The 72,089-nt window shown below is 32.8% G+C and overlaps 1 long non-coding RNA gene across 1 annotated transcript; it reads right to left on the bottom strand.

The window, feature by feature from the left end:
• Positions 1 to 41,292: 41,292 nt before the first annotated feature.
• LOC126745368 (uncharacterized) lies at positions 41,293 to 44,929 on the bottom strand. The gene is made up of 3 exons (XR_007663526.1): positions 44,583 to 44,929; positions 44,337 to 44,483; positions 41,293 to 42,019 (listed from the first exon to the last, which is right to left on the bottom strand). It is a non-coding gene; the product is annotated as an uncharacterized LOC126745368 (long non-coding RNA).
• Positions 44,930 to 72,089: the final 27,160 nt, after the last annotated feature.

Genomic DNA, 72,089 nt, shown 5'->3' with positions numbered 1-72,089 from the left:
AAGAACCAGCAAAAGCCATTGAATAAAAAATAATTGAGTGGAAGATATACGTTATATAGTTATAGTTATATAGATATAGTTATGTTATATAGATATAGTTATATATATATTTAGGAAATGAAAAATTCTGTGTACGAATACAACTCTATAAGCATGCTTGTTGTAAATATTAAAGGTTTTCCACTTTGCTTATTATTTGGGTAAAATGCCCTGATGTTGGCACCTACTCAATCATTGGTACCGTAAAACGGGGTTACTTTGCACCATTTTTTTTAGTTTTATTTTATTAGTTAGGATGTAACGTCACTCGAAAGGAGATCTGAACTTTTTATTATAAATATCAATTGAGCAGGTTGTAATATAACTCTGATTATAGCTATTTGTTACGTATATTTCCTAATCAAGAGAACAACCTAGTTTTATTAGTGGTGCAAAGTATGCCCCAAAAAAGTCATACTTTGCACCACTCAATATTTTATTAATATTTGGCTACTAAATGCTTGCTGGTGCATAGAAAACCCTTATTATTTCAAACTTTGCACCAATTAAATGCGAAAAAATGTTCGTGGGCCAAGTTTTGTGAATTTAAATCTACCTACCTACATATATTTATGAAACAAGCATAAAAGTAAAGAAAATTGCTACAATTTAAATGAACAAACTTTATTATAACATTATAACTGTAAAACTACAACGTTGGAAACTAATCACCCCACAATTTGTCGCATTCTGGGACAATGTACAATCCTCGTTTGGACATTTTCTTGGGAAGGCTAATGGCGCCAATTACGTTGTCCCACGAATACCAAATTTCGTCACGTCTTTCTGGCATTTCCAAAACTTTATCGATCTGGCCATAGCATTGATCATCGCTCCATCATTTTCTATTGCTGTTATCACTCCAGGATAAACATGATCATCATAGGAAAATAAAACGTACTCACCAACAATTTTTTTAACATCATCTAATCTAGAGTTTTTGACTTTTTCGACTATATTTGTTCCAAGAGAACCTGAGACGAGTTTTTCATTAAATTCTTTTTCTTCTTGCATCTCTTGCATCTCATTTATTTCATCATCTGATGAATCCCTGCCTAGTGGAAAGTGGTCGTCCAAAACAATGTCTTCCTCTGAATCATCTAGGATTTCTGGTTCAACAGCTTAAAGAGGTGTGAATGTAGATGCTCCAGTCAGATCTGTTAATCTAATTTCAGAATGGGCAATACTGTATCCTGCTGAAACCGTTATTTTCTTCTTCCTACGTGGCTTAAACTGTGTGGCTTCCTGTCTTTTATCTTCTAAATACTTAATGAAAGCGTTTTCGATATCCGACGAACTTGATTTATTTGTGTCGCTAGCAGTTGTCATATTAGATTGCTTAGTTGTTGTTAACCGCTCCAAGAGCGGTGTTTCATCGCAAGGGACGATAACGCATTTCCTAAATCCCGACTTTAATATCTCAGCGCTATTCTTTTGAATTTATTCTATTAATGATCGTAAAAGCATTGGAAAATGCTGTTTCTCAAGTACGTTTGATCTACTCCCTACATGAATTTCCCTATATTGAGATAAAGTGTCTCTCCAGGCTCTTTTCATGGGGGCAAATAATGCGACATCTAGCGGTTGTGTAACGTGGGTGCTGTTTGGAGGCAAACATACAAAATCAATGTCGTGTCTTCCATATAAATCGAGGACTTCATCATTAATATGAGATGATAATATGACAAATTGTCTCCTAAAACGATCTTCTTTCCCTGAATTTTTTTAAGCCTGGGCAATAGGAGAGTGCTGAACCAATTTGCAAATGTCTGTGATACAACCAGATGCAGTATTTGCATAACGCGTACCAGGGAGACCATTCTCAGTCCAGGTGTCCCACAAATGCTTGGATTTGTACACCACATAAATAAATAAATAAATAAATAAATATGCCTTTTATTTTTAAAATTACATAAACATGGCTGAGAAAAAAAAACATTATTAAAAAGCTGAAAAAAAAAACATTATTAAAAAAAAAGTAGCATAAACCACTGGCGCAGTCTAGCTTTAAAGAGCTACTCTACTGAACCAGAAGCTATACTTTACCATCAGTAAATAAATTAGGTAGTTACAAAAAAAAAATTATCTTAGGCAAATTAATTAGTAAATTACAATAAATTATTAATTAAATATTACAATTAGAAGAAACTAGAAGAAACTTGCATAACAAACATTAAATTTGCCAGAAAAATTGCACAAATAACAAATAACAAAAGCCACTAAAAAAAATCTCCATTGGTTTGCAAATTATATAGATGTTCCTTGAATTTTATTTTAAAAGATTGAATTGATAAATTAATTAGGTTTGTTGGTACTTTATTAAAAATATTTGCTGCATTATAAGAATATGACCTCTGAAACATGGCACTATGATGAAGTGGAACCGTAATTCTTTTAGAAAACCTTATATTTAAACCATGAACAGTGTCCCGAAAAATTAGTCTTTCTTTAAGGGAGACAGGGGAAGATGTGTCATTAATTATTTTCAATAAAAACACTGCAAAATGTAATATCTTGCGCATATCCATTTTAAGCCATCTAATATCTCTATATAAATAAGATACATGGTCAAATTTTCCATAAACAAATCGAACGCAAGCATTTTGGACCCTTTGAATTCTTACCCGACTTTCCAAATCTAGACAAAACCCATAAACTACGTCAGCATATTAAAAATGAGACAGTACAAGGGATTCACATAATTGTTTTCTTAACTTTACATTTAACATATGGCGGTTATTATACAATGTTTTCAGGGACATAAAAGTTCTTTGAAAAATTTTTTTAAGGTGTTCCTTAAATCTTAATTGTTCATCCAAAATAACCAATCTTGTATTATCGAAATTAATATTTATATTAGATTTTAAAAACTCTCTTTGATTTTTGTTACCAAATATCATAAGCTGGGACTTATTAGGATTTGATTTTAAATTGTGATTTTTTGAGTTTAAGCCTAGTGCTTGCAGGTCTTCATTTGATTCGGTCTCTTTATAGTCGCTGTAATCAAAACAATAATAAATTTGCGTATCATCAGCAAATGCCTGAAGCTTACAATATTTAAGCGATTTTAAAACATCTGAGGTATACATTATAAAAAGCAAAGGACCCAAAATAGAACCCTGCGGTACTCCACAACTAATACTTACTTGTTCAGACTTTCTGTTATCGGAAAAAATCGTTTGATATCTATTAGACAAATAGGATTTTAAAAGCAAATAGGAGTTATTATTAAAACCGTAATACTTAAGCTTAGCGCACAACAAATTATGGTTAATGGTGTCAAACGCCTTAGAATAATCCAACAGCACTAAAACGGTATGCATGTTTTTATCACAAGCTCTAAATAAGTCATCAGTTACATTACAAAGTGCTACCGAAGTGTTAAAATGTTTCCTAAACCCACATTGTGAATTTGGTATTATTTCATTAGATAAGCAATAGTTATATATCTGATTATAAAGAATTCTTTCAAAAATTTTCGAAACGGCAGGCAAAATACTTATAATGCGAATGTCATTAAGAGTTGTAGGAGGAGACATTTTAGGCAAAGGTTTTCCCATTGAAGTTTTCCATTGATCAGGAAAGTAACTTATCTCTATGCAACAATTTATAATGTGGGTTAAGTACAAGTCAACAAACGGGCTACAATACTTAAGCATTAATGAAGAAATTTCATCGGTACCTATCGCAATTGTTTTTATATTATTTAAAATTTTGTTGACCTCATCCGGACTCGTTAAATGGAAACTAAACATATTCGCATCTCTATAAAAGTTATTATTATAATAAGACGTTTTTTCCTCACAGCCTGGATTGACTTGCGCAGTTAAGTCAAAAAAATTACTTATCTCATTGGGATCAGAGAGAAACGACGGAATTAGACCATCCTTATTCTTACAAATATTAAAACTTTTTAGTGCATTCCACAGCTGACTCGGTTCTCTTTTATTTAAAAAAAGTGAATCGATATACTTCCTCTTCTCTCTCCGAACCCGAGACAAAGTAAAATTTCTTAAACCTTTGTAAGTATTCCAATCTTCCAATAGTTTTGACTGTTTGAATATACGCAAGGCATCGTCCCTTTGTCTCATAAAGATTTTTAGATTTTCTGTGAGCCATGGTGCTTTAGGCTTAGTAATGCGAGATTCTCGGACAGGCGCATGCCTATCGAAAAGGGTTAAAATAAAATTATTAAACATAGATATCTTCATATTAATGTCATTTTCGTAAAAAATATTATCCCACGGCAAATTGTGCATGTCTGCATTGAAATTGTATACATTAAAATTTTTAAAACAACGGTACCTAACAATTTTTTGACTGCAATTTATTTTTGCTAAATTTAATTCACAATATATAATTTTATGGTCGGATACGGCATCAGCCGATAACACACCCTTATTAGAAACCAACAGCACATTAGAAACAAATCTAAAAGAGTACTTACATTTGCCGTTACTCGTGTGGCCTCTTCATTTACTTGATGTAGGTTGTAGTTTTCAAAAAGTGTAGTAAGTGGATTTTGAAGACTCAATAAATTAATATTAAAGTCCCCTAAACAAAAAGTTTCTTCTACAGCAGGATAAAGACATGAAAATATATTATCAAAGTCAGCGGTTAATGCACTAAAATTTAGCGTTGGTGGCTTGTAAAAAACACAAAAGCCATAATACTTATTTCCCAACCTAATCTTAAAAACAAGGTATTCAAGTTTAGGATTAATATTAAAATCAAAAGTCAATATATCAACTTGATATGTACATTTAACAAAAGCAGCCACACCTCCCCCCCTGCCGACCCTATCTTTTCTAAACATTTGGTAACCCGGAATCTTAAATGCGTCAGAATCATCCCCCTCAGACAGCCAAGTTTCAGACAACAAAAATATCTCAAAATTATTTGCTTCTATCATATCACGTAATTCAGCAAAAGCCGTAAAGATAGATCTTACGTTTAAGTGGCCAACTTTGAATTTACTAGTAGTCATCATCCAGTAACCAATTTGATTCTTATTAACAATAATATATGTATGTATAATTATAGGAAAAATGCGGAAAAATTTAATGTTATGCAAGCTCGAAAATATATCAGTGTTTCCCTATACAGGTATATATAGATAATAAATAGCTTAGCCTAAAAACAAAACAATAGAAAACAAAATAGAAAAAACAGCGCTTCCACACAATGCCCCGGGATTGTTTTGTAAAAAATAATAATTATTCATATAGAACCAAAACCAAGCAAAAAAATTAAGCAAAAATCGTAATAACTTCATGCAATTAAATAAATTAAACAACAAAAAAAAAAAAAGAGAAAAACTGTTTCTTATCCCAAACAACACAAAACAAAATTGTAATCATGATTAAGTTATTGGTTAAAAAGTATTTTCTTACCGAAAATCGAAATTGCATGAGTATTGATAACAATAACAAAACGTATTAAATTACTGTCCATTATTAAGCTAAGCAGACTTTATTTTAATTAAGTCACTTTCACTAGGTATACGATGCACTTTATTGTTAAACTTAGTATAAATAACTCCATTCAGGACCCATGCGTTTTTGACACCAAACAAGTCAATGGCCTTATTAAGTAGAAAAAGGCGATTTTTAGTTAAATCTTCCTTTATAAATATATTACTGTTTTTCAAATTTTTGCGACCTTTTAGTACCGAAACACGAGCCATATCACTACCGAAGTTCACGAGAACTGCAGGAGGACTATCATTGCGTGCCTTGGCCAAAACACGGTAGCACTTTTTTATATCCGATCTATTAATATTTACTTTTAGCTGTTCGGTAAACAATTCGGTTACTTTTGAATGCAGGTTCTCGTTTACATCCATGGGCAGCCCAAAAATGCGTATATTCATGTTTCGTTGGGATTGTTCAACGCAATCTGTTGTGGTGCGCAGTTTTATGTTTTCCCGTTCCAGCTCAAGGACTCTATCCTCCAGAATAGTACACCTATCCACCAGGACAGAGCAATCATTATTTAATAAGTTTAGCTTCTCTTCAAACTGTTTTTCAATGCGGGAGACTATTTTATCGACAATTTCTTGCAGAAATTTGTCGTTAAAAATGCTTATTACTTGCGATTTGATCTCGCGCAGGTCAGTAGATGAGAATCCCATTATGGCGGACAGGAACAACAACTTGGAATCAGTTAAACACCAATATTTCACTGCACTGGAACTATTTTAACCCAACTACTTGGAATTAATATTAACTGTGCTGCACTTATGACAAAACTTTGAAAATTATTTAATAAACTTAGGTAATGACTCCATAAACAACAAAAATCAAGGAGCGTGTGCGAAGACGATGCTAACTACTCGCACGCCATCTCATCATCAAATGTTCTCTCATAAGGAGGTAGAATCTCACCAGCTGCATTTCCACAAATCATAAGAGAAATGCTACTCTTTGAGGAATTACAAATTCGTTCGGGATACTTAACACCACGTTTAGTTAATATCTTTTTTTGACCGGGGTCATCGGTTAAGTTTGTCTCGTCATAATTATAAATAGCATGCGGCTCTATACCAGTTAATGTTTGTTTTAGATTTTCTATGTATTCAGTCATTTGGTTTGCATTGAGTGCTGCTCTACTTCTTTTTATGTTCGAGGCTATCCTTGCAGTAAGGTCCTTATGACGAGTTAAAAATTATTTGACCCAATCGATACCTGGAGTATTATCCCCAAAACGAGTTATTTTTTTCCTTTGCGACTTAAATAGCTCTTGATTATTTGTCGCAATTCCATTCCAGTAAAAGGAAAACCAGAATCACTAGGCCTATGAATGCATTGTACGAAACATCTTTCCCCTTCATAAGAGAAAATTGATGGGTATCCAGGTTTTCTAGCGTGTGTTCCTTTTAATTTGCAAAAAATAGTTCTTCTTGGAATAATAAAGGATTCAGCGGCAACTCTTGTGCTCATGCCATCTTGTATTGCTGACAAACATGCCTTCAAATCTTCTTCTGAGTAGTCTGCATATCTGCGAGATCCCAGTTTCCTTTTATAACTTCTGGGCATTTTCTGAAAACCATTTACCTATTTAACTTTTACTCTTGCGAATGAAAATAGTTTAGACGTGACAAGTAGGGGATACTTTGCACCACTTGCAAGTTGGGGATACTTTGCACCACTTGAGCGGTGCAAAGTATACCCAATTCCACGTGATAAGTGCACATGGAAACATTGTTTTTTTTTATTGCTAACCTTGTTTAAACCCGTTATTTTAACAACTGCAAATCGCAATCGGTTATAGTATAAGCCTTTAGACGTGTACTTACCAATTTTTGTACTCTGGGACTCTCTGCACAGTATGATTTTGCAAAGCCAGAAAATCATAGAATTTGTAGGTTAATATTCGGACGGTTGCTGATAAACAACTGGCGACCAGGAGGATATTCGCGCGCGTGTTGATGACGTATTGCGATATTGCCTATGTGTTCTAGAGGTACTAGAGATATCTGAACAAAATTATGAGGAGGATTACAGAAAATATAATTTTACATGTTCGGTGTAAAGTTTCCCTGCTCAGTGTAAAGTAACCCCGTTTTACGGTACTTAAATATATTTTTATGATTTATAAGACTCTCGAAAGTCGAAATATATTTTAGCCTATGCAATATTTTTTTTAAAGCGGCAACCTTGGTTATTTTTTAGACAATAATAATATAGTTCTTGCTAGATTCAGCATGGCTGAGACCTAAATAACTGAATTTACTTAGTAATAGCTAGGACAAAGTTTCCAATAGCACTATTGGTCGACGACCATAGGACTCATGTTATATATCGTGGGTTGAGAACAATAATGGCGAATCACAAAATCGTCTATATTGAAAAGCAGCCGTTTATATTTTTATTAAATTTTTGAGTAATTAATAATGACACCAGAAAAATATTTTAATTATTTTTTTTTGCTTTTCCTTTAAATATGTGTATATTTTAGGTAGTAAAAACAAATGAAGACCCCAAAACATCTTTTAACGAAAATAGGTTTGAGTTCCGCCACTATTGCATAAAAGTTGGTGCACTTATAATTATAATGAAATACCAAAATTAAATAAAAGATACACGTTTCTTATATTAAAAACCCTTTCTGACAATTTCTTGTCAGGCAAAATATAATAATAATGATTCTATCAAACAGGTAATACTAATTAATAGGGAAGTAATTTTATTACTTTCCTAAAATACTAAGCTTTATAAAACACATCTTAAAGGCTCAACGCAAATAAACGGTATAACCACTTAAATTGTTAAAAGGAAATCTTAATTTTAAGTAATAAATATTACTTAAAATTCTCATAGATTGGAAAGCTTATTCATGCTTTAACCTATTAAAAAAATCATGATGGGCAGCTGGAATAGCGGAAGAAGAAACGAGGGACTGAAGATTCTCAAACTTTTTTTTTGATATCGGAATATTATGTTCGTCATAGCTAGGCTTTAAAATGTAATCTTCAAATTGATTAATACTTTTTCTAGTTTTAGTGGTTCTAATGATGACCGATTTAAAACCGTTTTCTTTATAAGACGTTTTATAGAAAAAACGATCTAAATGACTACGTTCGACCTTTAATATTAAAATTAATTTTTTCGCCATCGGAATTATTATTAAAATTAGAATTTACTGTTCTTTGAGTTAGGTCTTTTAAATCAAAGAAGTCACTATGTGCCATTTCATGTACCCTGAATGCCCCTCCCGTTTTTCTAGCATTGGCTATTACAGCTGAATAGTGTGCCGGAACATAAATAGGACCACTTTTTAGGGATTTTTTTTATAGCCTTTTCAATCACAGAATGGCTAGCATCGCCCTTGTTTTGCCCATGCCCCACTATCAAAATCTTATGTGTAATACTGTTTATTTTATAATTAGCTAGAGCATATAAGTAAGCAGTAATTATAAATTTATTTTTACCCTGACCTCCGCAATTATCTGAATAAAAAGTTATATCTAAATTTAAGGAATTACAAGTTTCAGGCTTTTTTTTTTAAAACTCCAAAAGGCACGTTCCGATTTCGGAAGAGCCTCGTTTGCCTTATCCCTTATGCCAAAAAAAGCAGTCTACTGGCCCCAAACCTTGTTTTTCTAGTTCACAAATAGTGAAATTATAACAGTTTAGCCGCGATTTATAATAAAAAGACGACACATTCCCTTTAGGGACAGGAAGAGTTGCCTGCAAGTCAAAACATGCCACAACATATAAATCGCAAATTTTTTCCTTATCATCTTTTTTTGAATCCCGGGCTAATTGTTTTTCCTCTATGTGTTTTAAATAGTTTTCTTCCTTTTCAATTTTTTGTTCGTTATCGGCATTCTGGTATGTCGTGCACGTCAAACACTGGTCTTTTATTTTTCGTTTTCTTGATCTATTTTCTAATTCCTTATTATTTAAAGTTTCATTTTCCAAATGTTGTTCTACATTTGGATTTTCTACGTATCCGTCTTCGGAACTACTGGATGAATCGCTCATATGATTTTCATCAAACGTTGGATCTGCGTCACTATCGTCAATTGGGGAAGCCAAAGATCGGCTTGAAGATGACTGTGAAGTTGAAGAGCTGCTACACCTGCTACACTGCGATGATGAACTACTTGAAGAACTTGAAGATTTGGAGTGATTTTCAGTATTCTTTTCATCTAAAAAGAGTGATTGTTATCAATTAATTTTTTATACAATAGGTAATTAAAATGTATTTAAACAGTAATACCCCAATATTTGCCTACCTGTTACATTCAAAACATTCTCAGATCCGTCCGGCATCGAGTCTACCTGATTTGAAGTGGCTAGATCTTGGTCTGTTATTGTTTCCTGATCGCTTTTCTCCATATTTGCGCCTACAAAAAAAAATAAGTATCGTTAAAGTTTAAAGCATATCAATGTAAAACACCTTTAAAACTTATCAAATTTAATTTAGCAGGGTTGGCGATTTTACACATTTTGAAATCAACAAACCTTTCATAGTAAGTTTCAATTGAGGTTCCTTCTCAGCTGAATCCGTTTGTTTACTATCAACCAAAGTATTGGTATGTTTTATTGTACTGTCCATCAGTGACTCCCTGTTTTGCAGCATTTTGTTACTTCTAATACTATAAATAAATCATTTATTATTCCTAACAAGAAAAAAAACCAAATATAATGTTTCTTACCTTATTCCTAGAGAGGCAAGCATTTTTTCTGACCGACCGCTCATTTTCCGTTTATTTCTGGTTAGGTACTTTTTTTAAACTTTACTTATTTTAAGACCTTAGCTTTATGCAATAATGACTAAAATATATATAAGTCAAGTTCGTAACATTAAAAGTACATTGAAATTAGGTACTTAGAGACGAAAAAACTGTTTCGCCGCTTTTGTTTTAACTTGATATTAAACAACTAAAACAATATCGTCGAAAGTCCACATTCGTCACTACTGCACAAACTAATTATTTAAATTATATATTAGATGCGCGCACTAACGGCGTAACACAAGATTCGCCACTATGCAGTCAAAAGTAACGCAGTTTTGCTCGCGACGTTCATAAGCATATTGAATTGTAAATTGCGTCTCTGTTGCACTCAGTAAAGATAGTAGAAGAAAAATTCTACAGAGACGAGTGCTGTCATCTATACATAATAGTTTGAGATAGAGTTTCGCCACTTTTGCATTTAATAGTTTAATTATTTAAAAGGCTTTTGGTGTGTTTAGTAAAAAAAAAATATATTTTTGAGTTTTGCCACTATTGTTCTCAACCCACGATATGATGTACACTTGCACTAAGCTCTAAATGTGCTGTTTTAGTAGCGGTATATTCTTATAAAACTTGGATAATTCAATCAGCAAATGTGATAAATTTAATATTATTTAGAGTCTGCGAAATATTTCCATAAAACCTTGATGCTCTTATTATTTTAAATATTTGGGAAAAAACTGCTCAAATTCTGTAGACAAAAACAAATTAATTTCCTCTGATTATCACTTAAAATTTTATTGTAACAAGAGTTGTTGCTCGAAAAATGTTTTATTCGTATAATAAAGAGTTCTTAAAATTTGGTTTTAACGGATAAATATTGTGAAGCGCCCAACTTGAAAGAAAGTTGGGGTACCAATAATCGAGCAAAGGCGCCAATCATTGCGCAATTGGTTCTTTTTCTAGTATTATTTAATCAAAATATATATGACTTTTTTACTGTAATACTGATTTTATTTTTCCAAGATATCCTTGGCGATTTAAAAAATGTACCTTAATATAAACAAAAAATAATTAAATCTAAAGATAGATTTTTTCCTAAAGTGCCAACCATTGGGTAGTTTAACCTATATTGCAATAAATTTTCCGTATTTAGTTCCAAATTCTTATGATACTCAATTGCGCTCCTTACTACGACGGTAGGTTACAGTAGAAAAAGAGAAAACAACTACTATTTGCATCTGGCGATGTTGTATCAGTGAGAAACTTCTAAACTTTTAGTTTTCAAAGTACCTTTTAACTGAAAGTAAAATAAATATGGTAAAACTCGAAAAATTAATTTAAGGGCTTAAGAAATTTTGTGCCTAGGATTATTCTTTGATTCATGATGTATCAAGCTTTTAGTGGAGGTCTGGTAGGAACTTTAAAGATACTTTCTTTTAATCAACTAAAATAAAAGTATCCTTTTTTAGGTAACTAAATGTAAATCCATTTAATTTTTTTTATTTAATACATTTCTACCAAAGTTATGATGCATTATTCACTACTGATTATTATGATTAATTTCTTCTTCTCTTTTGTCACGTTTAGATATGTCATTTGAGGAGTGACTTATCAAAACGCATTTTGTCCAATCTAGGACAAAAATGAGTTTGAAGTGTTTCTGAACTCATAAAGGCCTGATGCAGGCATACCCATATAGAGAATGTAGCAAATCCAATTTTGTCCCATAGTAATTTAAAGGCAAAATCTGTCATATGCATCAAACCGCATTATGTCTTGATTTTTAACCGCTTTATTTCGCATTATGTCCATTTACTGCTTCGCAGCGCCACCAGCCGGCACTGTTATTGTCAATCTAGTTACGTTGTTGTTGTTTGTTTTGTTACACGTGCTGCTGCTTTTTTTGTGTTTAAATTTAAGTAAAGTGAATGCACTTTTTGTTGTTTATTACCAAAATAAAACGTGAATCTTGATCAAGGTGTGTCGGTAGGTGAGCATAGTGAGAGTTCACGCAAAAGGTTAAAATGCAAACATAAAAGAGAACAAGAATATGAAAATAGGTAAGTAAGAATGTGTATAGTGTGTATCTGTATGTGTGTGATGGTGTATAAGTGTGTTAAAGATATTTTTACAATATTCTATGCTAATAGGATTACAAAAAAGGATGTTACTGATGTGTACAAACAGTGGTTGTATTATAGACCTATCATTTCATCAGAACTTTTTTAACCATTTTTTTAATTTTTTTCTTTGCAGTTATAAATACAAAGATCCACTGCTACAAAATTTTCATTTTCCTTGCCAACACAGGGAGGGCCGATTTGGATGTCTTGGGATTCCTCGAAATGTTCTGGCCAGAGCAAAAAGGACTGTAAACCAGATAGAAGAGAGCAAGACAAGAGACTATCATTTTTGATGGATATGAAAATACCTCTGCGTAGTCGTCCTCGAGGTCCAGTAAGAAAAAAACAGCGTCACACTATTGCGGTAAAGTACTTTTTATTATCTGCAGAAAATGAAAAATTATTTGTTTGTTCAAAGTTTTTCCAAAAATTGTTTAATATTGGTCAGAGAAGATTAAACACGATTGCAAAAGGTATAAGAACTAGAACAGGTATGATAAACAAGAGAGGAGAAGATCGCAAAAGTATTAGGTTTTCTGAAAAGTCATTAAAAGTGAAGAAATTTATTTTGAAGTTAAAAGCATGTGAAAGCCATTATGCTAGAAATAAAAGTAAGAGACTTTATCTGCCTTCTCCCCTTAGTATTAATAAGTTATTTAAAATGTACAATGATAGCGTGGAGGAACACCGTAGGGTTAAAAAGACATTTTTTTCAAAAATCTTCTCAACAAAATTTAACTTGGGTTTTGGTTCACTGGCTTGTGATACTTGTAGCTACTGTTTAAGAACTAGATCTGTGATACAATCCTGTGCAGACGGGCAAGAAAAGCAACATTTAATTGCCTGTTTGGCTATTCATAAGGCAAAGGCTAAGGCTTTTTATGAACTGATGAAGGCTAAACCATACGGCAGTGTCACGTATGTGTTTGACTTACAGCAAGTTCAGCCTTTACCCAAACTTACTATTGAAGAGTGTTTTTATGCACGCCAGGTATCTTTTTATTGTTTTTGCGTAACAGATGTCGAAATGAAACATCCGCAGTACTATATATTGGACAAAACACAGGCTGGTGGGGGATCTGAGGAAATAAGCTCAGCCTTAATCAACTTGTTGAAGAATATTCAGTTGGATGATACCATTAACACCATTGGCTCTTTGCAATGGCTCTTTGCAGATGGTTGTGGTGGTCAAAATAAGAACCAACATGTCATGCACGCTCTTGCCTATTGGTTGCTTAAAGAGTTTCCTCAATACGTAGAAAATATAACTTGTTTCTTTCCAGTTCACGGGCACTCATATTTACCACCGGATCGAGTCTTTGGCCAAGTTGAAAGGAAAATGCGAAGAGTTGAAGAAATTCTTGACCCTAGTGGATACCACAGAACTTATAAAGAGGTTGCAGATATCAAAATTTTAGGAACCGATTGGCATATAAAAAAAATATAAAGATTTAACTAAATTTTTTAAAAAGTTGAAAAAATAAGTGAAATGAAAAGGATCTTTCTCCAAAAATTAATAACTAATAAAGGGATAGAAATTAAAATTAAACTTGAGCCAACATATCGGTACGACGATACCTCAAAACAGTATTTATCAATTTTCAAGAGAGGTTATAGCTTCAATAAGATCAAATAGACTTGAAAGTGCGTTTCCTTCGACCCCTGACTAATAATATAAAACCGAAAAAGAAGAATGATATACGTATGCTTTTAGCAAGAAGATTTGGATTGAATTGGGAAAAAATTATTCCACTATCCACCCCCCGATTTTACAATAAGGTATTTCAAAAAAATTTGGAGATAATAGACGACGCTAATGATCCGGAAGAAGAGTGACTTTGTCTTGAGGAAGAAAGGGAACTAAAGCATATCTAAAATAGAGAATAAAACCTAATATAATAAAGTCTAACCAAAAAATAAAAAATAGGTATTATTTCAAATTCCATATTTAGAGCAGTGACTTATCACATTTTGTCCTATATGATGAATCAAAGCGCATTTTGTCCTAGAATTTTATTGCTTTTTTTAAAAACCTCTGCTATTTTTGATTTGAACAACGTAATTTTTTATATCTCGATTTTACTCTAAACCATTTTGGTTTAGCTCTAAATCGTTTTTGCTCATTATTGAGAAACTGGATTTAGGTGACATAATGCGCTTTGATAAGTCACTCCTCATTTTAATTCTATCGAAAACAAAAGGGAAATATTTAAAGATTTTCATTTTCGTTACATAATAAAACGAACCATTACTGCACAGTTTCACAGATATAGGTAGGTAGAAGTACATTATCTATTTGCTTTGATGCAAGAACGCGTGATGCCCTATTTCAGGTTAACCGCAGCACGCAAAGTAAAACGTTTTCATTTAATATTTTATTACTTCTTCAGTTCAAACTTAACGTTTAATTAGCTCCGTCTATCGTGGCTTTTTCCCACGTAGGTCGAAGTTATTATTAGTTTGAATACTTTACCAGGCTCCATTTATTTTTATTGTAGTGGTTAGTTTACTACTATTATGTTCTTATCTCTTTTAATATATTTACATGTCTAAAAACAAATCTAGTTGTAGATTTAACGAAAAAATGTACTATAAAAATGCTTGTTTAACATATTGAACTACCGACAAAAATATTTTAGGTTTAATGCATATTTGGTCAAAAAGGAACTGTAAATAAATAAGTATTATAATAAATAATTGCTTTATTGTCAAAGAATTTAATAAGAAAACAATAAAATATATAAAAACTAAGCTACATACATAAAGAACAATATAAAATTATTAAGCTGTTGCGTTTCACTTCATTTGCGAAATTACCATCGATTGATAATAATCGATGGTATTGCTGAGGTTGCATCGCATGGTCGGCTCGCGTTGACGCTACAAGCATGCTACGACACATGCTTTTTAGATTGTCTATGTTAACCCAGGCTAAACAGGGAATCTCAACTAATCCAAACGTCCAAATTTGAACACTTTTGTGCTTTATCTCGGTTGTTATAGAAGATTTTCTATAACAACTTTTTTTGATTTTGTGTCATATACAGGGTGTTCATTTGAAAACTTCCTACCACGGATTTATCGAAAACCACTGTTTAAAAAAAAAACGATGCGTTGAAGAAGTTCATCCAAACTTTTAAGTTGGGGAGTAAACACAATAGATTTCAAATGACTCCATAGAAAAAAGTCTAATGGCGTTATATCAGGAGATCTAGCAAGCCATTCTATAGGCCCCCTTCGCCCTATCCATTTATCTGGAAACTCGTCGTTTAGCCATTGTCGAACGGGAAGAACATAGTGAGGAGGAGCGCCGTCTTGCTGGAAATATATTTCAGACGACGAGTTTCCAGATAAATGGATAGGGCGAAGGGGGCTTATAGAATATCCTGCTAGATCTCCTGATATAACGTTTTGAACACTTATTGAAATAAAAACTGATATTTTCATGTTTTTGTTTCCTATCTGAGCAAATTAAGATAAACAAAGATTTTTCTAATTTTCTCGAAAACGAATCGACCGATTTAAATAAATCAAACGTCAAAATAAAAGACTTCGAAAAACCTTTAGACAAGCTATTACTCGATACCCCTTGCTATTTAAAATTTTTAAGGGGATGACTCTGGGGGGCAGAGGGTGAAAGGGGGTGGAGTAAGTTTAGGTTAGAAAATTGTCCCCCTTGACAAACCTTTTGACGTATTTCGGCTGGTAAACAATAATGTATAATAATGCACTTAATTTATAAGCACTAAAAACATATTTTTTTACTAATACAATAGAAAAAATTATACATACTTATAATAATTTATTAGTTTTGTACTTTTACTATTTTGATCAATTTTACGCTCTATTCTATGATGGGCTTTAAAAATTCTAATCTATTTTTTTTTTAGTTTCCTGAGGATTTGAAAAACAGAACATTCCTATTCTTTTTAACCGTTATTCAGGCACAAACTTGCACAGGCAAATTAAAAAAAAACAAATCCTAACCTATTTACTTAGTTATACGTATATAAAAAATAATAATACTGTATACATAGAACATAACAATGTATGTACATACAGAAGAAGCTATACTTAATTATAGCAAAGAAAATATTTTTTATATAAATAATTACAAGAATATTGACCTTCAGATACTGCTGGGGAAGAAGCTGAGGTGTTTTTATTTACAGGGGCATCCTCTGGTGCTATGGTGGGATTGATAACGGTTTCTGAATGACCCAAAACATTAGCAACATTTGATATTTCGTTAGTTTGGCTTATTAATTCCTCATACAGCGGGCCTAGAATTAAACAGTTTCATTTAAAAAAAAGAATATAAAAACTTTTTACTGACCTAACCTATAAAATGTAAAAATTTAATTATATCGATACAAAACTTACCTTCAGCACCAATATGAACTAGAGTTTTTGATTTTTGTAATGCCAATTTAGCAATATATCGAGATCCAGCACTCGTTATAATAAATAAATCACAAAAAGCGGCAACTTCACAGCGCAAAACAAACAAAACAACTGCAAACAGTAGTATATCAATCACTAAGTATATCAAGGCCATATGCAAAAATGATTAAGTTTCGTCAGGTTAAAGTGACTAATGTCTACTTGGTCACATTAAAATCTGATATGCTATAACCAAAAGTGATTAAGTCGAGATGGTCAATTTAAGCTGATATCAACTTTCACTTTAGAAAACTTGATCATTATTAACTTATTTTATGTACCTGCATTTGAACCCAGGGGGGACTTGGTCAGTTTCTCCAGGCAAAGATATATGATTTTTTAGAGAGTTGCTCAAAAAAACAGAAAAATGGCGATTTTGGACTTGGTCACTTTTACCTTTAAGCCCACGATATATATATACAGGGTGTTCATTTGAAAACTTCCCACCACGGATTTATCGAAAACCACTGTTAAAAAAAACGCCGAAATACGTCAAAAGGTTTGTCAAGGGAGACAACTTTCTAACCTAAAATTACTTCACCCCCATTCACCCTCTGCGCCCCAGAGTCATTCCCTTAAAAATTTTAAATGGCAAGGGATATCGAGTAATAGCTTGTTTAAAAGGTTTTTCGAAGTCCTTTATTTTGACGGTTGATTTTTTTAAATCGGTCTATTCGTTTTCAAGAAAATTAGAAAAATTTTTGTTTACCTTAACTTGTTCAGATAGAAAACAAAAACATGAAAATATTAGTTTTTATTTCAATAAGTGTTTCGAGGGCAAAGCCCTAGCGGGGGTAACAAGGGCCCCCAAAATTTTAAATGGAACGGGGGTTCGAGTGATACCTTATTTTGAAGATATTTTTATGTGGATTATAACCCTAAAGTTTTAAATCGTTACTATTCGCCTAGTCGATACAGGGGCTAATAAAAGTTACAAAAAAATGTTAAAAAGCATAATTTTAAATAAAGGGCTTAAAGATAAAATCATTCAAGTAAATGTTCAAAATTTTGGCCTTTGACTTCCATAAAATAATAAAGGTTTTGTTCAAACCTTTCCCGTACATTTTGCAAAATTTCTGGAGTGATTTGACGACATTCATCAATTATTCTTTGTCGCAAATGGTCTAGCGATGTTGGCTGACTAGCATACATTTTAGTTTTTAAATGGCCCCATAAAAAAAATCTAACGGGCTTAAGTCCGGGGAACGAGGAGGCCATTCAATAGCTCCTCTTCTTCCAATATATTGTCCTGGAAACGTTTGGTCCAAATATTGACAAACTCTTGCAGTGAAAACATCTTGTCGGACTTGCATTGTCTTATTTATTTAATGTAACACGACGTTTCGGTTGGTAAGTATCTCCAACCGTTATCAAGTGTAAACTGACAGCAAACTACTATTCTATAGGCTTATATACTAGATGTGTGCAGCGATGTGGAAAGGAAAGTCATCCGTATGCAGAATCTTGGCTTCTGACCAGTGGATATTGTGTCCATTATGCCACGCGTGCTCTGCTATTCCGGATTTGGAAACCTTTCCTCTTTGGGTCCAGCTGCGATGTTCCTTCGCTACTAAGAGAAAAGCTAAGAGCAAGCCACCTTTGAAAACTCCAAAACCTTAAATCCAGACGAACCAACAGGACTCAACCAGCACCAACCTCTAACCTCCCCGCCACCATCATTAATGTGTCGAAAAAAACCCTTACCGATGCTGAACAAAAGGTGTTAAACAGAGGACTAAACTTCGCCATATCCTCAAAACCATCCTTTATAGACATAGTGTCTTCAGTAGAATCAATCCACCTACCACGTCCTGAGGCCGATGAATTTCGACACGAGGTAAGGGTTGCTCTGGACTCACTTAAAAAACAGAAACTTTCGCAGAACATCAGCAAAGAAGAGGAAACAGCTCTCAGGAATCTCAAAAGTGAAAAGAACATCAAAATTCTTCCTGCAGATAAGGGCAATGCAACTGTGATTATGGACCTGGAAACCTACGAAAACAAGGTTGAGGAAGTTTTGAACAAAGGCAAATACAGGCTACTATCTAAGGATCCGACGACAACCATAGAAGGTCGAATTTACAGAGCACTTAAAAAGTACTCCTCAACATTGTCGGATGCGGTACGCTTTAGGCTGACACCACATTATAGCAAACCTCCACACCTATACGGACTACCCAAGATTCATAAGGAGCCAATGCCTCTGAGGCCCATCACGAGCTCTAGAAATTCGCCGACATCAGAACTCTCGAAATTCCTTTTGGAGATCATTAGACCGATCCAGGGAAATGCAGCGTCTTTCGTGCGAAACTCTGCCCACTTTGTAGACCTTCTTGGAGGGATCGAAGTCGAGACCAATGACAGATTGGTGAGTTTTGATGTCAAAAGTCTCTACACCAATGTACCTATAGGAGAGTCTCTTAACATCATCCGAGACAAACTAAGCAAGGATGTAGCTTTCTCAACTCGGACCACACTGCCTCTGGACGGGGTGATGGAACTTTTGGAGATCTGTCTTCGTAATTCTTACTTTCAGGTCAAGGATAGATTCTACGCCCAAGACGAAGGACTTCCGATGGGTTCATCTCTTTCCCCAGTAGTAGCAAACATCTTTATGGAATGGTTCGAGGAACATGCAATAGATGCCTCCCATTGCAAACCCAAGCTCTGGCTTCGATATGTGGACGACACCTTCATCATCTGGGACAAAGAGGAAAAAGCACTTCAAGAGTTTCTGCTTCACCTCAACAGCTTCAGACCAACAATTAAGTTCACGATGGAGACAGAGGAGGACTCAGCTCTACCTTTCCTAGATGTTCTCGTTAAAAAGGTCGGTGGAAATCTACGAACTCCAGTTTATAGAAAACCAACACACATGGGCCAGTATCTTCACTATGAGTCCAACCATCCTGCAACCACCAAAGTAGGCATCATAAGATCCCTCTACAATAGAGCTCGAACCATCTGTAGAAACGACGAGGATCTCAAGACTGAAGTGGATACCATCTACAAAGACCTACAACAGAATGGATATTCAAAGAAGCTAATAAGTAGGACCATCCAAAGGACGCGTCCAAATCAAATCAGAGACGAGGCCACCACGACAACCAGACTTCTACCCATACCTTACATTAGGGGTACATCGGAACAAATCCGACGAATTGCCAGCAAGTACAATATTAAAACTGCCTTTAGATCTAGCACCACTATCAGAAGCGTGGTATCAAAGACCAAACCAGATGGCATGTTGGATACCAAAAATTGCGTCTACCGGATCCCATGTGAGTGCGGTGACTCATACATAGGTGAAACGAAGCGCCCCCTAGAAATCAGAGCGAAGGAACATCGCAGCTGGACCCAAAGAGGAGAGGTTTCCAAATCCGAAATAGCAGAGCACGCGTGGCATAATGGGCACAATATCCACTGGTCAGAAGCCAAGATTCTGCATAAGGAACAGCACTGGCGGAAGAGGAAGTTCATAGAGGCAGCTTTCATTTCACAGAATCAGGGGATCTTCAGCCAGCCAAGCGTCGATATACCCAACGTCTGGAAGCCTCTACTCTCAGGACAGTGTAGGATCTAGAGAGAGGCGTGTCCTCCCCCCCAACTCTTCTCACGGATGACTTTCCTTTCCACATCGCTGCACACATCTAGTATATAAGCCTATAGAATAGTAGTTTGCTGTCAGTTTACACTTGATAACGGTTGGAGATACTTACCAACCGAAACGTCGTGTTACATTAAATAAATAAGACAATGCAAGTCCGACAAGATGTTTTCACTGTACCATTGTCTACCACCTTCAAAAACAAACTCTTGCAGCATAGTGGGGTGACGCCCCATCTTGCTGAAATACTAGACGATTTTCCAAGGACTCGTTGTTATTTTCTAGTATCTCCACTAATGCTGGATGAATTGTATTTTCTATCAACTCCAGGTATATCTCTCCTGTTAAATTGCCAGGTAAAAAAAAAGGGCCTACGATATGTTTACCAAAAATGCCAGCCCAAACATTTAATTTTTCAGGATGTTTTATATGCACCTCACGAAATATTCTGGGATTTAAATTAGCCCAATAGCGACAGTTGTGACGATTCACAGTACCGTTTAGGAAAAAGGAGCATTCGTCAGAAAAACATACATTAAATAGAAAGTGTGGATTATTGGCGGCTTGTTCAGATATAGTTTCACAAAATTGTACTCGCCTATCAAAATCATCTTCGTTTAATCCTTGTACGAGATGCATTTTGTACGGATGAAACTTGTTTTTTTTTTTAATATCTTTTGAATGCTGCTTCTCTTAATACCAGACACGGTTGATAACTTCCTTGTGCTCAGTGTAGGATCTTGCACAATATGGCCTAAAATAGCTACTTCTGAAGCTTCATTTACCACTGGATTATCCATTTCGCGCTTTTTATTAGCCACAGACCCAGTTTCCCTAAATTTTTGAACCAATTTTTTGTGTGTATGTACAGGGTGGCCAAATAAGAATGCGAGGTACTGTATCTGAGAAACTATTTATCGTAGAAGCTTGCGATAAAAAAATTTATTACTAAAATGGCCAAGAGAATGACCTGGAAAATAGTTTTAAGTTTCTAAAATGGCCGCTAGGGGGCGCAACTGCAATTTTGAATCTAGAAAACTGATGTTTCTGTAAATTTTGCTGAATTAACCTAACAAAAAAATGGCTGATTTTTAAAGTAGAGACTAATTCAAACCTTTTTTATTTAAATAGTTTTGCTGTATCTCTAAAAATAAAGTGGTGGGGGGTGTTCAAAAGTTGGCTTAAAACACACCCTGTATACTAAAAACGCCTTAGCCGATTTTATCAAACTTGGGCTAGTTGAAAAGAGCTATTATTAAGCTACGAATACTATTATATTTCATGTTTTTTTAGTTTTACATCTCGCCGCTAGAGGGCTTTTTTCGGCTTTCTGACACAAATGACTAATTTTCTCAAAAAACTTAAATGCGTTAATATGATTTTTTGTTCATAGAAAAATAGCTAAATGATGTCTAAATAATCTTGCGAAAACCGCAACTCGATATTTTGTTCCTAATCTAAAATATAGGCCAAAGAATATTTTATACCCTTAAATTTTAATTTTTTTATACTAATTATTTTGGAATTTTTTAAAATTCACTACTTTTGAAAACAAAATTTACCATTTTTGAAAATATTACCTAATATTACTAAAAGGTAAGTATTAATAATGCTTATATCAAAAATCAGACCTATTTTATGTTATATATTCACTATGGATATAATACGAAAAAAATAATTATTAGAAAGCAGGCCATGGAATGCAACAAAACAAATGTCTACTCAAATTATAAACATTCCTCAAATTGTCAATAGTAAGTTATCAAAAGTTTTACGTTACTTGAGCATTTTTTGTTTTTGCAAAATGCGTTTTACGAACGATGAAGCTGTTGTTATGCTTGCGGTTTATTTTGAATTTCTTCAAAATGCTGCAGTAGTAAAAAGAGTTTATGCTGCTCGATATCCAAATCGAAGTCCTTGCGATATTAGATTTTTTCCCCGATTAGTGGCGAACTTACGAGCCAATGGTAGTTTTCGGCCTAGGTTTCAACGGCCAAGAATTAGAAGAAATGTGGACAATATTAACAGCGTACTGGGATATATTGAAGGAAATCCTCAGGTTAGCACAAGAGCATTATCCCTTGAATTAGGCATATCAAGAACAACGATTCAAAATATTTTGAAGGACAATAGGTAAATTCTGATAGCCATCGCCATATATGGATTTATTTAAGTTCAGCTTTTTTTTAATACATTTATAGAATGCACCCATATCATGTTAATTTACATCAGGCATTGGAAGAAGCAGGCTTTGACCGTAGGTTGGACTATTGCCATTGGATATTAGGCATGATACGCGAGGACAGAGATTTTTTATTTAAAATTCTTTGGACCGATGAAGCCACATTTAATAGTGACGGTAGAGTCAACCTGCATAACATGCATTATTGGTCTGCAGAAAATCCGCATTGGTTGCGTGAAGTTCAGCACCAAGGGCGCTGGAGTTTAAATGTGTGGTGTGGTATACTTGGAGGCAACATTATTGGACCATATTTTTTGAGCAATCTCTAAATGGCAATGTTTCGACTTTTTGGTAAATCAATTACCGTTGTTGCTGGAAGATGTGCTACTGGAAGTCCGGCAAAATTTGTTTTTGCAGTTGGATGGTTGTCCAGCGCATTTTGCTAGGAATGTGCGAGAGCATATTAATAACATTTTTCAACAGCGGTGGATTGGAAGAGGAAGCCTGTTTTCATGGCCTCCGCGATCCCCAGACTTAACCTGTCTTGATTTCTATTTATGGGGGCGGTTAAAGGACATTGTATTTCAGACTCAGCCTACGACTAGAGAAGATATGAAAAACCGCATTCGTAATGCAATACATACCATACCGAGAGCCGAAATTGAAGCTGCAGTTCTATCTACCCATGAGAGGCTTCAGCAATGCATAAAGCGTGATGGTCAGCATTTCGAGCATTTACGGGGGCATTAAAACCCTTTCTTTTTAAAATCGGTCCTTTATAGGGCCACAACTTATATTATAAAAGAAATTCGAAATAAATTATTTTGTAGTTTTTATAAATATTAAGGGATTTCCATATAAAATTTTCTTTGGCCTAAATTTTAGGTTAGGATGAAGATATTAAGGTTAAGCGGTTTTCACAAGCATATTTAGGCGTCTTTAAGCTATTTTTTTGTATAAATAAATTTATACTATTGTATTTAAGTTTTTTGAGAAAATTAGTCATTTGTGTCAGAAAGCCGAAAAAAGCCCTCTAGCGGCGAGATGTAAAACTAAAAAAAACATGAAATATAATAATATTCGTAGCTTAATAATAGCTCTTTTCAACTAGCCCAAGTTTGATAAAATCGGCTAAGGCGTTTTTAGTATACAGGGTGTGTTTTAAGCCAACTTTTGAACACCCCCCACCACTTTATTTTTAGAGATACAGCAAAACTATTCAAATAAAAAAGGTTTGGATTAGTCTCTACTTTAATAATCACCTATTTTTTTGTTAGGTTAATTCAGCAAAATTTACAGAAACATCAGTTTTCTAGATTCAAGATTGTAGTTGCGCCCCTAGCGGCCATTTTAGAAACTTGAAAATATTTTCCAGGTCATTCTCTTAGCCATTTTAGTCATAAATTTTTTTATCGCAAGCTTCTACGATGAATAGTTTCCCAGATACAGTACCTCGCATTCTTATTTGGCCACCCTGTAGTTGCGATGGACCTGTCGATTAGGGTGTTGTAATGTGTTAAAGAGCTGGGCAGTTCTATTAGCATTTTCATTGTTCGCAAAGAAAAGAGAAATTATTTCAACTCTTTCAGCAAGTAAATAAACCATTATCACACTCAATGTTGTAACTAACTAACTTTAAAGAGCTATTTGTTTGACACACTATGATCTGACAGCAGTAATTGACAACCTTTATTAAACTTCAAAATGTTGCTATAATAACATTCTCAACAATAACCAAGAGTTCCCTTGCAGAATTGGCATAGATACCTACGGGTATTAAAAAAAAAACAACAGAAATTACGGTTCACGATGTAGGAGAATAACATTTTTTGTATTTATTTAACTGCTAAATTTACAACCACACATTTTTTCATAAAAAAATTTTGACATGTTTTTGTAACTTTTATTAGCCCCTCTATCGACAAGGCAAATAGTAACGAGTTAAAACTTTAGGGTTATAATCCACATAAAAATACCTTTAAAATAAGGTATCACTCAACCCCCCCATTCCATTTAAAATTTTGGGGGCCCTTGTCACCCCCGCTTAGGCTTTGCCCTCAGGGGGGCGAAAGTAGTAAAAAAATAGTTCCCCCTTGAATCAAAAATTGACGGGTCCGAGGATTTTTTCGCAAATGTTCTGAGGGACCCAAAATAGGCTCTGTTTCGTTTTCAAATGGCCACCCTATATATTACATTATACAACACACTTATTGTTTTCCCCTTATTACAATTTATATCTTAGTACAATTTAAGCAAGCTGACTATAAATGAATAGAAATTGAGAAAAGTCATCCCAATCATAAATTTTCAGATCAAAATTTAATAAGCGACCTGCCCGTAGTCGTGGTGAACATTTTAATTTTTTTTTTAATAGTAAATCCTCTAATTGACTATTCTGCAGACTATTATATCTACCACAGCTCTTTTATTGACTACTATGAACATAAAATCAAGTTTCTTTTAATCTCCATAACGTTAACTCTTAAAATTGCTGTTCCATTTGCTATAAGATTTTGTGAAGCATCTCAATCGTGAAAACTTTACATCAATCTAAGACAGTACCTATGCTAAGTTCCGTTAGTTTTTTCTATATCTATCTAATTTTAAGAAACGTGTGAGACGTTTCACAAATAACGGTCTATTACTAATAAAGCTGTTGAAAAGGTATTGCTTAATATAAGTATGTAAGCAATTGGCATTTTAGCATTTAGCGAAAGGCATTGCCTAATATAAGGCCTTTATTTTTACAGGTCTATATGATACATCATCATACAGACCATGTTTAGTAGAAAATGTTGGTATTTAAATTTTATTAAGATACCATATCCTTCCGAATTATTGCACTTATATGTATAAGCATTATTACCGCTTTTGATCATAGAAAATAGGTTTTTGTTAACGGCAACTATAACAGAACAAAAATACTATTAGGCATAGGATTAAAAATTTTTTTTTAATTTTAATATATCAAAAGTACTCATAAATCACGCTGCAGATTCCTAATCAGTCAAAATATTACCAATAAGCTATTTTTAATTCCATAGAAAAATGCTATAAGACACGCTTTTAAATAAAAATGCGATGCACTGGATTAAAAGTAAAAATACGATGTTTACTGTTTGGTGATTGTGTTGACTCGGTTATATTCAGCGTCAGGTTTAAAGTATGTATGTACATGTGATAAATTTTCTGGTCTTACTCTTTTAAGCACCGAAAAAGATGCTAATAAAGCATTGCTAATTAAACCATTTTTGTATCTTTAGGAATAAAGAAGTTAGCATATTGTAGATATATTTTTTCGTCAGCTCAATAGCTAAATTTAAATTTTATTTATGTATAGTTTAAAATAGACGGATAATGATTTATTTAAAAAAGAATAGATGGCTAATTATTTTTATCACCTGTTTTATTTAATCTTATTTATAAAATCTTCATTTAATTAAAAACTGAAATTTCAAAAAAATAGAATAGAAACGCATTCCAACACATTTGCGCTTTATATTTAACACGCAACTGATTTCTTTGATGATAAAATGCTCGCGAATATTCTGTAGACAGCAAAAACTCTAGACATAGATCTTTTTGAATTTCTATGTTTCGAATCACATTAACTTGTAATTTATTGATAACACAATCTCTAAGCTATTTTTATACATTATTTGGTTATTGGCATCATACCATAAAGTACTCGGTTGGATTTTCTTAATATATTACCCTTCAACAATATCCTTTTCGTAAACTCACATGCTAATTTTTAAATTTTAATTTCAAGATTAATATGCTAAACCTGTTTAGTTACCGTGATTACTAAAAAAGTATGGTAACAATCTTAGCATTTTCAAAACCACAATTCTGTGTTAACCTCCTATATCATATATAATGTTTTTTTATTTTAACCAGGTGATTAACTCAGACCTCATTTTAACGATCTATGCACAGTGTGTCCTAAATTGCATAAATCCGGCAGACGGAGGGCCGTCGAGCTCGTTTTCGTCGAATTTAGCGAAACGTCGACTTATAAGCTTATCAGTACGCCATCGGCCGAAAACGGGCTTTTCGTGCAGCAGCTCGGGCGTCGAGACGCATTTTCGTTGCGTGAGCGCCGCCGTCTCCACGAACAAAGGAAAAATCGATCAGCTAGGACCCAAAAAGGGGGCGCTAAAGGGGGCCAGGGGGTACATCAGCCACCACGAGACTGATGAACGCTGACTTTGTTTTTTTGTGGAGAGGTCATGCACCAACGTAATTCGGGGGAGTTTTCAGATTTGGTCTGCATTTCTTTTGGAGTGCCATTAAAGTCAAAGCCACATTACTTTTGTCTAATGATTAAAATTGAATAGGCAAATTCTTTTTTTGTTGCTTTAATAGATTCATCGGTACAGATAACAGCTGACTCTTAACATTTTATATTTAATTTATTTAATATTTTTCTTGATTTCAATAATATTTTGTTGTAATACCTAACATACAAATAAAATAATGTGTTTTAGATAATTTCTAATAATCATGCGTTCATTAAAAAAAAAAGATCCACAAAGTATTTCTGTTTTCTCTACAGACCACCCATAATCTACAGAAAGCTTTACACCGATCGTGCTGATAAAATGTGTAAAGTAAGTAAAAGTGCAGAAATTGTTCTTGCGGGAGACTTTAACGTCTACAATGTTGACTAGTTAGGGTATTCTAACAGGACTGATGAGGAGGGGCGCCAAACAGAGGACTTTATGATTAGTCACGACCTAACGCAGCGTATACGGGAACCAACGAAAATCCCTGACAGACACGGAGACTTTTCTAGCCTCCTGGATCTATTTTTCGTGACGGTTCTTTAATCGTGCATGCACCACTAGGAACATCAAATCACATATTATTAACCGCAAATTATAAACTAGAAATGAAGATTTCCTTGGAATAATGTATATTTTAGTACGAATGACTCTTTAGTAGGGAAATTTCAGAGGTGATTTTGGTCGGTATAGAAGCTTATATTCCGAGCAAGTTGAAAAGCTCTTCAGGTAACAAATCATTGATTAATAAAAGTTGCATTAAGGCAGTGAACAACAAAAATGCTGTTTGCCGTAAAGACCCAAGCCCTGCAGACCGTGTCAATTTTGAAAAAAGCCTTGAAAAATGTGTGCAAGCAGAAGATTAATACTTTCAAAGAAAAATATTATATTGAGGGAATGAAGAAGAAACTTCTTAATTATCCAAATAGATCAAGATCATTCTGGTCTATAGAAAAATAATTTGGTCAAGGCTTCTATTGGTCAAATATTCCACCATTGACTAGGAAAGGTGGTTGTATGACCGATATGGGAAAAGCAGACCTATTGTCTCACATGTTTGCATCAAACTCTATCATAGACCTACAAGGAAAAACACGTACTTTGCCAAGAAAGACTTCTTCGATGTTAAAGAGTCTTCAGTCACAGAGATCTTAAAAAAGTTCTCAATAGATTGAATACTAACACCGCTATCAGCCCAGGTCGAATACCGCCAATAATAATAAAAAAGTGTGAGGATGTGCTGATACCACCATTGTGCAAACTATTTTCTCTTTCATATGAATCAATTCTTTTTCGTAGACTGGAAACTTGCGCGGATTTAACGGATACTCAAAAAGAGAAAAGAGCGGTGCACTTCAATGGCCGTCTGACTGCTTTAGTCTTGGCAGTCGCGAAGGTAATTAAGAAACTTGTCAACTAGCAAGTTGTGAAACACCTGGAGGCCACCAATATCATTAGCGACCATTAGTATTTTTCAGTTAGCGCTTTTTGGAAACACAGGTCTACTAACGATCTGTTGGCTTATATCACGCATGTTTGAACCAAAGCTATCGCGAAATATAAAGAATATCGTGCAATAGCTTTCGATATTTTAAAGGCATTTGATAGGCATCTTATTCCTTACCCTTGTTACATTTAAATTTAGGCTTAGGAATCTAAAACGAACTTTAAATAATGAATGTAACCTATTAATTGGACCTACACTTTAAGTTTTATTAGTAAGTAATATTTGCTAACTTTTTATTAAGGTTGATTATGAATTTTGCAGTTTTTCACACGTGTAAGTGACATATATTTGTGATTTGAGACATTCATAAATAGCAACTGTTTTGAAGGATACATATTTAGATTTTTTTTTTTCTGATGAAACCAAAATTTAATGGTCGAACAGAATTAATTTATAAATGATAATGGGTAACAGAAACATAAAAGAGATGCTAGACTCTTACGTCAGACTATGGCGAGGAGCTGTTAATGAGGCTTTTGTTTTTATGAATTATAACGCCCGACTTCACCGTACCAGAGCTGTAAATGAGTATCTGGAATCGAAATTGGGTATCAATCGTTTGGACTGGCCCGCAGTATCGCCAGACATGAATCCCATAGAATATACTTTCCAAGTCAGTGGCAGCACGCAGAAACTTACCTAGGGCTATACAAAAGCTTTTCCATGCTGTTCGAGAAGAATGGCACAATATTACTTAACAGCATATCTCTAAACTCAGACAGTATGGGCAGGCGTCTCCAATGTTGGACAACCATTAAAATTGGAAATACACGGTAAAAAGAAGTTTTTTAGTTCTTTTATTAAGAAAAACTATCAATTTATTAGTTTTAATTTGTAATTGAAAATAACTTGATCTTAAAAAAAAATCTTATGAGTATTAATAAGGTGCAAAGCATTTTAGTTGTTTGTTATGATGTAAAACATTAGAATCTATGTGTAGTTTCTGGTGTTTAAGTTAATATTTAATTTAGTTAATAATAAATATATTACGTGTCATCGAATGCTTCTATACAAACGTAGCAGTAACGAGGTATAGTTAAATATTAAACAACAAAAAATTGGGTTACTATCGCTTTATATGAGAAAAGATCAGTTTACGATAGATAAAAATTAAAAATTACTTCGCTCCGCTTCCTAAATAAAAAAAAAATTAGAATATAACCCGGCTACTACTCACTTTACGCACTCTTCAAGGATTTGTAACCTACTCTATTTTAAATTTTGTAATAGTTGTTAAAAATAAAGTAAACAAGTAAAAAAAATTAAGAGCTGTATATGCTAATCGCAGCTTTCAGCTTTTGTTCGATGTAGTCGGATGTGAGTTTAGCATGAACTGTTAATATGAGATGCTTAACTTGTGGGCGCCATCCAGTTTTGTCAAAGTGTATTCAAATTTATTAGACATTACAACTGATAAAAGTTTACTGTGAATAAGGGTAGAAAGAAATATAACACTCAGTTAAATTTCGACTTTAATCAGTATTAATTATAAGTCTTCTAAAGTTCTAAGTGATCTAATAATTATTGACCTTTAATATTCACATATTACTGTAAAAAAAATAAACAACTACAAATACACTCTTTTAAAAAGAAAATAAATAGTTATATTATTTTTCTTCTATGATTAATAATATATAAAATATGATTAATATTATATAATATATAAAATTATTAAATACAAAACGCAAAGATAGCTGCTAAATATCTATCTTTAGCCAAGTTATATACTCATTTATAAAAAATAATCTTTTTTAGATAGGTTGTTTTCTTTTTAGGTTGGTAAAGAATTTATATTAAAAATAATGCAGCTAAATAAATTAAATAAATAAATGATAAGTGCCCTTACTACAACAGGAGATTGGGGTACAAGGTACATTACTCCTATAGGAATTTCACACCTATCCCAGAATTTAAGTATAGTTTCCATAGAAAATCAACAATAAAAAGGTCTCACCTGAAGATCTTAGGAAGATCTAAGCATTAGTTAGTGTCTACACGGTTGACGCAATGTCTTAAAGAACAATAAAAGGAAACTACAAGTTACTTTAAAATGTGGCTTGAGGTGGCCGACTTTCGGCTGTTTAGAAAGGTGTTTCACTTATCAGAGTCCTTCAAAAAATGAACAAAGATGATCGATAACTGAACCTGCTAGGTTACAATTTCAATAATATAGATAACAGAAAAAAACAAAGATGTTCCCTACTTATCATTAACAATGACACCAAGCATAACCAAAATAACACACTACCAAAGGATTTTACTCCCAAGTAGAAGGTAAGCATTGGAAAAAAACAAAGCAAAAGTAAGAAACTCCAAGTCATGATGATGCTCCGACAGGAGCGATCTACGTGTAACTTTTAAAAAAATTATATACAGTGGTTTTATTTCAAAACGATAACTTTCTTACTTAAAAAAAAAAACAAAAACACGTCAAATTAGATATACAGGGGGACGTTTAATTATGCATTTACTGAAGTTCTGTCAATCATCTCCTCACCTCCAGCTAACCTCACTTTAATATGTCAAATGGGAACCCCCATCGTGTGATACATCATAGTAAGCAGCGTAAAATTCTCTATTCAACGGTACTAAAAAAAAATGAAATCGGTAAATGTGTAAGCAAATAGTTAGCGAAAATGTCTAGAAATAATGAATATTTTATTTACGCCAAACTTTGGTATGTCAAATGGCTACCCTATGATGTGATACATTATTTTAAAGGACATTCATTATGCTATCAATGGTTATAAAACAAATAAAATTGATTGACCAAGAAGCAATTAAAGTGTAAGTCGGTAGGGTAGAAAAACAAATTTAATTAGTTTAAGAAATTTATTTTATTAAATGTTCAAAATGCGCACCGTTATTAGCAAGATAATAAAAAACCCTATTTTCAAACTCCTTATGAACATTGGCAAGGGTCTGCCCGCTAATTTCTCTGCATTCTTGAAATATTCTATTTTTTCAATACTCTCAGATGGGGTTTTATAAACTCTGCTTTTTAAGTAGCACCAAAGAAAAAAGTCTAGTGGGGTTAGGTTCGGAGACCGCGCAGGCCATTCGATTGTACCACGTCTGCCAACCCACTTTTCTCAAAAATTTTCATCAAGCCATTCTCGAACTACCAAAGTGTAGTGCGCGGGAGCTTTATCCTGCTGAAAATTTATATTATTTTCATTCAATAATATAGCACCATGTTGATCTACTTGATTTTCCATAGATTGGATGATGGAAGGGTATATTGCATTTTCTAAAAGGTTTAAATAAATTTCGCCAGTTAAATTTTCTTCCAAAAAAAATGGCCCGATTATTTCATTCCCATAAATTCCTGCCCAAACATAAATTTTTTGGGGATATTGGGTATGGCCTTCCCGAAAAACATGCGGATTTTTGTTATCCAAGAAAGTTATTAAGGGTGGATCGTTTTGAAATGAAAGCACTGTATACATATGTTTATTGAGACCCTGACTTGAAGTTTTTCAGTTTTGTTTTTTCTTGTGTGAACTTTTAAAGAAATAATGGATGATATGTCTCTATTTGGTAAACATTAGGAAAATCAACGGCATCAAAGCTGTGTCAATGACTTAGTATCAACGGTCAATTCGATCTAAAGTCATCTCGTAACAAGAGTGATAACCTATTTCCAAAACCCATAAATCTTGGAAGAGCACCGTTTTAGCTTTGTTGTGTCATATGCTGACAACCAGTATTACAGTAAGCCTAGAAAAAGATTTGTAAATATGTGTTAATAAGCTATAATTTGTTTGGTTCTTTAATTTATACTGAAAGATTAACTTAATGTTAAGAATTTAAAGCTTATTATTTCAATAAGCAATCCACAAAAGTAAATATGCTAAAGGTTCTAAAGCTATTTTTAATGCAGTGCGTAAATTAGTTAGTTAAAGTAATTACTTATATGATATTTAATTTATAATTTAATAAAGTTATCAGAGAATTTCTCAAATTCATAAATTATACAATTGTATAATCAAGTCATATAATAATCAATTCATACATCATAAAGAAATAACATTCACTTTAATTTTAGTGTAAAGTAAAATATTATTCGCAAATATTATTATATAGTAAAACCTGTTTATTATACAGGGTGTTACTTAAAGATATGTAATAATTTAAAAGGGACATTCCTGGACCGATTTTATGTCAAAAAGTTCTTATAAACATGGGTCCTAAAATGATCAGTTTTTAAGATACAGGGTGTTAAAGTTTTATTTTTTTTTCGTTCTTAATAAATTTTTCAAATACGGTTTAAAATATTGAACTGAATTTTGGCACAGGATATTATGGCATAAAAACACATTTTTAAGATGTTCATCTACTTTTTTTTAGCAACCAGTGGCGTAGCTATGATGAATTTTTTATACAATTTTACAAAAAAAATACTACGCCATTGACTTACGAAAAAAATTATGATTTTATTTTAATTATCAATCAATTATAAACAAAAAATTCCTCTATGACTTTTGCTGTAACTCTTACCATTTGGGTATAATCATTAATTAAAAAAACGTCTTTTATGCATAAAATGCATCTTTAAAAATTATGGAAATAAATCAAGTTAGCCTTGCTCGTTGCCAGCAACTGTTTTTTTGTTGTTGTAAGCATTATGACACTGACATTAATCTTTATTTTTGATTGTGTTAAGTTTGATTTTATTTTCAGTTTTTATTAGGGTCATTTTTCAAATATTTATTTTCAAGCTATTTTTTACAAACTGGTGAACAAAAAGCAAGAACAATTAAATACAATGCATACATACATAATTTACAACAAATATTAGAAATGACCACCTCATGCCTCTACGCAGGCTTCTGCTCTTCTCATAGAATCATGAACTCTTTCGAAAATTTCAGGCGTGTTTCGTATAGTTTCACATCCGTCAATAATTCTATTTCTTAGTTCTTCTAATGTCACAATTGGTGTCTGATAAACCAATGTTTTTAGGTGTCCCCACAAAAAAAATTCTATGCTATTTAAGACAGGTGATCTAGGTGGCCAAAACTGTGGTCCTCCACGGCCTATCTATTTATTTCGGTAGACTCTATTTAAATGCTCACGAGCCAATATGCTAAAGTGGGCTGGAGCACCATCATGCATAAACCAAAGTTGTTGCTGTAACTGAAGAGAAACATCTTCGAGAAGCAAAGGCAAATCATTTTGGAGAAAATTACAATAATTCTGTCTATTAAGGCGTCCTGCTAAAAAAGATGGTCCAATTAAATGATTGGATACGATACTGATCCAAACGTTTATTGAGAATTGTTCCTGAAAATGTGTCTCTGTAATCGCATGAGGGTTTTCTTGAGCCCAGTAATGATTGTTATGGAAATTGATTATTGCATTTCTGGAGAAATTAGCTTCGTCCGTAAACAAGATGTTCGCACCAAATTGAGGATTTTGTGTTACTTTTTGGAGATACTATCTACAAAATTGTGTACGAAGTTCATAATCTCTAAGAAGCAATGCCTGAACCCTTTGTATATGAAAAGGATATAACAAAGATTCTCTTAAAATTTCCCATACCGTCTTGTAGCAGATGTTCAATACCATACCAATTTTTCGTGTATTTGTGGTCGGATCATCTTCGACTGAATGTAGGACAGCCTCTTCAACTGCCGGTGTCCTAACTGTAAGGGGCCTTCCCTCGGCAGAATTAGCCTTAAAACTCCCAGATTCAACCAGACGACGATGAATGTTTATAAATATTCTTCTATCTGGGACAGCACGATTAGGATACCTTTCTTGATACAAACGCCGCGCCTCCGTAGCATTACCATTGGCAAGTCCATAAAGGAAATGCATTTGCGTCATTTCCAAATTAGAATAATCTACCATTTTTTAACTAGTACAATTCACGTTTTAAGACCCAAAGGGTACTAAGAACAAACTGTCAAGAATAATCACTAACGCAAGTGTTATAATGTTTAAAACAACAAAAAACAATTTCTGGCAACGAGCAAAGCTAACTTGATTTATTTCCATAATTTTTAAAGATGCATTTTATGCATAAAAGACGTTTTTTTAATTAACGATTACACCCAAGCGGTAAGATTTACGGTAAAAGTCATGGAGAAATTTTTTGTTTATAATTGATTGATAATTAAGATAAAATCATATTTTTTTTCATAGGTCAATGGCGTAGTATTTTTTTTGTAAAATTGTATTAAAAATTCATCATAGTTACGCCACTGGTTGCTAAAAAAGTAGGTAAACAATTAAAAAATGTGTTTTTATACCATAATATCCTGTGCCAAGATTCAGTTCAATATTTTAAACACCGTATTTGAAAAATTTATTAAAAACGAAAAAAAAATAAAACTTTAACACCCTGTATCTTAAAAACTAAGCATTTTAGGACCCATGTTTATATGAACTTTTTGACTTAAAATCGGTCCAGGAATGTCCCTTTTAAATTATGACATACCTTTAAGTAACACCCTGTATATTAAACATATCAGTAAAACATATTTCTCTGCACGCACCAAACTCCTCATATGTCTCCACAAATAATAGTCCGGAGAATTTAAATCCGGTGCATTCCGAAGAAATGCAACCACATTTGTTGCATTTCTTGAATCGGGATATCCACTAACAACACAGGCTTCTCATAAGAATTGAACGTAAGTCGAAGATGTCAAATGATTGTCAAACACATAAGGGCGGACTAACTGGTCTCCTAACAAACCACACCAAACGTTAACAAAAAAAACGGCGTTGGAAATTCCGTTCTATTGTTGCATTGGGATTTTCAAGTTGGCAAGAATGGAGATTCCTTATATTATTGACCCCGTCTTGGGTGAACATAGACTCATAAGTAAACAAAATAATATCAATTAAGTTCATGACGTACAATGAGCCAATTACAGAACTGCATCTTACAATATTATACAAATCAGTCAGCTGCAGAGCTTAGACTGGTTATGATGGTGGCATATGAAATACGTACAAACCAGTCATTTTGGTAAAACCAGTGCGACATAATATAACGTAATTTGAATGACGATGACTTACATTATTGTTTTTAGAATAATTTTAACATATAAAAGAAGATAGTAAATCACTTGTATCAAATAAGCATGACATTTTCTAGCTAGATCTAAGGTATTTAGTTTTGATTTAGGATGGTGCGGCGTGTAGTAAAAATATTATTTACCTCTGGACAGGTTAAATTTATGGGCTGAATAACTCCATAAGGTATGAAGGTTTGGAATTGATGATGATGAAGTCTTGGCACCACTGCGCCTTTGATGACCGACATCGTCCGTTGATGTCGATCATCTTAGCTATCGTCACGTGCTTGTCGTGCTCTTCCGTTTGTGGATAGCGTTCATGATGGCGGCGTTGTCGTTGGTACACTTCTGCGTTTTGATGCGAATTCATGTTTTATGATGTGTATTGCCGTACACTTATACCGGTAAGTAGGCATAAATAATCTGATACTATTGACTTATATCTTTTAAAAAATAACTTTCCTATATTGTGATGTTTTATCATCTAAAACCACCATACTCTTACAGCATTTCCGTTTGGCAACTGATAGTTGCCGGTTTGGTCTTGTTTCTTTATAATGCAGGGCCCAATCGTAATAACCTTACTTTGATATTGGCTTATACATTTTATTATGTTTAATATTTATGCTTTGTATTGATTCTAGAACCTTTCGTATAAATAATAGTTGGAACGAGTATTGTATTTAATTATGTTATAGAATATTCTTTTATGATTTCTTACTTTTTAACATATCACCGTACTGGTAACAACTGCTTTTAAAATAACCATTTTATTATTAAGAGGCTGATGTATGAATAAAAAAAAATAAAAAGTGTTTAAAGAGGTTTTTTGCATTTTGATTTTCAGGACGTTAATTTAAAATAAAAAACACTACTTAAGCTTTTTAATTTTTATATTTTATTAAATTTTCTCTAAGTTCTTCTGGTCATCCTGTAGAGAATGATCACCTATGAGTAAAAATTAAATGATGTAAAAACGAAAAAGAAAATAGATGTAAATACCATGCATTTTTCAGACTACAGTTTCATTTTTACAGGAACAAGACTAATACATTTTTATTATAAACGTAAATGACGAGTGAAGCATAAATAATGAGCCAGTGGAAATATCTATTTACAAAATTGAGAGCTCTGTATAAAAAAAATTAAACTCTTTAAAAAAAAATAAACGTAATTAAACATTTAAAGAACAGGTCAGTAGAAGCGTCACTAAAATATCCTCAGTAAAAACGTCTTTAAATGGTCAATTATAGACGTCCCCTCTACGTCACCTAACTGACGTTATTTTGGTAGGACTTAATTTTCGTATTTATTATAACGTCATGTAAAAACGTCATTTTAGTCATTTGCTGACGTTTTTGTCACGGTTTTAAGACGTCATTTGGTTCCCTGGGTAGTTTATGGTCAACGTTTAATAATATCCAGTCTTACTTATATCTTGAGCAACTGCTGATGGATTTATAAGAAAAGCATTTGGTTGATTTGATTCTGTTGCTGTCAGTTAAATAAAAACGGTCCCAAATACTCTTCCATTACGTATTCTGCGATTTGGATACTGGCTGCGGTATTCTACCGCTGCTGCTTTAATATTCTACCCCTGCTGCTTTTCTACTTCCTTTACTATATTTGTATACTAGCAGTATATCTGCGTGTTCTTTATTTGTAAAAATAAACATCCCACTCATTTATTTAGAAATTGGAAATTTCTGTCAAACTGACGCAACTATTGTATCAGTATAAAAATTTAAAGTTTCGATGGCATCAGCCAAAAAAAAAAAATTATCCATGGCTATGCCTACTAGTTGTTGATCAAACATCATAATAGCGACAATTTTCAATTTAGCATAATAGTTTTCTCCACAATAACACTCTTAAATTTAAAAAAAAATCTTATTTTGATAAGGAAGCAATTACGGAGCCATGGTTATATATTTATTTATTTGGTGATCATATAGGGATACAACAGGCTATAAGCCCAAAAAGGTATCCACAACATCCAGAATAGTATTTTAACTAACCTAAATATACTATCTTATTAATAATCATATAATAATATTAAATTGTTAAGTATACAGTACTTTCATTTCAAAACGATCTACCCTTAATAACTTTCTTAAAAAAAAACGTTTAATTATGCATTTACTGAAGTTCTGTCAATCACCTCCTCACCTCCAGCTAACCTCACTTTAATATGTCAAATGGGAACCTCCATCGTGTGATACATCATAGTAAAGAGCGTAGTAAATTCTCTATTCAACGGTAATATACTTAGCGAAATGTCTAGAAATAATGAATATTTACGTCAAACTTTGGTATGTCAAATGGCTACCCCATGCTATCAATGGTTGTAAAAAAAAATAAAATTGATTGACCAAGAAGCTATTAAAGTGTAAATCGGTAGGGTAGAAAAACAAATTTAATTAGTTTAACAAATTTATTTTATTAAATGTTCAAAATGCGCGTTCGTTATTAGCAAGACAATAAAAAAGCCCATTTTCAAACTCCTTACGAACATTGGCAAGGGTCTACCCGCTAATTTCTCTGCATTCTTGAAATATTCTATTTTTTAAATTCTCAATACTCTCAGGTGGGGTTTTATAAACTTTGCTTTTTAAGTAGCCCCAAAGAAAAAAGTCTAGTGGGATTAGGTCCGGAGACCGTGCAGGCCATTGGATTGCACTACGTCTGCCAATCCACTTTTCTCGAAAATTTTCATCAAGCCACTCTCGAACTACCAAAGTGCAGTGCGCGGGAGCTCCATCCTAATTCCATTTTAACTTCTAAATTGCTTGTATTTTTTTTGATGATCTATTATAAAAAATGTAAGAATTTTATAATGATGTAGGTACCTCACTAAAAGTATTCATTTAAAATACCAAAGTTTGGCGTAAATAAAATATTTATTATTTCTAGACATTTTCGCTAACTATTTGCTTACACATTTACCGATTTAATTTTTTTTGGTACCGTTGAATAGAGAATTATATGCTGCTTACTATGATGTATCACACGATGGGGGTTCGAGTAAAAATATCTAATGAACGGCAGTATAAATTAAAAGTTTTTGATATTCTACATAATGGAGAGTTCTAACCATAATTTGTTTTCATAAATGGAATAAAAAATTATATGCTTGATCTAATGCTGACTTGACGAATGTTAAATTTAAAAAGTGATAAAATCGGAGGAGTGTTGAATTGACAATTCATTAGTTTATCTTAAAACGAAAAATTAGTTATCAACCTTCTGTCGGAAAGTGAAATTATGTTAAAATGCTCTCGAACTGAATTGAGATCTTGATATGAACCGATGCGGGTTTTAAAAGAAGGAAATCTTAAAAATTTGTTTTCGATAGTCTCCAATTGATTAATATAAATTCTATATCTAGGGTTCCTATAATGCTGCCAAACTTCAATTTGCCAAGAATAAATGTATTATATAAATGCTTAGTAGTTCGAGAACTAGAAACATTTCACTTTTCCGAAAAATATAACCCAACAAACTAGAGGATTCTGTTATTATTAGATCTTTATGAAAGTCAAACATCAATTTGAAGTCCAAAGTAATCAATCGCGTACATAGTTCACTTTAGGTAAGCAAATATCCTTAATTTTATATTGATAATTTATTTTATTTTTATTTCTTGAAAAGGTTGTTACATGCATATTTTGCCCTAAGCATGTAACATGGGATTTCATATAAATTTGGGCAAAAGTTTATGAGTTTATTTTCTTTTATGTAAAACAAAAACGTTAAGGGGTTCTTGCTAAGTCTATTAATATTAACCTAAGGGTTTTCATTTGAGTCGAGCATCGAAATAATTGATTTTGACATTGAGCCTGGATCACTTTGTAAGGAATCGGCTATTTGCTACAAATAACATATTTAGTCATAATGTTTGTTGTTGGTTAATAGATTTTATTGTACCAACATACCATTAATAGGCTTTCAAATTCGAACCTTACTATTTAAAAGTTTTATTTAGATTAATGTGACTTGACTAGAGTTTGTATAAGGGATTTAGGGCCAGTGAGGTATTGTGAATTAGGCTCCAAACATATACTTCTTGTAAATAATACGTGAACACGTTTTGGATTTTCCCCTTGAACAGTAGTTCAGTGCGGATTGGTTTTTTTTTCTTTCTTACTAATTCCTCGCCTTAAGCATACCTCAAGTAACTCTTAATTCTTTTATCATTTTTTTTATTTACTTAAAATTACTACAGTATTACATTTTGAATAATTATCTAAATTTAAATATCTCAGTAGAATTTAATTTTTTTATATAAATAGAAGTGACTGTGTAAATTCTTGGATGATTGTATCAATCTGGTGGACCTATGGATTGTTATTTGAGTTTTTCCCAAATTATTTTCAGCTTTTAGGATCTAGGTACAAGCATAAATATAGGTCATAATTTTCTTGATTAAGGGGGGCTTATATTACCATCATAATATATCAGGGTTTGGTGTAAAATATTTAAATCAAGTGGCGCTCTTATTAAAATTTCTCCCACTACCTTCTCCACTGTCTAAAAGCTGGCGGCCACCAAATCTCTGAATCTTTTAAAACAAAATTTGCTTGTCTGGACTTAGTAATTTTTTTGTGGTTGGATGGTAGGTATGACTCACACGGGTTGGAAATAAATTGGTTTGAACCGAGTTACGCGCTACAAGGTTATACCTTGATACTTTTTAATATTAAGAAAAGGGCTATTTTTATCACAGTAGGCTTGTAGTCGATCCAGATCACCTTACATTTTAAGGCAATCGGCGATGTTAAATATCGTACAGTAGATTTTAAGATCAATACTATTATTAATGTGTATAATAAAAAACAATAGTCTTAAATATGAGCCCTGTGGAACACCAGATGATGGAATAAAAGGCTCAAAAAACATGAATGAACAAAATCCTTGAAGTGAGACGTATATGGATCTTTTTTTAATAAAAGATTCCACCCACACCGATGTCTGCGAGTCCAGCCAGAAGAATATTATGGCTAATCTTGTCAAATGATTTACTGAAGTTATTGTAGATGGTATCGACCTGAGATCGGTTATCCATATGCTTATGAACATACTCTGTGAAAACACAAAGGTTAGTGTCAATAGATCTTTTCTTGTAAAATCCATGCTGCTCTACACGAATAAAATTGAAAGAATAAAAAAGTAATCATAAATTAACTTTTTAAAAAGCTTAGCCACTATAGATAGTTAACTTATGAGCCTATAAATTAGTATCGTCTTTCTCTAACCTTCCTTTGTATATTGGGACCATGCAGAATTCCTCTTCTTTTAATGAAAGGTTATGAATATGTGTAAGAGGATCGGCTATTATACTCGCAGTATTTTTTAGCAAAATGTGAGAAATGTTATCGGGACAAAGGTGCATTCCTTTTTTGACATTTAAGATTTTTAGAGTATTTAGAACCTGGTAACCTAAGGCCGATCGCATACTTATAAGACATTTGTTTCGAACATGTCTGCGACATGTCACTTCAACGCTGTTGAACACAAATGTAGGAAACAAAAATTTGCAGTTCGCACATTTAGTAGTATTCATCATGTCGTCGGATAAAGATGTGGCGTTATTATGTACTAATATTACGAAGGCGAAAGAAGAAAAATACTCGAAAATATTGGGTTCATCCATATAGTACAGCTAATCTTCATCGCAGTATATTTAAAAGTTGTACTGGTGAAGAAATGATGGAAGATCAAGCAAAATTTCAATCATTTGATAGAATGTCATGAGAGACATTTTTAGTACTTTTGGACATAATTGGACCTTCTATCAAGAGATCGGATACAAAATTTTGGGAGTCCATTACACCAAAGGAAAAACTAATTATTACAATGAGTTAAGTAACTAAATCAAATTTCATTTCAATTGTGTAGTATTTATTATGTACTTCAACTTTAAATAGTCATAATCGGTATTTGGAGATGTCATAGGTGTGCTTATTTGGCTTGAAGAGTACGTAGTTTGCGCTTGAGAACTGTTTGAAAATGGGTGAAAGTTACTGTGCTTGAATTATAACACATCTGTTGAGAATTTGTTGAAAGTGATGGGGTAAAATTATTTGGTGGTGGTTTGCATAAAGTATTTCACCAATAACTTGCATTGCTTTATATTTAAATTCGTGTTTTTGGGCGTTTGTCATTCGTTGTAAACCGGGCAGAAGACTTTTAAGAAATAGCAAGTCAGCATCTTCCGGTTTTTCCGCTTGGCCTCGGCTTTTCGATGTAAAATAATCAATGGCACATTTCTCTATAGAGGGTCCACTTCTTTGCGCTTTTTTGCAGAACTTTTATTGCAAGTTAATGCGCTTTCAGTGACTAATAAAGGTTCATTTGTAAAGGATTCTTCGAATGCATGAAGATTCTTCTTGAATCGAAATATTATTTGTTTCTTCACATATATTTTTGGGAGATGGAATGCTACCCTTTTGTTACCTAGATTAAGTGAACGGCAGGAGAAAGTCCAAATAGTCCGGTAAATAATATTTTTTCTTTGTTTGTGCTGATGATCATCAGCACGTGGTGGTTTTTGCCTTAAATCATGGATATAGGCAGATCCTAAATTTTTACATTTCTTCTTACATGCAGCTCCTAAAAATAAAATTTTGTTTTAGATACTTGGCAACCGGAATGAGTTTCAAGCAGTTATCTTTTCAATTTATGAGAGGAGACTCTACAATTGGACAACTAGTTAAAGAAGTTGTGACAATATTTGGTCAGGTTTGTAAATGGAATTCATGCCTTTTCCAAGTGAATTGCAATGAATTGAAAAAGCCGAACGCTTTGACGAACTTTGGAATTTACCGAATTGTATTGGTAGTATCGATGGAAAACATATTAGAATACATTATCCAGCCAAGACGGAATCCGCCTTTTATAATTATAAAAGTTATTTTTCATTGCAATTATTGGCTATAGCGGATGCAGATAGCAATTTTACTGCAATTGACGTTGGCGACTATGGTAGAAATGGTGATGGGGCAGTATTTAAAAATTTAAGTATTGGAAGAAACTTCCAGGCAAACACACCTAATTATCCACCACCGCAGCCTTTGCCCAAAGAACCACACGAGCCGGCTTTTCCCTGTTATTTTGTCAGAGATGCTGCCTTCCCTCTTTGTAAAAATTTATCAAAGGCTTATCCGTCAAGAAATTTAACAAACCCGAAAAGAATCTTCAACTATAGGTTATCACGAGCTCGTCGAAGTGCAGAATGTGCATTTGGTATATTGGTGTCAAAATTTAAAATTCTAGAGAGACCTATTCTATGCTCACCCCAAAAAGTTGATAAAATTGTTAAGGCAATTTGTGTGTTACACAATTTTATAAGAAAAATGGATGGAAAATGCCAGAGCCAACATTTGAAATGGGCAGGTTACCACAAAATAATAATAACACAGAACAAATATTATAAAATTTTCACCCTCAATATCAGCGCGGCACAAATGAGGCGATAATATTGCGAGATAGATTATGTTCATATGTAAATTAGCCCTATGCGGCATGACCTTGGCAGTCAAAATATTGTTTATAATGAATAATATTATAACTGTTCTTCTTCACGTTTTTAAATTAATAATTATGTTTATAACTACAGCGTGTCCTGGTAACTTTTTACCAAATGGTTTTTTTTTTATTGAGTTAAAAAAAATAAAAAAATTTTCAGAAAAAAGTCTGCTTTGTTCATTCAATTTTTGGGCCTCCCTGTTTGCAATAGAAAAACATTTTGCACGAAAATATTATTTTTTAATAAACCAGAACTTTTTCTAAACATTTTTTGTTTTTTACTCAATAATGAAAAAAAAATCCCATTTGGTAAGATGTTACCGGGACACGCTTTATATTATATTATAGAAGTAAACACTACCTGTTTTATTTATTTCTTTTCCAACTTCGTTCCAGGCTTTTTCTTGCATATGCCTATTTGAGTGGTCTTTTATGGTATGGTCATACAAAATATTGTATTTTTCAACGATTTGTACAAATTTTACATTAAATGTTGGATTATCTTCCATTTTACTTATTTTTATTAAAATTATTATTAAGTAGCGTGCATTTAGTTGCAGCAGTCGGAAACAAATGACGCTTGAAATTGGAGCAAGCAGTGTCGTATAAAATTCGTTTGCGACAAGTCTTGTCCTGTCCGCGGCGTATCTGTTTGGTCTACGAATCGCCATAAGAACCGCTGTGTTGGAAATAAAACGACATATCGCAGACATGTTTGAAACAAATGTCTTATAAGTATGCGATCGGCCTAATAGACCAAGCAACTTTCTTAAATTCAAAATGATGTCTTTCTATTTTGAAAACACTAGAAAAATAACTTTTGAACAAATTGGTTGTCTTTACCTGTGTTAGCTTTCTCGTTTTTCCAGAAAATTTCATTAGGTAATGAACTCACACATTGATTTTTAATTGAACCAAAACTTCAAAAACGATTAACGCTACTGGGTAAATCTCCTTCTATACTTTGAATGTAATTTTTAAAATCAGTTTCAATCATTTTTTTTATTGTGTTCATAGTTATTTAAACAAACCATAGTTATGTGGATTTTTGTATATACGCCATTTTTTATGAACTTTGTTTTTTTCTTTAATTAATACAAAATTCACAAAAAATGGCAAATATACAAAAAATCATAAGATATTTTCAAATCGAAGCCTTTACCATGCATGTAGTGAAATTTTGCCCTCATCTTGCGGGACATTATGTTTTAATCCTTTAAGATGTGTTTAAACTTTAATATAAATTGTACTTTTGTAACCAAACTGATCAAAAAAATTAAAGATATTGTGCTTTTTTTAATTTTGGCTTTTAATTTTAATCTGCTGCGTTTTTAGATTCAACTAAATATATGTTATTAAATGTCTTATTTAATTTTAAAAATAATCGAAATATTATGCTTACTTGTATTTGACGTGACAGCGGAATCGATAGGCTTAAGCTGCTTAAGGTATTTGTTGCACATCGAGGTTACTAGAGGTCTTCAATAGTAAATATTCAAGTCATAAAAACATTTTAAATACAGATCGATGCATATTTTTTCTTCTTAGGCTGTAAGCGAAACAAAATATATGAGCGCGAACTTTTATGATGTTAAAAATGTCCGGTGTGTATAATTTTGTGTGTTCAGAGCAAAATATTTATTATTACCTTAGTACAGTACTTTGGGCATATGAGCTATCATCAGTGCTAACTAAAAGTGAGCTATATCTGCTTTTTACAGGAATAAGGACCTTAAAACTAAAGATAAAGGGATTAAAAGGTACTCACTTGGCAGTTATGCATCGGAGTTTTACGTAGTGGAAAAACATTCTTACAAGTTAAAATAAAATTTTAGGCTACATTTAAAAACATTTAAGATTCCAAATAACATTTCAATTAATGAAGGAGGATATACAATATTGAAAAAAGGGAGATGCTAGTACCCTTTCGTGTTTTTGTTCTTATTGTTTTAAAGTGCAACACAACGTTAACAACAAAAGTTAAGGAAACACAACGTTAAATTAGGTCAAAGTCATCCTACTGTCAACTTCATCATAGAATCAGCATCATTCAAATCTGTCAAAAAGATAGTAGTCACAGGTAAATAAATAAATACACACATCGGAAAAGTCTAGGGATATTTTTATAAATTGACCCTATTTTTTTTTAATTGTTCTGGATAAATAATAGCCGAATTATAGTAATTAAGACTCTTTTACTATACTAAAAAAATAACCAAAATTACAAAAATAAAGAACTGCCTATAACTAAAATTAAAAAAAAAGTGTACAATTTCTTTAAAAATTTATTGTTTTGTATAATGAAAAAAAAAAGTTTTTTAAATTAGATACAAAAAAAAATCTTTATAAAAAACGCAAATTAGTACAAAGTATGACCTCCACGCTCGACATCTATTGTTCATAGACAAAATAACGTTGTCGATGTTTTGTTGGGGTAAGTTTGCCCATTCTGCTATCAGTAGCTCCCGGAAACGAAAGGCAGTGTAAATGTCACCCATCTGTGGAGCCATTCTTCGTTGGAGCATATCCATCCCATACATGCTCAATTGGATTAAGGTCAGGAGATTGTGCTGGCCATGGCAATACATTAACCCCCTCGTTCTCCAACCAGTCTCTAACTACGCGTGCGACATGTGGACGCGCATTATCATGTATTAGGTAGAAGTTTCGGCTAACAGCGCCAGCAAACGGACGAACAACAGGTTGAAGAATGGTATCGATGTACTGCTGAGCTGTAAGGAAACAATCTGGAAAAACGAGGTCGGTTCTACCGCCCATCATTATTCCAGCTCATACCATAATTGTACCCCCTCTGTATGTATACACTTCCTGGACATGTCTTAACCGTTCTGCATTTCCAGATCGTCTCCATACCCTCACTCGACGTGAATCTGGATGAAATCTAAATCTGGATTCGTCGGTGAATGAAACTGTGGCCCAATCATGTTCATTCCAGTTTTGATATTCTTGGCACCATTCTAATCTCGCAGCGCGATTGCCTCTGGAAAGAGGTGGGCATCTAAGTGGCCTTCGATTGTGGAGGTTGGCTTCATGGAGACGATTTCTTATAGTATCACAGCCTACGGTAATATTGTGTGCTCTCTGCAAGTTGATAACCAATTCAGGAGCTGTACTGTTAGGTTGCCTTCTAGCAGTTAAAACTAAAAATCTACCTTGAGCAGCTGTCGTAGCGCGGTCACGTCCTAGATGTTGTTTAGCTGGAATTCCAGTTTCACGAAAAAGCCGCCACAATCGACTTATAACGCTCTGAGAGATTTCTAGACGCTCAGCTACATCAATTTGGCGCATGCCTCCTTGAAGAAGTCCTGCAGCTCTATTCATCGCGTCCAAAGTTAAATGACGTCGTTCCATGATAAAACACAATTTTTTTATTCACTCTGCAAAGCAGTAACTCTGTACCATGAACGAAATCGAGACTACCAGAATATTTATTGCAATATAAAAACCATGGTTTTTCTGTTTTGTGAAAAAATTCCTAAAATATTTGTTATCAGTGTTAAGATTCTGTTTGTCTCCCGGAAATCTACAGGATGAGCCAATCTTCAAATTTGATTTAAATTGATCACCAAAAACATTTTTTTTTATAAGTTTATTATTTTATAAAAATATCCTTAGACTTTTCCGATGTGTGTATATTGGTATAATAATGTTGGTTTAACCAAGCATTAAAAAAAGATACAATTATAAAATTATAAATAAGATTAAAAAAAAGTTTCACAATATCATTTACCTATCAAAACTATCATACACATACTACAGTATTAAAAAGAAATAGAAAAAGTTATAAACATATAAATTTAGCAGAAAACAGGATATTAGTCATTTTAACATAACAGTTGCTTTTTAAATTTTGATTTAAATGTGCAGGAAATATTATTAGTAAGTTTAACTGATGTGGATATTGATTAAGAAAAGTAGTTCTGAGTCATGGCTTTGTTAATTTTGGGTATTTTATAGTGCGTATTAAAACGAGTTTCGCGTAGATCTACATGTTATCGAATCTCTACGTTTTAGTTTTTCAAACAAGAAAGGCTCCCAGATTTGATTGGTTCAGAACATCGTTAGTTTTATCTATTGACATATTCAAATTTTTAGCTGCCCAATACTTGGCTGGTCCAAAATAAATAATAGCTGACTTATTTAGGTTCAAATTTAAGCCGTGATTTTGCGAATATTTTAAGATGTACACTAGACATTTGTCAAGTCTCCTCGATGCCTTCACTGCATCAGATCGTAAAAATTAAATATGGATCTATGTGTCATCTGCGTATCTGTGACCACTACACTCTCTAAAACAATTTGACATATTAGCTGTGATAATGATAAAGAAAAGAGAACACAAGAGTACCTTTTAGAGGCAACAATCTTATATTATTAAGTATCACTAGCTGGGTCTAAATAACTACATATAAGCTATATGGTTTTAGATTCCGAAATAGCCTAGTTTGGCACACAGCATAGAGTGGTTGAGGGTATTAAATACTTTCCTGTAATCAAGTCATACTAGAGCAGATGTTTCTTGCCTGTCTGCTGCTAATAAGATGTTATCCAACACTTGATCGCACCACAAACCTGATCGCGTTTTGGGTATTAGATTGTTTCCAGTGATATACTCGATGATTTGTTTGTAAATAAGCTTCTTAAACACTTTAGAAAGCACCGGTAACAGGCTAATAAGTCGAAGTTTCGCGACTGTTTTAAGATATCTTACTTTTGGCAACGGTATAACCTCTGCTACCTTCCACTGTAAGGAAAAAATGTTTTTTTTGCACGTGTTAAATATTTCAGTATGAATAGATAAAATTAATTGTTGAACAACACAGCCACAGCATTAGAAGCGACAGCAATCCATCTGCACCAGTCGCATTGGATTTTATTTGCGAGAGAGCCCAGACGAATTCATCCTCGCTTATGAGAGATCAAATTCTTCGAGTTTTAATTCTGATCTGGTGCATTTTGTGTTAAGGTACATGGAAATGGTACTATAGTCCCTATTATTAGAGATTTGCCTTTCTGAGTCTATAAAGTATTTAATAATTATATTATAAGAGATATACATATTACTTTTGGACCTAGTGTAAATATTAAGTTGGTCAAGAGTCTTCTAGATTTCTTTGGAGTTTTTGGTACAACTTACATAGTCAACATAAGATTTTTTTTGCCCGAACGGGTGGAATAATAAATATAAATAATAAGTTGCTTTTTTATTTCATGCAGGGCATCAGTAAACCAAGGAGAAGAAGGTCTAGTAGCTCTTTTTTTAATTATTGGAGCACGATACTCAAAATCATTTCGGAGGGCAAGGAAACTTTTTGGTTAACATTTTCGCAGTCGAAAACTCGCTTCCAAGGTAGGTATGTGCTTGAAATCACGATATTTTGTAATTTTTGGTTTAAACCCTATTATAAATACCCAATATAATTAGTTCATCTATTAAAGGAGCTACGTTGACTATTGTGTCTTCTAGCTAATTTAACGCGGTTAGTTTGAAGTACGGTAGAATATATCTAACCCAATCTTAACCATAATATATTTATTGAAAAGCTACTGTTGCTCAAAGCTTTCAGATATGTTTTCCACAATATCTATCACCACTGCCTCAATATCCGACCGAATATAAGCTCCTGTGCCCCTTCGCCTAGATTTCCGAACCGAAATATACAAAAAAAAGCAAAGATAAGAGTCTATTTTAGCAATTCTTTAAGGTGACTTTTATTGCGAACAGCAGTACCTTTGGAATCATCATTCTTGTGTGCCAAGATTTTCCCATCTCGATGCTAGACATATTTGTAGCCGACACCTCGAAGATGTTTTTTTTATTTTTAAAGAGCGCATACGTTTCTTTTGTAAGCTCTTCATCAACAAAAATTCTATTATCCAAATAAGACAATTTATGCAACGAGAGTGAAGAATTTGCTTTTTATGTTCTGGTTTTAAGGTAACGATGACTTTTGTACCGCTTTTTGTAGGCATCTGTTTAAGGTTGGATATATCATTTGAAGATAAAGGCGTATCCCAAAAGGAACATAGGGTTAAGAGTTTTGGATACTTATTTTAATTTTTCAACTTCAGCTTTGGCCGCTATTTTCTTTTTCAAACTCTCCACCCAGAAAGTCAAGGGATCTTATTATATTCCTATTCTGATCTTGCAAATTCTTTATAAGAAGTTGCAAGATGGCAAGATCACCGATCATAAAGATTAGTTTAGAAAATATTTACCACAAAATTTTAACAAAAGCTGTATGGTAAAACAAAATGAGTCAGAAGCAAAAAAATATCGTACATACCTATACAGTTATTTTTATAATAATGTTTTTTTTCTAAAATGTAAATACATAAAAAACATAGGTTTAGTTTTTTTTTTAATTTGCCATATTACTGATAAATAAATTTGTTTTATTTTTTATCTCTCTTAAAAATAAAAGTAAAGACACTCAGGATAATGTGTAGTAGAAAAATACTAAGGCCACTTTTCTACCAACCACAAGCCATGCGTACAGAAATCGTGTACACGTAATTTATTTTAAATCGTACCATCAGTGTATTTGTAAACTAAACATTCCTCTCCGGTACTATATCGGGCGCAATCATTCTCTTCCTGAACGGACAACACTAGCAAACCTAATATTTACTCTAACGCACGATACATCACCCGGCCTTCCAATAATCTTCTCTATACTTTGGAGCGACCAACCGAGATCGAACTGCAAATTGCAGTACCCGAAACGAAAAAAAACCACTTCGTCCAATTAATCCGCTGGCCTTTGTAGCACGACGTTATGCAACCCAGGCTCGCTATTACGTTACAGTTAGTCTGTAACGCACCATTGGTTCTCTGTGTAGTCGTTTCGCTTGGCCGGTGAATTTCAGCCCGATAAAGTCGCCGGGCTAAATAAATAATTCCCGGTGAATTGAGTAGAATCGTGCCTGAGACAGCGTACACAGATAGACGGAGAATCGGGAATCGATCCCCTTATTGCGGCTTTCGGAAGGGATTATCCAAAAAATATAGCTAGAGTAGTTGGGGATGGAAGGGTACATGGAAAAACTCGACAAAATATATTTATCCTGAACCGAAGAAAAAAAGGGTTTATCATCATTTGCACTCACTGATTAACAAAATATAAAATGTCATTACTTTAAAAACAAACAAAATAGTGGTTAGGTGAGCCAAAAAATAGCGAGCATGTTTAAGGTAATTCCACTTTAATTGCATTATTTCTCGCAATAATATTCTGCAATTTGCGCTTTCTAATTGACGCTTTCTAAGTCGAAAATTTTGAAGTTGTAATTTTTTAATACCGTGGCTTAAAAAAACAGATCTTGAACTGATATTTAAAAGAATAACTCCACAAGTCCATATTTCATTACAATTCCAAGAACGAAGCATTATTGAGCATATTAGTTGGCCAATCGGCCATCATCACAGTTATGAGATGAGTCGACTTGCTTGTAAAGTAACACTGATGGCTTCGCAGTTCCATTTAGTGTATTTATAATTATATTTTACAAGCCTAAAGTCGCAGCTTTGTCCGCGTTCTGTTTCCACTTATCATTTTAAATTGGAAGATGCTCGCATCCTTCAAAAAGATTTTTTTATGGCTACTCTTGACCTTAAGGATGCTTATTTTTTAATTCCTGTACAGAAAAGCGACAAAAAATTTTTGAGATTTAATTTTCAAAATGAAAATTGTTTGAGTTTAATTGCCTTCCTTTTGGGCTAAATTATGCACCACTGGTTTTTTACCAAAATAATGAAACTTGTGGTTGCTTTTTTAAAGAGTTGAGATTTTTTATTAGTACTTTTTCGGGATGATTTTCTTTTATTAGGGCAAACTTATATTAAATGGATAGAAAACATTAATTTTACCATTGATACTCTTCTAAGACTTGGTTTTATAATCAATTTTAAGAAGAGTGTCTTGGTTCCTGCACAGTCTTGCCAGTACTTGGCTTATTTATGTCAAAATTAACTTTTTAATATCATTACTACTAAAAAAGAAAGAGTATTATTACAAAAATTAATAAATAATTTCTTAAAACTTAAATCTTGTTTAATTCGATTTTTTGCACAGCTGGTTGGAAAACTAGTATCTATTGCTCCAGCGGTACCCTATGGTTGGCTATATTTGAAGCCTTTAGAAAGGGTCCGCTTTTTAGCATTGGAAAAGTCACAAGGCAACTATAGTGATGTTATGGGAATTCATTCCACATTATTTACAGAGTTTAACTGGTGGTTAAATAAAATACCTAATGCATCTAACACATTATGTTTCCCAAGTTTTTATTTAGAAATATTTTCAGATGCTTCTTTATCTGGGTGGGGCGTCTATTGTGGTAACACAACTTCTTATGGTTTTTGGTAATCTAAAGAAAGTCAATTACCCATAAACTATTTAGAACTGAAAGCTGCTTTCTTTGGTTTAAACTGTTTCGCCAGTCACCTTCAAAATAAAAACATCCTATTACGTGTTGATAATACAACAGCAATAGCTTTTATAAATAAAGTGGGAGGGGTTCGTTTTTAAAGTTTAAATCTCTTATGTCAAGATATGACATAAGAGGTTTTGGTGCGAAAAATTAAATTTATTCATTTATACATCAGTTCAAGTAATAATAAGGCAGCCGATTCTGGTTCTCGCCAAAATCAGACTGAAACTGAATGGGAACTTAATAATAAATTTCAATCAAATTACAAACCTTTTTTTCAAACCCGATATAGATCTTTTTGAAAGCCGAATAAATAAAAAATGTAATAAATTTATTTCTTGGCATAACATGCTTTTGATGTTGATGCTTTCACCATAAATTGGGCTCAATATAATTTTTATGCATTTCCACCATTTTCTATTATATTTAAGTGCTTACAGAAAATTATTGCTGATAAAGCCACAGGCATTTTGGTAGTGCCAAAATGGCCAACCCAGCCTTAGTATCCTGTGATTCAATTCCTATTAATTAAAAAATCCCTAACTCTAGTGCCCAATATCGATTTACTTCTTTCTATTGACAGATCACAGCCACATCCACTGTGCGCACAGCTTACCCTGGAGGTAGGAATCTTGTCTGGCAAGCTCTGCAGTTTCAGATTCCAGGCTTAGCTTCTGACATATGTTTGGCTTCAAAATTTGGTGACAACATCAACATTCAAGCAATACGATTCTATGCTCAAGTTATGGTGGGAGTATTGTCAAATAAGTAATATCAATTTTTCCTAAATGTTAGTATCTGATGTCTTAAACTTTTTAAATTTGTATTTTAATAAGCGAACATCTTTCAGCTCTATAAATTCTTACAGGTCCGCAATTGCTCAAATTTTGGGACCGAAATTAGGTCAAGATTACAGGGTTAAACGTTTTTTTAAGGGGATATATCACTTGCGACCAAGCAAACCAAAATATTTTTGTACTGGGGTTACTTCAGTTGTCTTGAATGTTTTAGGAAGTTTAAAAAATGAAGTCATCAGTCTAGAATTTCTCAGTCATAAACTCTCTATGCTCTGTATAGCCCTTGCCACTGGTCAAAGGATTCAGACCATAGCATCAATTGAATTAAAAAACATTAAACAATCAAGTAAGGGTATTGATATAAAAATCCCTAAAAGAATCAAAACCTCAAGCCTATTTAGGCCTGCAACCCTATTTGGTCTTTCCTTTTTTTTGAGACAGATCAGTCAGTTTGTGTAGCAAGTGCTATTTTATTTTATATTTCAAAAACAAAATCTTTGAGAACGATTGTTATGTTACCAAATGCAACAACCTATTACTAACTTTTAAAAAAACGTTTTCACAATGCATCATCACAAACCATATCCAGATGAATAAAGAAATTTATGCATTTATCCGGTAATGATATTTCACAATTTAGCCCACACAGTACTCGTCATGCAGCAACATCAGCCGCATAGAGGAAAGGTTTGTCTTTTGATAACATTCGTTTAGCTGCAGGTTGGTCTGATACCTCTAAAACGTTTGCGAACTTTTATAATCGCCCCTTACAAAATGAATGTAATTTTTCTGAAAGTGTTTTTAGTTAAAACATACAATGTTACCTTAAATTTTTTTTGGTATAATCTAAAGTTCGTTATGTTTTTTGGTTGTATACCATTTAATTTTATAATTGATGTCACAAAGATTATATATTTGCCCCTGTTAGGGCTAGATGTTAAATTTAATATACATATTTGGTGTTTATCTTTTATTTGCTTCATTTGTTTTGTCCAAAAAAGATTAGTTCTTTAAACATATACACTTTATACTTATTTACGAGACGTGGCCTAATATAATTTAAAGATCTTATGAACTTACCTAAGTGAAGTGTGATCCTAATTATATTGGGCCACGTCGAAGTAAATAAGTCCCACCCATATTCCCGACCTTGGTCGTTTTTCTTTTTTGGGTGTACTTAGCAGAGACAACCTTCGAGACGCGTAACTAGGCCTACAAATTTATCCGATTGTTCTATCTCACTTTAACACATGCATTTTCCTATACCGACGTCCTTTTTTAGCTTTACAGAAGGTAAACGAAGATGGAGCCACAAGCGACGTTTAATTATTAAATGAATGTTGCCAAGAGGTGTGCACTTTCAAATAATTACCAAATACTTAGTATTTTCTTTCTTCTTCTTTTGTGTACAATTATAAGCAAAGGAGTGGTAATGAATTTTTGATCTGACAATGCCGCACACCGCCGCCAACTGCCAAGGACATCAAAATAAATGGCGTCTTTCTATGTTTATGTGTTTTGAAGTGAGTTCTTTGTGAATTTTCGTTATTTTTTTGTCAGAGTTTTTTGTGAGTTTATTGTGTTAAGAGACTTGTTTTTTGGTTTGTAATAGTTAAGCATTTTGTGGTTAATAATAAACAGTTAAAGGTAACCCCTTAAAATTAAGTGAGAGTGTTGTATTCTTATTATGCTATTTTTAGGTATAATCCTTGTAAACATGGAGTTAACTTGTCTTGTATGTGGTTCAAGGGAGGAAGAAGTCTCAAAAATGCACTATTTTCCTGCCAACCTGGATAGGTAAGATTCTTTTAATATTACTTAATTCCCTTAAATTTCAATAATTTTTCCTAAGTTGCTCAGTGGGGGTTACCAGTACCAGTCCTAAATTAGGGTTGGTAGTGGACAAAACCCAGTGGGTTTAAAATAATAAAACCCAATTAAGTATAGGTACTGTTTTTTTGTAAAGAACACATTGTTAATGAAATAAACAACAAACATTTATTCATTTCCAAATAATTTTTTTTTCAATACATATATTAGGGATAATTATATTCCCCCTCTTATACCTGTAAGGTTATCATACAAAGAAACATAAAAGTAGGTAATAGAAGTAACTAATTTAAAAAAAAAATTGACATTCTTGGTTTTGTTCCTGTGTCCTTCAATGTTATAAATATTAAGCAATAATATGAATTTATGGATTTAATAAAGCACATTAATTTCTGTAATAATAAAAAATAGCAACTTGAAAGTGTAATTTTCATTTAATTATTTGTTTTTTTTTTGACAACAATAGAACAATAAAAATATAATTAGAAGAAGCAAAAATAAGAAGAAGCTGAAATAAAACAAAAATTAGGTTCAGTAGAGGGTATTAAAATCCATCATATTTAACTCTTTATTTAAAAGAGATATTACCTACTTAATGTTATTAAATTTTTTAAAAATAATTCTTACTTTTCTCTTGCTTTTTCTTCTAAATAAGTAATATTTTTATTATTTAGTTCATTTTATTTACATATTATGTATAGTTGATTCTTCCAGCCTTCATACTTACATCACAATGATGCCACCAGCAAATTTCATAAGCTGACGCTTGGTGTCATTGATGACATAAGTATGAAGGCTGGCGGTCAACTGTACATACCTTTTAATTCTTGTAACCTAACAATACTATAATAATTGTTTTTAGATCCAGGATTTGGCAAGAGAAATTGGGCATGAGGTTTACAGGAGAGACCCTCAGAAATCAGAGAATCTGTAGTAAGCACTTTGAGAGAAAATCATATTTGGATTTGATTAGCTACAGGCTTCGTAGGGATGCAATTCCAATTAGCTATGAAAATATGCCATCATCTTCTCAGTCTCATGTAAGACCTCCTGATGTAGAGCATGTTTTGGTGATAGAACAGACATGTACAGGTAGCTATATTAAAGAATTCATGTAGATAATTTTTATATAACACAGTTTTGCAGTGTGATGTAGAAGGTTGTACAGTTGAAAGTAATTAAATTTTAAAAAAATGTAACAAAGAAATATTAGAGTTTTGCCTAAGAATTAATAAAGCTTAATGTTGGTAATATATTAACATGGTTTGGGTGCTATGATTTTACTACTTTAATAAGTGATTTTTCACAGATCAGTATTCTGACTTGCTTTTGACTTATACTAGGCTACTTATATATAATAGGCTTTATAATGGTAATTCTTACCCAATTTACTTTTGATTCTCACATTTGAGTTATATTTAAAAATCTGAAAAATATTTGATAATAATGGTTGATTTATTGTTCAGAGACAATGTTTTATTTTTTTTTTCAGAAAACGTAGATGAAACCTGCAAAGATGCTAGGCCAACCAAGGTAAATAATCCTGCAGGCCGCAAACTATTCCGAAACATAGAAAATTTTTTAAAAGGAGTGCTTTTGAAAGTAGCCTTGTTAAGAATATATTTAAAGATATGTCATCAGTGACAGCAAACTTCATGGTGTCCCAAATCCGTAATTCCAAGGTTAAAGGTGCTAAAGGGAGAAGATGGAATTTGGAAGACAAGATTTTAGCGCTTTGTGTATTTAAAAGAAGCCCAAGATGCTACAGTTTGCTAAGAAAATTTGTATACCTACCCCATAAAAGAACACTTTTAAACATGCTTGGAAAAGTAACATTTGAAGCAGGTATCAATCCTCATATCTTTAGGCAACTGAAAGACAAACTGCCTATTGGAATTGACAGAATATGTTGTTGTTTATTATTCGATGAAATAGACATCCAAGAGAATGTACAATATGACAAAGGTACAGATAGGATTGTAGGATTCGAGGATTTTGGTGATATTTCCACAAGCTCTGTTGAAGCAAAACCTGCCAATAAAGCGTTGGTGTTTATGCTTGTAGGCTTAACACAGAATTGGAAACAGCCTGTTGCATTTTTCTTTAGCAACAATGCGTGCAAGTCTTCTGATTTGCAAAAATGCATTTTTGATGTATTAAATGCATCAAAAGTGTATGCTGGACTGGATGTTGTGGTGACAATCTGTGATATGGGTGTCAGCAATGTCAAATGTTTAAAAGATCTTAGAGTTACAATAGCAACTCCATTTTTCTTTTATGAAGGCAGACAAATTTATGCCATGTACGATCCACCACATTTATTAAAATGTACATATTCCTTATTTCGGCAACATAATATGTTGTTGCCTGTAAAAATTGGAAATGAACCTGCTTCAGTAATGGAAGCAAGGTTTAGTGATATTAAAAATGCATATGAAATTGATGTTAACAACTCAATAAAATTCGGAACTCTGCATAAAATCAAGCCCACCCATATTAAACCAGTGATGCGCTATGCAATGAAAGTCTGTGTGGCAGCCCAAATATTTAGCCACACTGTTGCAGCATTTCTTTATTCGCTTGTCAGTTCAGGTAATATTTAGTATATTATTCCTATAGCAAGTAAAATAACAATTGTTTCTTTATTTTTTAGGAATTTTGGAGGGCAGAGTAATTGCGACTGCTACCTTTGTTAAAGAAGTAGACACTCTTTTTGATAGCTTAAATGGCAGAACAAATAGAGCTCTCCTGAAGGAAAAGACCTTTGCTGTGCTATAAGTGAAGAGTCCAAACATCTACAATATTGGCAAGAGGCATTTAATAAAATAAATAATTGGACATTTAAAAGATTGGACAAAAGAGGGAGAATAAAAAAATCTAGACCACCGTCACAAAGAGGATGGCTTACTTCTCTGAATGCCATCAGAGGAGTATGGGCCTATATGAAGAATATGGGTGCTTCATCCTTGCGGCCAAGATCCTTAAACCAGGATCCTTTAGAGAACCTATTTGGTTCCATTAGGTATGGTTGTGGTTGCAATGACCATCCAAATTGTAAACAATTTATTGGCAGCTTAAAGACCCAAATCTTAAATGGGTGAACAAATCAAGCAACCGCAGCAAATTGCGAAGAAGATGATAGCATTCTTTTATCAAATTTGAAGGTTTTTTTTAAATGTTGAAAAAGAGACTAAAAATGAATCCGATTTAGCAGTTGTTAAGGCGGTTATAGAAAATGACCAAACTGAAGCAATAATTATTGAGGAAATCTCTGACAGAATTTTTTCTGATGTATCTGCTGGCAATGTAGGTGTGTTTTCAGTTGCCTATGTTGCTGGCTTTATAATAAAAAGTATTTTTAAACAAATAGATTGTGAAGTATGTAAGGTTGACATAACTTCAAATGATCTGGAACTACACAATGTATATATAAGTAATAAGGAATGGACAGATTCAAAAAATTCCCTTATATATCCCAGCCAAACATTTACTGCTGTAGTTCGAAGTAGCATAACTACATTGGAGTTGTTTTAAAAAAAAAAATGCAGCAAAGAGAAATGTGCTTTTGAATGCTGAAAATTATTTAAAAACAAATTGTAATTTTGAATGGCTAACATGCATCAGTCATCAAAAGCTCATTTCACATCTTACAATCCGGTCTGTGTGTAAAATTGGTATTCCTTGGTGGTGTAAAAGGAAAAATCAGGATATTAAAGAAACAAGGAAAGAAAAAAGGGCGAACAAAAGAAAATTGAATAAATTTAAGCGTTGATGATAATTATTGTTATTTTCTTAGTAAGATTATTATTGTTTTATGTTATGTAGCATGTATGTATAATGTTTTTGCAATGTGTATTTCTCATTCTTATAAGTTACATATTATATTATTTTGTCTATCTTTTCGAAAAACACTTCTTGATTTTTAATTGACCAAAAGGAAAACAACTTGTTTATCTGCATATTAAAAGTCCCTTAAGTTTTTTTTTATGAATTAACTGAAAATATTAAGGAAGTTTATTATTTTAGTTATTATAAATTCTTTTCTAACGTTTATTGTAATATATACTATATTAAACAAAAATAAGCAATGCAGAGTAAGCTCTTCATTAACACATGTAAATGTTATGTCCTTAAGAGAGCTTATATAAACAGTTATGTAAGAAAATAAAACTTTTAATTTACAGAAAATATTAATTAAACAAAAATAAAAAATTCTTTTAACAGTATTGACTAAGGTGATGTCATTATTTTATTCTTTATTATAGTTATTTTTTTACTGTTTCAATTGCGAATAAAAAGACTATTCAGGATTTTATTTGAAAACTTTTAATGTAAATATCTTTAAAAGTTAGAAAAACTAAATTTGGTACAAATAATAATTCATCTTGGGGGTAGGAGAAACTAGGAAGAGCCGGTCAGAATACTTTAAAAAAGTATTTAAATACTTTTTATAATTATTTAATTTATAAATTTAATTTATGAATTTTAGGAACAGGTTTAAATATTTAATGAATTATTTAAACCTGTCTTTTTTGTACCAAAATTAGTATTTCCAACAGTTTCACTTTCATAGATATTTATATTGAAACTTCAAATTGACACCCTGCATAGCAAAATATCAACATAAATCAGCTGATCCTTAAAAGAAATAAAATAAAATTCAAATTTCCCGCGTAAATTTCTGGACAAGATGCCTCCAGCGCCACCTTCGTTCACCTTCGATGACGCTAAACAAGGATAGCTACATGGATAATAATTTTGTGTTGGCTTGCGCGTCTCGATGGTTGTCTCTGTACTTAGCTTTAAAAGAATAGGGATATGACCGAGGTAGGGGAGCGCGCGGGTGATTAGGGATGGGCTATTTTATTGATTTATCTTTGAATTGTGGCGGATGGCATAGGAATGGGGGTACTACACTTTATACTTATTTACTTCGACGTGGCCCAACATAATTAAGATCATACTTCACTTAGGTAAGTTCATATGTTCTTTAAATTAGTATTCCGGTACCAAAAAAAATCACCAATTACGTATATTGGTGCGATTTGAGACTCATTGTGAACCTTAAACTTAAATTGATTCTTCATACTTTCTGGATAGAGAAACATTTTATTTCTGGTATTAAAATCGTTTGAAGGGAAAATTTTTATAAGATCCTAATATAAATTAATATGAGCATTTTAGAGAAATTGGCGATGCGATATATAGAGGAACATATAAGATTTTTAAGGGTTTAGTGTAGATTATTATTATTCATCAACTTATGACATTTCTTTTTGACATACTCATCTTACCTCTGATTTAAACTACAACGTATATTTTCTTAGTTAGTCTGTGGTAATATTAAGATTCAGAAATTTATTTTAGATATTTTAAAGCCTATATATAGATGAATTTTATTTAATTTTTTTTTGCATGCTCGGTTAAACAGCTATGCTGCACTTATATAATGCTTATATACTGCACAGTATAAAAGAGCCGAGTATAAAATAAAGATGCATTTATTTATAATTATTTTTTCAGTCTCTTTTACATTTACACAAGTGTTTTCAGAAAAAAATATAGCGGTATCAACAACATAAGATATAACAAATCCATTTACAATTTTTAATTCCGTTAGTAGGTGAATGTATGTAATAAACAGTTAAGTAAAAGTCCTAATGCGGTTTTTAAAGGTTCACTTAATGTATCCTCAATTTTTAAAATTGCTGCCTTAAAAAACTTATAACCCTTAATAAATATTTTATCCAAAATATATTATTATTCCAATATTACTAGTTTTTTAACTATGACATCATCGTATTAGATGGTTTAGCAAGAAAGACTCTTAAAATAAAGTATATTCGGGAGTTTTTAAAATAAAAACTTTTAACTGATTTGAAACTATTTTGGATAAGAATTATTATTAAAGCCTATTCAAGAGATTGGCAGCAAATTTTTATATTGCAATAAGAAGTTGAAATATTGGATTTATTTCCGCTGTTATAATACTTTTAACTGATCATAATATTCGTTAATACCTATTGCTAATTACAAGCAAAATCAAAAATCATTATTATATGACATATTAAGGAAGGGGGTAAAAGATCATGATTGATCAAAGATTAGACTCTACAATTCAATTAAAGCCCAAAAATTTCTTTTACCAAATATTTTCTTGATAGCTGACATTACTAGTCTGCTATAAAAAATAGAAATATCATTTTGGTTTTCGACAAAGTAAAGAAATATTATACTAATTACGGAAAAAGTAAAAAATGCTTATATCATATGATTGTGACTCTTGAATTCAGATTGAAAGCCAAATTACAGGGTATCTGAAGTTTTTGTGCCTATTCTAGTAATATTATTTTTTTATTTTAGTAAATTTACGGGAGTCCCCATTTTACAAAATAAATGTACAAATTAGATTATTACATAAAAGATAGCTTAACCTAGTGAATTGATACAATGCAAATAAATATATATATATATATATATATATATATATATATATATATATATATATATATATATATATATATATATATATATATATATATACACCATTACAGCCATAGTCTGCTCAGGCTATTCTTAAAAACGGACAGTGAACTACTACATAAATCAATGTTATGAACGTTTAAGACTCTCAGAGATCTATCGATAGGAGAATGACGGCCATATTCAGTTCTGTGCATAGGAACATGATAAAGGTCAAAATTGCGTAGAGTTCTATTTGGAAGATTGAGACCTACTTTAGAAAGAAGGTCAGGAGCATTAATCATGCCATTAACCAGCTTAACGACAAAACAAAGATCAGCGTTCACACGCCTTTTGGCCAATGTATCCAGGTTAAGTCTTACTCTCATGTCCTCACGATGGTACTCGTCAAAGCTAATGCCCATTCTAAAAGCAGCACACCGTAAAAATCCATCTTGCAATATTTCAGTCATATCTATTAAATTCTGATATAGAGGAGACCACTCTACTGAAGAGAATTTAAAATTAAATCTAACCAGTGAGACATAAAGGAGTCTATAGGCTTTCAGAGAGAGATGTGAACTATACCTGTTTACACCACCCAACACTCTTAGTCCCTTTAAAGTTAATTTAGAGATGTGATGAAAAAATCTCAGATGTTCATCGAATAGGGTTGCCACGAGACGAGACGAGACGAGATTAAGAATTGTCTCGTCTCGTCTCGAAAGTTCGAGACAAATATTTTTCGAGACGAGACGAGACAAGCTTATGTCTCGTCGAGACAAGACCTTATCTCGTCTCGTCTCGTCTCGTCTCGTTTTGTCTCGAAAAGTTCTGATACCTATGTAAAAGTCCAGGATAAAACTTAAAAATTTAATAGACCCCCATAAACAATAAACATATTATAGGTAGTTAAGTATGAAAGTTAAAAAAAATCATATTCGATTTTTAAATTAATTGGGTAGGTAGGCATGTTGGGAAAGATTTTTTTAAGATTTAATAATAAAATATTTATATGAGCACCCCATTCAAGTTTATACTTATATCTTACTTGTCATATTATATTGTTTTTTAAATGTATTTATTTGTTGTTGCTGTTTATAAAATATATTTATTTAACGTAAACTTAATTTGTTCTCGTATTTTTAATATTTAAGTTTCAGAATTTATATTATTTCTTTATGAAGAGTGCAATGTAATAACTATAATGTACCTATTAAAATATTAAACATAAATTTGTGTATTTGTTTGGCTCTATATTTTTTTATTCTAAAATTTATAATTTATTATATTTACTTTATTCCATAATTAAGTAAGTAATTTATTATAAAGGGTATACACAGTCTTTGAAGCATGGCTTAGAAGGTTATATAGGAATACTTATTTTAGGACAAAAATGCCAATAATCGTATTGAACATATTACCTGTAGACGTCGACATTTTTCATAGACTTTTTTAACAGATGACAAAGTATCATTCGATTTTGTTTGTTCGAGACGAAAGATAGGTATTAAAAAACATAACATGTATGTGAATATATTATTAAATAGGAGCCTCTTTAAATAATAATTATAAAGCAAATTGCAAAATGTGGCAAAACCAAAACTCTAGGGACAAATCGACACGTTATGAATGCAGTTAAAGTCCAGTGCAACGATATATTAGAATAGTCACCCGTCAAAACACCAGCATTTTACTTCTCAAACAATGTAAATAGAAGGTGGATGACATTGTTTGGCAGGTGGAATGCTGGTGTTTTGACGGGTGACCATTCTAATATATCGTTGCACTGGACTTTACCATTTTTCGGAGGGTTTCGATATAGTTTTGTAACAGTGACGCAACTGTTCCGTCCGGTGAATGCAGGTAATATTCTTAAATTTTTGGTAAATTCAAAAAATATAATAAAATATGGTGTTTGTTTAAAATAAGAAAGCCCACCGTTTTATGACACACCTTGTATAAAAACGTAAAGTTGAAAAAAAAATGCGCAGCTAAAATAAAAACAGACGTGACTGGTCCAAGAGATTTAAATAAACATACCCCTAAATTCTAAGGATATTTTTTCCAATCTACACACCACCTGTTACACAAATCGTAAGCCCATTAGTATAATAATGGGGAAATAAAAAAATAATTAAAACCTATTCCGTGATTTTAATGACAATTTTACCAATTATTACTAGAAGCATTTTGCATATATCGAGACGTCTCGTCTCGTCTCGTCTCGCCTTGTCTCGAACATTTTTATCTCGTCTCGTCTCGTCTCGAAATTCGAGACAAAATACTTTCGAGACTAGATAAAATGGCTTCGAGACGAGACGAGACGAGACGAGACGAGACATCTCGTGTCTCGTGTCTCGCGGCATCCCTATCATCGAACCACACGCCCAAATCCTTGACTACATTCACATACTGCAAGGACTTACCAAGGATACTATATGTAGAATTAAATCTCTTCGAACCTCTATGAAATAATATGTAGCAACACTTGGAAATATTGAGCCTCAATCCGTTCATCACTGACCACTCACACAAAGCATCAAGATCTTCCTAAAGTTTGGCTATATCATTCACCTGCTTAATCTGCATGTAGAGCTTTAGGTCATCAGCAAAGATACTAACAGAACTATGATTGATCACATTAACAAAATCATTCACAAATAGATTAAAGAGCAGAAGGGCACAGTGAGATCCCTGAGGAACCCCTGAGAGTACATTAGTAGGTGCAGAAGTACAGCCATGCACCTTCACACTCTGAGTTCTTCCTATCAGAAAACTCTTTAGCCATTTTAAGAGGGAGTCGTGAAAACCAGCACTTTCCAACTTGGCCAGCAAGAGACCAAAGTTCACCCTGTCAAAGGCCTTGGAGAAGTCGGTATAGACCGCATCAGTCTGAACCCCCTTCTCCAAAGCCCTCAACAGATCACACTCGTATTGAACCAAACTGCTGGTTGTGGATTTCCCAGAAGAGAATCCTGACTGTTTTTCATTAATGATTCCTTTGCATTGCCATGTTAGCTGATCATAAACCAAACTATCAAACAATTTGGCCAATGAGTTTTGAATACATACTCCATGATAATTGGCAATATCCCCCCTATTGCCAGCCTTAAATATCGGCATGATGAAACTGTGCTTCCAAGCTTCTGGGAAGGTAGAGTCCTGTAAAGACATATTAAAGATAATCTGGAGAAGCCTACTAATTGTATAAATATAGTTCTTTAAAAAGACATTAGGTATATTACCTGACCCACAGATAAACTTGTTAGGTAATTTCTGGATTATAGAAAACATCTCCGAGAGAGTGAAGCGTCCAACAATAATATTCTGGGAACCAAATTCAAAAGAATCAGGAATGGGATAAGTAGAGTTGTCGTAAACTGTAGCAAAAAACTTTGCAAACAAATCAGTAATTGCTTCCCTAGACTCTGCCATTTCCTGGCCCAAAAACATCGAATTTGGAAATGCATTGCTCTTTCTTTTGTCATTGACAAACCTCCAAAAGTAACGACTATCATCCACCACTGACCTCTCCACTTTACCAATATATTCACTAAAGCAACGATCGTGTTCTACTTTACATCGAGATCTAAGGGTCGAAAAACGAGTATAAGAGTCAGGTGACGGAGTAGACGTATATTTCCTGTGCGCAGCCTTCTTTTTACAAATTAAGTCTTTAAGTAAAGGACTAAACCATTTAGGAAAAGATGAAGACCTTTGTCTCTTTTTAGGAACATATAAATCAAGGCAATCCTGTAAAATATCATTTAACTTACCCGCAGCACCATCAACATTCAACCCATCAATAACCCCCAAATGAATGTTAATAGCCCCAAAGTCGGCATTCCTTCCATTTAAGTAACTAAAATATATAATTAGGAGCATATTTTATGGGGAGGTGATTTCTGCACCAGGCCTTGGTTTGATTTCGTAATAAAATATAATTTAAATAATTCACCTTAGTTTACCTATTATTCCATAATCCATTTATTTTATAAAACTGAACAGAAACTGTCGTAAAGTAATTGATGTATATGTTTGTAGCTTCTTACCCGATGTCATAAAATAATGTGTCAAAAGTCGTTTTGCAAAAATAACCTTGTTTACCACTCGAAAAATAAATTTAGTGGCGTAATAATGCATTGCCGCTTTTATCGCCGACCGGACTGGTATCACACTACAAAGCTAACTTACAGAGAAAAGATGTAATAGGTGTTTAATAAAATTTGGTGATATAAAAGTTTTTTATTTAGATTTCTTAGACAATATCATTTACGACAGATTATTAATACAATATGAAGATAAATTTTAGTTTAAAAAAATTTAGTTCTATTAGTATTTAAGAACTTCTTTAAAACTAATCACAATAAATAAAATATTAAATTATAACACAAAAATTAATTATATAATGACTAATATAAACGGTTGAGATTTTTTTTAACTGTTTGCTTACTTGAGAAATAGAGCTAACCATCTAAAATCCGTCCCTGATAAAACTAAAGTCGTTAAATCCATTTAAAAAAGTGCATTTTCCAGGACAAAGGAAGTTTTAAAAAGAAAGAGGTCAGAGGAAAAATGCTCCAATATTTTTCGAGGAACAAATTTCGGATAACCTTCGCACGTGGCGAGCTAATGCCCAACTTCTATCTCGAGACTGATGCACGTCTTATCTTATAAATTGAGTAAAATGTTTAGTTTTGACCTCGCGTCACGTCGTATCAAAATGACAGAATTTATTCCATCATTCAATCTATTAGTTTTTCAATCTATATGGTATTTTTAAAATGTATTCTTGTTTGAGAAAAAAGGGGATCGTTTTTTTCAGATTTTACAATTCTTAGTGCTGGGGACATAAATTTGCCGTGCCATATTTTTTTTGTAAATATCGTTTATATAAACAAATTTGATTCAATAAACTTAAGTGTAAAAAAAAATATTGAACTCAATGCTTTAAATACTGGCATCAAGAAAAACAAAATTATAAAATTCTTTAAGTTACTGCAAAGCAAGAAATAGTAATAAATATTTACTGATTTTAAATTTCTTATTTTTCTTAACAAATTCATTAAAATTATTTATTTCTTTTATAGAATTTATTAAACGTTTAAATTGTATCCGAAATTGAATTACTGAAACCTATATTAGCCCCTATACTTGATTAATATAACTATAAGATCTTGTATGGTAATTATGCACATTATAGTTAAATGTTACTTTCATGTTGGCCATGAAGAATTTTTTATACCATTTTACATTTTTCAATTTCTTATATTTCCTGTAACCTTTTTAAGTTAAGATCTATATTACATACCTAAATGACATATGTCCTAGTAAGCCAACTATAATTTAAAATTATTTAGAAAAATAATATTTTAGAAATTTGATTTGGTAATATTTACGCTTTGTGCAGACCAGCGAAAGATATCTAAAGTGTGATGTGATCAACATACATTTTCACCAACATTTAATTTAAAATATAATATATATGATACTTTCTCTAATAATATACTAATAACATTAACGCTCAAATCTTTTATTATTTTATTTTTTGGCTAAAAAAATATATATTTAACATCCACTTGAGTAAAGTATCAAGGTCATTATTAATCAAACGATTAGTGCATAATGAGCTTCATCTAGGTATTCAGCAATTGTTCAAAGAAATCTTCAGCAGATCCATCATTTAGCAATGTAAGTCTTATGTTGTCAGCCAAAGTTCCTTCACATAGCTTCCTAGATTCTATGATTTGAGCCAAGCGATTATTTTGTCCGCAGCTGTTGATCTTGGAATTACTGGCGGTGTTTGGCGGAAATCGCCAGACAGGAAAATCATTGCGCTTTCAAAACATCTTGAGTAATAAATATATACATACAGTAACCGCCCAAAGTTCCGCATAAATTCGATAAAAATTAGAGACATTATTTTTTGAGAAAGCGCTTGGACCCGTCGATTTTTATTTTAAGTTGCGCATTATTCACATACACATTATTCACATACATTTTTCTATGCAGGGTGGAACAAAAAGAAAGATATGACGTCATCGGTCAGTTTTTTAAATGGAATGCTATATTTTTTATTTCATTTATGAAATATAGGCACAATTCCAAGCAAGCTTCGTATAACACACCTTAACTTAAAACTCAACTGTTTCAGAAATATTTACATTTAACCAACAAGAAAGCAAGTAAGTACGTATTAACAAATTAAGATAAAATGGCGGATAAAATGTTATAAACTGTGAAGACTCTTATTAAAGTTCAAACTGATCTTCTTCTTGGTCGAAAACAAAACGGTTTACAAACTCATGTAAAACACTATCAATTATTTCGGGTGATTTACGTCTACTTTCATATCTAATTCTATTTTTCAAATCTTCTACGTTGTTTGGCTTCCCAATATAAACTTTACTTCTCAGGTACCCCTATATAAAATAGTCGCAGGGATTTAGGTCTAGTGACCTGGCCGGCCACTCTATTGGCCCTCTTCGTCCTATCCATCTTCCTGGGAACACTGTATCCAAGTAGTTACGGACATCTCGAAAGAAATGTGGTGGTGCGCCGTCTTGATGAAACCACAAATTATCTGTCGGGCGGCAGGGTCTTGTTCGTCTGGGTTCATCTGGGGCAGCCAAAGCAGATTAAGATCTTCTTGAAGAAAATTCAAATAGCGCTGTCCTGTTAAGTTTTCTTTAAAAAAGTATGGCCCTATTATTTTATTTTCCACGGTACCAGCCCAAACATTAATAGATTTACGGTACTATGTATAAGCCTTAGTTGCCCAGTGTGGATTTGACAACGACAATTTTGCCGACTTACGACACCGTTTAAACAAAAAGTTGCTTCATCTGAAAACAAAACTCGTAACACAAACTGACGGTTATTATTGCAAATGTTCATCATTTGCTCGCAAAATTGGTTTCTTCGATCAAGATCGTCCTCATTTCATTCGTGTATTAGTCTAATTTTATAAAGGTGGCATTCATTTGCTTTTAAGATGCGTCTTACTGACGTTCCGGCTATATTATTATCAACTGAAATTTGTGAATTTGCATTGTTTGGATGTTTTTCGACGGAGAGCAGAACGTTTAATTTTGTTTCTTCAGAAATTTTTGGACGACCTGATCTTAACATATCCCTAACATGACCTAAAATTATGAATTTGTGCTCTATTCTACTTACTGTTGACTTAGAAATAGGATCGTTTGGGTATTTAGCATTAAACAGTTCACTTACTTCTTTTTGCATGCGCACTTGATCCGCGTACCCTAGTATCATCAAAATTTCAATTCGTTGGGTTTCCGTTAAATTAGCCATATCGTAATTAATATATCTGACACTTTTCTTAAAGAACTGGATAGAGGAAATTTTGTTTTGGCTGTGTTTCTTAATGTTAAAATGGCTTTTGAGACAGTGAATAGAAATATCTTATTAAAAAAAAAAAAGGTTTCGGTATTGAGCAAAACATTATCGAAGGGCTTAAATAATATTTAACTAATATACATAAAAAAGTTAATATAATATAATATTATTTAAGGTCTTACCGAATAACCTTTTATTTTTTTTAATAAGATATTTCTATTCACTGTCTCAAAAGCCATTTTAACATTAAGAAACACAGCCAAAACAAAATTTCCTCTGTCCAGTTCCTTAAGAAAAGTGTCACATATATTAATTATGATAAATTCATAGGAGTGAGATTCACGGAATTCAGATTGCTTTGACACCAAAATATTATTTGCATCACAGTGTTTTTGTACTTGCTTCTTCACAGCCAGATCTAATACTTACGTATTAATAGGCCTTGTGCGAGCCTTTGCATATTTTGTATAATCAATGTTTATCCAGCGGCATTTTTCCTAATATTTAGAAAACAGCTCAAATTGTGCCAGTATTTAAAACTGGAGAAAAAAAACGGCCTATTTCCCTACTTAGTCACTTTGGTAAACTTTTTGAATCTTTGCTATTAAAACAATTATTTTTTAAGGTCAAAGAAGCTATTGATGTTAATCAACATGGCTTTTTCCAAAAAAGTCGGTAACAACCAACTTAATACCATTTATTCAGAGTATAAACGAAAGTATGGATAGTGGTCTGGAAACTTGTGCCGTGTACACCGACTTTTTCAAGGCTTTTGTTAAAGTACATCATCCTACACTTTTCGTGAAGTTGGAGAATTTCGGTGTGCACGGAGCCCTACTCAAACTCATTAAAAGTTATCTAACAAATCGCTCTCAGTACGTTGTCATAAATGGAGTAAAGTCTTCTTGTATAACCGTAACTTCAGGAGTATCGCAAGGTTCTCATTTGGGACCGATTGTGTTCTCAATTTTTTTTTTAATTTTTACAACAATTAAGAAGGTATCAGATTTTCGTGCCCTGCAATCTGATCTTGCAAATTTTGAAAGGTACTGTACCTTAAATAAATTATTTATTAATGCAGAAAAATGTCTCTCTATACTTTTTAGCAGAAAACCATCTCAGACACAAAACAAATGTGATGTCTATCTCGGGGGCACTATCTTGAAGTATGTAGAGTTTATTAGGAATTTAGGTGTGACGTTGGATTCCAGACTGTTCTTCGACGTTCATATAGAAAGAAAGAAAGAAAGAAAATGCGCTATATTACGTAAAAATAATCTTGTGTACAAGCATCCTACAAGCTAAAAAACAAAAACAAAACAAAAATACAATTTCAAAAATTGACAAAACAATGAACAAAATTAAACACAAGAAGACAAAACTTTTTGAACATACTTGAATTAAAGATAACTAAATAAAACAATCAATTACTAAATAAAGGTAAACTTGTTGACAAAACTAGAGAAAAAAAAAAGAACAAAAAAACTTTCCAACATGTCCAAGGTTAAAACCTATCATTAAAAAAGTCATCCAGGTTATAATATGCCTTAGCCAATAAAAGCGTTTTTAATTTTCTTTTAAATTTCTTAACAATTCGATATGTCTAACACATAGAGGAACATGATTGCAAATTTTTTTACTTATGTAAATTAATGAGTTTTTGGTAAGGGTAGACGTAGGAATAGGTAGGGGAACATCATTTACACGACGAGTCAAATGGCTAGTGTCAGAGGGTAGTTTGGGAATTTTGTGAATAAGAGCAGCTGTTTCTAAGGGAAAGAGTGAAAAAAGGATTTTTTCAGAAATGAAGAGAGGTTTGCAAGAATCTCTTAACTTAGCAGAACACAGGTATCTAACTGCTTTTTTTGAATAACAAAGACAATGTTAAGTAGCCCCTTATTGGTTAAACCCCAAAAAGGCAAGCCATACCGAATATGAGATTCAATAAGTGAAAAGTACACTGAACGTGCAATCACCCCTCCCAGCTCTTGTTTAGCCATTCTTACTGCAAAACATCCAGAAGATAATTTCCCAGCTAAATGTAAAATATGATCTTCAAACCGAAGGCGACTATCAATGGTAATTCCTAGGAACCTGCAGCACTCTTTATTCTGCAAGAGGGAATTTTCGTCAAACATCAGACCCTGAACATCGCACTTAAACCCTATAATAGACGTCTTTCTTACATTAAACACGAGCCTGTTGGAAGCACACCACCCTGATAAAATCTGAAGGTCTTCAAGGATACAAGTCTTAATATAATCGGAATTTTTATGGCTCCATAGTATGGTGGTATCATCAGCAAACTGAACCACCTTGCCCTGCAGTTTCAATGAACTCAAGTGATCCACATACAGTAAAAGAACAGTGGTTCCAACACTGAACCCTGGGGAACGCCGCATTTTAGGGATCTAGAAGCAGACAAACGCCCAGACACTGTAACATTCTGAGTACGATTTGATAAATAGGACTCAAGCCATCGCAATGCTACGCCCCTAAAACCATATTTATCGAGCTTAGAAAACAGTATTCCATGATCCACACAGTCAAATGCTTTGGATAGTTCACAAAACACTGCCGCCGATGACTCTCCAGAATTCAAGGACACATAGACGCTCTCCAAAAAGCTAAAAACAGCATCATGAGTCCCTTTACCGGCTTGAAATCCAAACTGATTTGCAGACAAAATGCCATTATGATGTAAAAAAGACAAAATTCTGCTTTTTGCAAGTTTTTCAACTATCTTAGAGAGGGTAGACAAAATAGAAATGGGACGGAAATTACAAGGCTGATCCAAATCTCCACCCTTATGAAGAGGGATAACCACTGCCTCTTTTAAACATGAACGAAAAATGCCAATATGTAAAGAATTGTTTATGGCAGAAACTAAAGCATTTAAGGCTGAAACAGGCAAAAAGAGTAACAACCTCGAAGATATCCCATCAGGTCCAGATGATTTATGGTTTTTTAGGCGTTTGAGTTCATTTTTTACTTCGGTAAGATCGACAGGATGAAAGAAAAATGAATGCTCAACCGACACTTGTTGAAGATAATGTAAGAGATCAATGTTACTACGAATGCCCTTGAGCAAGATATTAGGTATATCACAATAATAGTCGTTTAAAATGTCAGGTCTTAACTCCGGTTCAGATACTTTTCTATGGCAATGTCTAAAATCATTAATAATCGACCAACACTCTCTTTGCCTATTTGATGGCATATTTAAGCGATCCCTATAATAATTAAATTTTGCTGCTTTATTAGAAAACATTGTTCAGAAAGCTCTAAAATATCTTGGTTTTATATCTCGAATTACAAAGGGTTTTAGTAATCAAACATCGTTAATATTATTATATAATGCATTCGTTAAACCTACTATAGAATATGCGACAGTGGCTTGGAATCCAATGTATCACAAATATATTGACCAAATTGAAAGTGTTCAACGCAAGTTTGTAAATATAGTAAATTTCCGCTTTAATAGACAAAGACATTTTTTTACTTGCTATAATAACTTAAAGTTTTATGGTATGAAGAGATCCCTTAGAGAGTCGTAGAAACAATTTTGATTTATAAAATTATTAATAATTTAATAGACTGCCCTTTCTGTCTGGAAAATTTACATATCAACGTTAATCCTTATATTTTGCGTAATAGATCGACCTTAAGCATCTCAAGATATTCTTCAAACTACTTGTCTAACTCTCCATTGTTCAGATGCGCCCGTAGTTTTAATAATTTTCAAGAAACTAATTTGAATAATGTTATATTTTTCTCCAGTATGGCTTCATTTAAGCGATACTCAGGAAATTCTACCTTATTTCGCAAAGAACGATAAATTTTGTCCTTTTTTTCCCTATTGTCATTATTCATATGTATATATGCTTCTTTACTGTTTAGAAGAGATACTATTAAATAAGTTAGTTAGGTTTATATTGCTTGGTATATTTGTTAGGTTTGGTGAAAATGTATTGTTTGGCAAAGCGTTTACTTGTATTTAAATTCATAAGATACTTTGTGGTTTACTGTTATTGGATTGCTTAGTCTATCGGTAGGAGAGCCTTGTACTTAAATAAATAAATTATATTTTTTAGATCAGCCATAGAAATTTGTTCAAAAAATAAAAAATCAAGGAGTGTACCAAGGAGAGATAAGATTTTGGAATGCTATTATTATTTAATTACTTTGCAATTGTCGACATATCCGATAATGTTCGATTTTTAATTTTAGTTTCTTTGGATAATAAAAAAAAA

Source organism: Anthonomus grandis, chromosome 15, assembly GCF_022605725.1.
Source record: "Anthonomus grandis grandis chromosome 15, icAntGran1.3, whole genome shotgun sequence".
Classification (NCBI taxonomy): domain Eukaryota; kingdom Metazoa; phylum Arthropoda; class Insecta; order Coleoptera; family Curculionidae; genus Anthonomus; species Anthonomus grandis.
This window is presented reverse-complemented; position numbering and strand designations above follow the sequence as displayed.